General features: G+C 48.6%; 3 protein-coding genes across 16 annotated transcripts; all 3 read right to left on the minus strand.

Annotated features, from left to right (window-relative positions):
• Positions 1-3380: 3380 nt before the first annotated feature.
• Positions 3381-41246, minus strand: UBOX5 (U-box domain containing 5). 3 transcript variants are annotated; one of them, XM_030309955.2, is made up of 5 exons: positions 41153-41246; positions 11669-11763; positions 8822-10022; positions 6549-6710; positions 3381-4151 (listed from the first exon to the last, which is right to left on the minus strand). In XM_030309955.2, the coding sequence occupies exons 2-5, from the start codon at positions 11720-11722 to the stop codon at positions 3943-3945; spliced, it is 1626 nt and encodes a 541-aa protein (XP_030165815.1). In that variant the 5' UTR covers positions 11723-11763; positions 41153-41246; the 3' UTR covers positions 3381-3942. The 3 variants fall into 3 exon arrangements, with proteins under 3 accessions (XP_030165815.1, XP_030165820.1, XP_030165816.1); XM_030309960.1 differs by having other exon boundaries at positions 3381-4146; positions 41153-41231; XM_030309956.1 differs by lacking the exon at positions 41153-41246 and adding an exon at positions 38883-38944.
• FASTKD5 (FAST kinase domains 5) lies at positions 31112-41236 on the minus strand. Of its 4 annotated transcripts, none has more exons than XM_030309938.1 (2): positions 41153-41236; positions 31112-33840 (listed from the first exon to the last, which is right to left on the minus strand). In XM_030309938.1, exon 2 carries the CDS (start codon positions 33798-33800, stop codon positions 31356-31358), a length of 2445 nt encoding a protein of 814 aa, XP_030165798.1. In that variant the 5' UTR covers positions 33801-33840; positions 41153-41236; the 3' UTR covers positions 31112-31355. The 4 variants fall into 4 exon arrangements, with proteins under 4 accessions (XP_030165798.1, XP_030165800.1, XP_030165801.1 ...); XM_030309940.1 differs by lacking the exon at positions 41153-41236 and adding an exon at positions 40298-40376; XM_030309941.1 differs by lacking the exon at positions 41153-41236 and adding an exon at positions 40149-40291.
• Positions 41247-43252: 2006 nt separating the features above from the next.
• Positions 43253-53269, minus strand: LZTS3 (leucine zipper tumor suppressor family member 3). 9 transcript variants are annotated; one of them, XM_030309946.1, is made up of 6 exons: positions 53193-53243; positions 49197-49278; positions 48407-48569; positions 47350-47826; positions 46168-47031; positions 43253-45827 (listed from the first exon to the last, which is right to left on the minus strand). In XM_030309946.1, the coding sequence occupies exons 3-6, from the start codon at positions 48476-48478 to the stop codon at positions 45129-45131; spliced, it is 2112 nt and encodes a 703-aa protein (XP_030165806.1). In that variant the 5' UTR covers positions 48479-48569; positions 49197-49278; positions 53193-53243; the 3' UTR covers positions 43253-45128. The 9 variants fall into 9 exon arrangements, with proteins under 9 accessions (XP_030165806.1, XP_030165805.1, XP_030165808.1 ...); XM_030309945.1 differs by lacking the exon at positions 53193-53243 and adding an exon at positions 52373-53130; XM_030309948.1 differs by lacking the exon at positions 49197-49278 and having other exon boundaries at positions 53193-53269.
• Positions 53270-53520: the final 251 nt, after the last annotated feature.

Here is a 53520-nt window from a genome sequence, read left to right on the forward strand (position 1 = left end):
TCCGAAGCAGGCTCTAGGCTGCAAGCTGTCAGCAGAGAGCCCGACCCGGGGCTCCAACCCACGAACCATGAGACGATGACCTGAGCTGAGGTTGGACGCTTAGCCGACCGAGCCACCCAGGTGCCCCGATCGGGTTTTTATTTTTAGAAACTATATATTAACCATTTGCATAATACAAGTCCCAATATATTTTCCCAGCTTGTAATTTATATTTTTACTTTGCTAGTGGTAGCTTTTCCCCCGATGTACAAGTTTTTTTTTGTTTTTAATTTCAACGTAGTCAAATTTATCACTCTTCTCCCGTGCTGTATCTGGATTTTGAATGAGGAGGGTTTTCCTCATTCCCGGGTTCACAGTAATTCCCTCATTTTCCATTTTCTTCTAGTTCTTGGATGGTTCCTTCTTCCAGGAGCTCCAGCTCCACTTGATGAAGGTCCATTTTTCCCTGTTGGTTGGTGATGCCCCCATTATGGTGCCCCGAGTTTCCACAGGCACTTGGACCTGCTTCTGGATTTTCAGTTCTGTTTCGTTGGTCTATGTATACAAGGGTCAGCTCTCCCCACTCAACCCAAACCATTCTTCATTTTCAGCATTTTCCTGTCCCCCCCCCCCCAACTCTGGCTTGTTTTTCCAAATGATTTTGGTAATAAGAACAGTGTCTAATGACAAAGGCAAATGTCCAGGAAAGAATGTTAAGGGAAACCGCAGTCAACAGAACCACACAGCATATATACATACTTTCTTCCTCTCCTGTAAGATATTGTAAGAGAAAAAAAAAAAAAAACAACCCAAAGTGTTTGTGTGGTCACATGGTGATAACATGCAGCATCGCCTCACTGCCGGCACAAACCTTTGGTGGAGGGAAGGGTGCCTCTTGTCCCTTCTTCCTCACTTCCTCCCGTGCCACTCTGGAGATCTTGTCACCCCTCTGGGCCATGGCACTTCTTTATAAGAGAGGGAGTGCATCACGGCGGGGTGGAGCCTGGGGTATGGCCTCTGCCACCTATGGCTGGACAGAGCATCTTTGGCTGATCCCCAGCCCAGCCAGTCCCTTCCAGCCGAGATCTGGAAGGAAAGACCCTGCCGGAGCAGGCTGCAAAGGGACTTGAGGGGACTGGAAGAGGGCGGAGGGGCCACCTCCGAGGGAGGGGACAGCCCTGAGGCGCCCCGCCCCGCCCACAGCCCTCACAATGGCAGCTGGCCCAGTATTACAAGCCCGCCGGCAGGAGGCTGGCAACGGCCTGGAAGCCGGGCGGGCGGCGGCTTCCTCCAGGGACAGGTCGCTTTGTCTGCAAGACCTACTTACAGCAACCCCCGTGCAGAGGACTGGTTTCCTGGGGGATGGAAAAGCTCCGCGCGGCCGGGCGGTCTCGAGCTGGAGACGCACGGGGAGCAGCAGTGCGGCCGGGGGCTAGGGCAGCCTGCTCCGCCCGGGCGCCCAGGTGCTGCAGGGTCCTGCGGCCAGGCTTCCAGGAGATGGAATACTCTGTGAGCACCGAGCAGCTGCTCCTCTTCTTCCTGGCTATCTGGTTCTTCTACTTCTTCTAAGTGGCCCTCCCTCCCGTTGCCCCTGGGGCTGGCGGGCCACAGCAGGAGCGAGCTGGCCCAGTCCCTGTTCAAGGGCGCAGAGTGGCTAAGGGCTGGGGCCTCAGCCCCACAGGGAGGACAGCCAGGACGCAAGGCCGCACTGCCCCTTGGAGATGAATATTTGGGGCCCAGGGACCCAGGGCTGCGCACCACAAACGGGCTTGGCGTCGAGTAAATGATACAGGAAAGGGGAAGACAGGCACCCCACAGAACCTGCGGTCTGCGAGGGGGCAGCGGGCCTCATCAAGGCTTTGCGGTCCCACATCTACTAGAGTCCGAGTCAACTCCGTGTTTACTGGTTAGCTGCTTTGTGCCTGGCCCCTGGCTCTGCTGAGAAATAAACTGCCCTCTGAGCCTGGTTGGCGGCAGGTGAGATGTTATTCCCGTTTTCTAGGGGCGAGGAACTGCCCAGCTGGCCGTGCCTAGTGCCGTTTCTGGCACGGCTGGTGAAAGACAAATGTGCTTTTGGGGGGCGCTTTAGAATAAGATAAAGGGGCACCTGGCTGGTTCAGCTGATAGAGCATGTGACTCTGGATCGTGGGGTCGTGACTTCAAGCCCCGTGTTGGGTGTAGAGCTTAACAAACAAGTAAGATAAAAATGAATGCATCTCCAAGGATGTGGGTGTGGCTCCACCTGGTCACAGGACAGGAACTGTCCGCCCCAGCAGCTCCCATGGCTGGTTTCCTACCAGAGCCTCCTGGGGCGCAGAAGCTCTTTTCAAATGCAGATCACCAGGCCCCTCCGCTAGAGGGAGAAAACTCTGCCCCCATCTGGATGTGCCTTATGTAGACCCCACCCGGGAAGGGGCTTCCTCTGGCTCCCTGGGGTGGGGCTCACAGGACGCCCCCCAGAGAGAAGGGCTCCTGAGTAGTGAACCTGCTTCAGGTTGGCTGCTCCCCTGAGGCCACCACAGGCTGAGGGCAGCCATCCCCCAACCCCCAGCAGTGCTTTTGCTCTGAATGCTGGGGCTTTTCTTAGAACACAAGCAAGGAGGGTAAGGCCAGGCCATTTGAAGCCAAAGAGCAGCTCAGAGGAAAGGCCAGCAGCGCAGACTCTGAAGTCTCAGGTGAGGCTGTGTCAAGGGAAGGAATTTCCTTTGAGGAGCACAAATACCCCCGGAATCTCTAACCCCACCCCCAGATCTCTAAATTCCCGGGACTCAAGAATCTGAGTTTTTAATCAGCTCCCTCCTTCCCGGGGTCACTCCCTGGGGTCCCCCTGGAGCATGAGCTGCAGGCCTGTGGGAGGGGAGGGGAGCAGGCGGCTGGGATTTCTGGGCAGCTTATGGCCCTGAGGACTCAAGGTGAACTCCCTCCTGACATCCTCCAGGGCACGGGGAACAGCCTGGTGCATTTTCTCACTGCCGTCCTTCCAGGGAGTAGAACCTCTTCCACACAGTAAACAGTTGTAGGAATACATACGTTCCCTCTGGGATGCCACAGAACTGAATTTTGAATGAAAACAACGCAGCCTATAAAGAAGCACTTTTCCCAGAATGGGCCCCGTGCAGAAAAGCTCTGTTCTCAGAGGGCAGTGCACAGGCTCCGCCAAGATGAGGGAAGCGTGTGCCACACCGGCCCAAGGGAGGGTGCCCAACCCACCCTGCGTGCACACCCACGTGCAAACCCTCACACATGCCAAGCATCGAAAACGTGACTTCTCGTCCCTTCAGGCCATTGACCTGAATTGCAGCCAGACGGGGTTGCACTGACTGCTCGAGGCTGCCCTATGATGGTCCCACTTTGTGTGGGTGCCGGTGGGGACAGGAGTATGACGACACTGACAAGCACTCTGTCAGGAGGAAGTCCACAGAGGACAGACGTCAACCATCGCTTTATTAAGGCTCAGAGTCGTCTGCCAGTCGGGGGCTGAGTCACTCACCACAGACTCCAGCCACGGAACACTCTAGGTGACCCCACGGGCGGAGGCTGTCCTTGAGCTCTCAAGCCATGGTCTCTCATGCTCCACTCGGGTCCATCCTGCAGGGCTGGGGTGTGTGTGCAGACAACTCAGGGGGCCCTTGGCAGGGTGGGGCTGGCTCTAACAGGCCCTGGGCTCTGGCAGGGGGGTGGCAGGGAGGCACAGGAGGGCAGGGATACATCCCCTATCCCTCCCAGCCCAAACTATGGCTTTGTTACCCTATTGCCACTTGAGCAGGAGTGGGGCGCCCCTCCCCTGTGCTCTGGCCCGGGTGCTACACTCTGGAAGGAGGCAAAGGGAAAGCCCCTAGGGAGGAAAGGGCCCCTCTGTGCTTGGGATTTGGCCTGACTTCAGGGGATCGTGCCCCCCAACCCCACACACACACTCCCTCAGCTCCTCCCATCGACAGGTCTTCTCAGGTTGGGGCCGGTCACTCAGAAGTGGACACGCAGCACGTCCTGGCTGGCAAATGGCCTCTGGCAGGCTGTGCACGTCATGGGCAGGGAGCGCTGCTTCTCACCCAGGCAGGGCCGGCATAGGAGGTGGCCACAGGGGAGCTGGTACACTGGCTCCTTTTTGAAGTAGGGAGAAAACGCTCTTTTGCAGAAGGCACACTCGGGCCCCGGGATGCTCCCAGGCTGCTCTGGTAAATCAGGGAGGAAAATAGGCCAAGGTGAGGCGAAAGCTGTCCCCTGGTCCAGGCTCCGTCCTGATGGCAGGGCGTGAGCCTGAAGTGGGACAAGAAGCTTCCCCACCCTCCACCCCTTCAGCGGTATGGCTTTATCCCTCCTGGGGCCACTTCTGGCTGCTCTGGGAGGAGAGGGTGTTGGGGAGCCCGGACACCTGGGAGACCTCCCCTCAATCATCAAATCTTGGTGCTCCAGTGAGTGCCCAAGAAAAGCTGGCTTCTGAAGGCAAGCGGACCGCACTGAGCCCTCCCTCCCAGTCTCTGAGCAGGGTTTGCTTCCCCCTGGAACAGGCTGCTACGGTCAGAGTGAGGCACAAGCTCATCCTGATAACATAAACTACAAGAAAGGCAAGACGACTCAAGAAAGGAGACAGCAGACAGTGAGCAGGTGTAGCAGGGCTGGGCAGGTCCAAGGAGGAGGGAGGGCACCACGTGGGCAGGCCTGAGGTCTGAGTTACCCACTGAGCCTGGCACCTGCTTCTTCTCTTCAGCCTGGCAGCCCCTCCTGACCTGTCAATCCCCTTCCTGTGCTGCAGGCTCCCTCTTTCCCTGCTTCCCGCAGGGCCTCCCTGAATGAGGGCCGCAGTGGCCACGTCCTGCCACTGCCTCCCCAAGATGCACCTGCTGCGCTTCCTTCTCTTGTGGCCCTGGCCTAAGGAGGCTGCTTTGTCCCCACTCCACACCCCTCTGGAGAGGGCAAGGGTGGTCTCTTAGGGGAAAAAAAGAGGCCGGCCATGCAGAAAGAGAGGGACAGCAAGTACAAAGAATGGTTGGTCCAAAACCAAACCAAAGCAAAAAAAAAAAAAAAGAAAAGGAATGGCTGGTCCATTAAAGAAAGACAGGACACAGAGCTGTGATGGCGGAGACTGGCTTCAGGTGAGGCTACAAAGGGGGCAGGCTGGGGTGCGCAGGACTTCACCAGCGGCAGGGGCTTAGACTGTTCCAGGATCAGTGGGATGCCCTGGGAGGAGTCTAAGAAGTGAAGTGCCATGCGCTGGTGGACATTACAGGTGAGAGTGGCTGTGCGGGAGCAGCAGGGCTGCTGAAAGAGACAGGGAGGGGCTGGGGAGGGGACGGCACAGGGGACAGGGTGGCAGCAGAGTGCTCGGAGATCCACTTTGGAAGAGTACGTACAGGACTTGAGGATGAATGGATGTCAGGAAGGCTGAAGGACACCAAGGACAATCTCCACGTCACAGGCCTGACCCAAGAGAAGATGCTGCTCTTTACTAGCAATGGGGTGATGGGGCGTGTCTGCAGTTCTGAGTTAGAACTTCACTCAACATCTATCCAGGGGTTTCCCACATGGAGGTGCCAGGCAGCTGTCAGGGAGGCCAGGGTCTGAGTTCCAAGGAGAGGAAGGAGCCACAGAAGGGAGCATGGGCAGTCACTGGCCAGTGGGTTCTCTCTGGGATGGCAGGGCAGAGAAGAGTTTGCAGGACCAGAGTCTGGAAGAGGAGTCAGAAGTGGAAATTGCAAAGGGACAGTGAAAAGAGGGAGAAAAAGAGCGCAGGATCTGAAAGGCCAAGAGAGAAGGGGTTTCAGGAAGGAGGGGCTGGCAAGCCTCATCAGACACTGCTGGGAGGGGAAGGGAGAGCAACCACTGCGTCTGGAGCCGTGGAAACCACCGGTCACCTGGACGAGAAGGTTCTTGGCGATGGTCAGGATGGAAACAAGAGAGACAGGGAGGTGTGGATGAGAAGAAGAAGAGGTAAGAATGGCCTGGCTCTGGATGGGCAACAAGAATTGAGCATACACCTTATCACGGGCTCCTTCAGGCTTCATCTTGTAAAAATTGCCTAGCATTCCGGCATGTTCTCTCACCTTGTATCCTAACTGATTCTATCATCTAATGTGGTCCCAGGTTCACTGTGGGCAAAAACTGCCTCAGTCAAAAGCTGCTACAGCTCTATTCTAAACACGAGTGAAACTGTTAACAGGAAGGGACGAAGGAGACAACCCCCAAGCTTCTCTCCACACTTCCTTAAAATAAACTGCCCAGCTGTCAGATGGGAGACAGAATGGATCTGAAAACTAACCAAAGGAGGGGAAACAAAAGTCCTCAGGACAGAACAATTAATATTAGATCTTACCAAAAACACTGCAGAGTTGCCAAGCCCTAAGTCCACAGAATTACCAAGAGTTAACTAGAGAAAGCTCTCCTTGTGAAGAGTTAAACTTCACAGGAGCCCCTCAGCTCCCCCTGGAAAAGGAAAGAGACAGAGTTCTCCCTGAGGCCCGGGTGCTGGCTGCTGGTGCTAAGGAGGCTGGGCATGGCGGTCCCAGGAGCCCCAGAGGCAGGCCCAGGCTTCTGCTCCCGGGCTCTGGAGAGACAGATGGGGCCCCAGTTACCCGAGGCGGTGCCTGGCCTCCAGGAGGCGCTGCTCTCTCTTGTGCCGAGCTGTTGGAGCTGTCCCCGGGTCAGCCGAGCCGTGAAGGAGGGCATGGAGCCAAGAGTCGATGTCAAGGCAACTTCCAAGCTCTGTGACAGCTTCTGCTCGTGGGACACGGGACCTGACAAGAGATGCACAGACCACGATATCCAGAGAGAGGTTCAGCAAAAAAGACCAAGCCATAAGTCCTTGGAGGACCACAAGAACGGTACTTCTAACTTCAAATGGACGCAGATGTAAAGAAACTCCTCCCTGACGTCTGCTAGTGGATTGTGATGATGGAGTACCAGCAGTCAAAGCCTTGGGGACGTTCCTACCCATCCCACACCACTTTCAGGGTTTCTGGGCCAGCTCTAGCTTTCCTCCTCCTGGAAAGATTTCTGGGCAGGCCTGGGCCACCTTGTGGCTCATTTGCAGAACTGCACCCTACTTTCAGAAGGTCTCCTTGCAGGCCAAGGAGGTGCCCACCATTGTGCCCCTGATCCCTGTCCATTCCCTCGCCAGCAGCTTTTCCTCATCTCCTCCCTTCTGGGGCCTCCACCCTCCCCGCTCTGCGGGTTTGCTGGCCTGCACTCTCTGGGCATTTGCGTCCTCTCTCTCCTGCTGAGTAAAGCAAAGTGGTCATTACCAAGTAGAATGACAAAGACCTCACTCTGCCCACTCCACTATCTAAGGGACCTTCTCTGTGTGGTTCACAGAAAGCCAAGCAGTAGGCTGAGGGGGAAGGCAATGGGAGAGTGAGACAGTTGTCCACGAAAGAACCCAGAGACCTGCCTGGTATCAGGGTTCACAAAACTGCCCCAAAGTAGGGAGTAGAACATTTTGTCTACAGTGTGCAGGACTTGCTTGGGGCCTTGAAGCACAGGTCAGCATGGTCCTATATCACCAACAAACCTGACCTTACAGACATCAGGGTCTAAGGACCTTTCTTTGTCTCTCACCCCACTGCACCTCAGATGCTTCCAGGAGTTTCCAGGGGTCATGTTGACTAAAATCTATACTCAAAACCAGAGAAGACACAGATGTAACCTTTAAGTGCACTATTTGCATAGGGCTTTTACAGTAAGAGAGGATATTACAAGAATGATAAAATCTAAACAGATTTATTTTCATAAGGAAAAAGAAAGTGTCAAAGAGTTATCTCCAAAAGCACCAGGCACTAACAATCACAGGCAAATTCTACCAAATATGGAAAGAGGAAATTATTCTAATACTCTTACATTGTTCTAAAGTTGAGTACAGGAAAATGTCTTGATTCTTCTTATGGAGCACACAAATCTTTGGTAACAAAACATGACCAGAGATGGTATGTGTACATGACAGTTCAAATTATTTATCCAAAATAAAACGCTAGCAAACAGAACCAAGCAGAACATTAAAAGAAGCATGACCAAATGAAGTTTATTCCAGGAATGTAATAACGGTTGAATATTAAGAAGCCTATTAATGTATTTTTTCACACTAAAAGATCTAAGGATGAAAAATCATAGTACCATCTCCGCTGATATTGAAAAGACATTAGACAAAATTCAACCACCAATCTTAGATAAAAACACTGAATTAAAAACATTTACAAACATGACTGAATAAAATAGGAATCAAAGGTGTGGGAGAGTGTCTGAAATGGCTCCCAATGAGACCCACCTCCAGAGACTCATGCCCTAGGGTACCCCCTTCCCCTTGAGTGTGGGCCAGACTTAGTGACTTGCTTCTAACAGAATAAAGCAAAAATGAAGGGATGCCACTTCCACAATTAGGTAATATAAGACTATGACTTCCATCTTGTGCTTACACAGCTACCGTGTTATGTGCTGCCCTTGAGAGGCCCATGTGGCAAGGAACTGAGGACAGACTGAGTCTGCTGGCCACCAGCCAAGACCAGCCAACAGGGAAGAGAGGCCCTCGGAACAATAGTTCAACCAGGAACCAAATCCTGTTACAATCACAGGAATGAGCTTACAAGTGAATCCTTCCCCAGTCAAGCCATGAAGCGGCTGCAGCCCCAGCCAACACTTTGACAGCAGCTGGAGAAGACCCCGCAGCAGGTGACCCAGCTGAACTATCCTGGCTTCCTGACCAGAGAAGCTATGAGATAATGAATGTGTGGTGCTTTAAGCCAGTAAGTTTTGGGGTAACTTAAGACGGCAAAACATAAAGCACAGGGCAATAGTGCCACGTGTCACCTGGGAAGCACAGGGAGGGCAGCGGACATGGAAGCAGGGTGTGGATTACCTGTTGAGCAGTCCATATGTGTCAGCCCAAGTTCACTGGCAGCTTTCATTTTCTTAGCGGTGTGCTCTGAGGTAGTGGGTGAGACCAGAAGGCTTGTGGTAGAAAAACAGGAAGCGTTTACCCCAAGGCTACTGTCCGGGGCATGTTCAGTCTGCTCCATCTTCCTTTTCCGAGAGGGCAGAGCAATGGAAGAAGGTGTCACTGCCAATGCAGTCTGTGCTCTCCCAAGCAGATGGCAGCCCGGAATGGAGTGCTGGAGCAGGAAATGGTCGATCCGGGCCTTCAGGGAGGGGTGAGGCAGGGGCTGGGAGTGTGGAGTAAAGGCTACCCCCGTGAAAGGGTCACTGGGCACTCGGCCCCAGGCGGCTTCGCTGCGGTTACACTTTTCCAGCGTGCTCTGGTCGATGACCTTGCCTGAAGGCAGCAGCATGGGGCAAGGCATGATCTCCAGGGTGATGGGATCCAGGAACTCCTCAGGCACATCCTGAATCACCTCGGCTAGCTCCTGCAGGCTGGAGGGGGCCTGCTGGCCCTCAGACAGGCTTCCGGGATCACAGTCACTCTCCATGGGCAAGGCTGGGGCCTGCAGAGTCAAGTCCTGAGGGAGGCTCTCTGAGGCAACCAGCAGGACACTGTCTATCACCTCCTGAGAGCAGGTTTTAGCTGGCTGACCCCACACTTCCAATCGTTTGATGCAAGGGATACCGCTGCCTGTCACGTGGGTGATACAGATCTTGAGATGGACCACGTGGCTAAGGGAAAGAGCCCCTTTATTCCAGAGCTCCTGTGCCACAACAGCAGGAGAGGGGAGTGTGGCGTCCATTGGGCCAAAAGGTGGCCTGGCCTTGAAGCCCCTGTGACTAAACACCACTTGGCTCTGGTTTTTCAATAAGACTTTGCCTACTAAGGTGAACGCCTCCTTGTCTGGGATGGACGGCTCGGCGGGGCCCGGGGTCCGACACTCGGGGGCATTCCAAGATGCTCTGCTGGATAAGGCAGATGTGTACATTTCCAGGCCGGTGACATTCTGGCCTCCCCCAGCTGTGAGGTCTATGTTAATCCTACAGATTTCCACACTGAAGGGAAAGGAAACTATCACGTAGACTGGTGGCTTAATGAAATACTCTGTCCTAAAACCATGACTTCTCTTTGTCAGGTCTTCAGAGATGAGATTTTCTACTTCATAACCATCAGCTGATATCTAGAGTTAATGACAAATAAGACACGCATTCACTTGATGAGATCCAAATGAAGACAACTACATTTCAAGAATTTGCTACTTTTTAGACAATTATTTAAAGAAAGTCTTATGTTCCTCATTTAAACTTTCCTCTATTATACTGAATTCACCAGGGTTTTTTTGCGGGGAGGCACTCAAGGTTATCAGGTCAAGGGTTGAGGGCAACCGTGTCCCCAAGTACTGCCCATCCTTGAAAAATACAAGCAACAAAAGTCTGCTGAATGCAAACAAAAATCCCTTCAAAATAATGTCTGTGAGAAAAAAGGACAGCTATACTAGTGTTTTTTTATTGTAGAGGATGAACCCACAGAGATTTAGGGGAAAACAAAGATGTTCATTACAGTTCTTAATTTTGTATTTGGACTCTATCAATTATTAAATTTCCATAGCAACCTTCTTGTGGACAATCTTCTTGTGAATCTATGACTGAGGGGACTTGGTCAAAAACAAAAGTGTGGGGGCACCTGGGTGGTTCAGTCAGTTAAGCATCTGACTCTTGATATCAGTTTAAGTCATGATCTCATTGTCATGAGATCGAGCCCCACATCAGGCTCTGCACCGAGCATGGAGCCTGCTTGGGATTCTCTCTCTTCTCTCTCTGCCCGTCCCATGCTCATGCTTTCTCTCTTTCTCAAAATAAATACACATTAAAAAAAAAAAAAAAGCGTGTTCACCAACAAGGACCACAAAAGACTATACGAAATGTAGAGCAGTGAATATGCTAGGGGGTGGGATTGTGAGTAACTTCTCCCCCTCTTAATATTTCTAATATTTGTTATAACCAGTGGAAATTTTAAGATACAGGTATGCCTCCCTCTTTCTGAAAGTTCCTATCACACCACTTTGCTTTTACATAAGACCTATATTAGTACCTGTATTTGCTAACCAAAAGAAATCCAAAGAGAATTTTTACTTTTACGAAAAAAAGTTTTGGTATCACACTAATGTAGATCTCTTGTAAATGAACTTCCGGAAGGCAGTGATATTCATTTTACACCATTTCAGCCTGCGAAAGGTTTCGTAAGAATGTTCTTTTCAGATGGCGGAGGAAGCCTGTGTCTCTGTTCAAAGACATCAGGCTAGCAATCTGGGAACCTGAAACAGCATGCTGTGTGCAGAAGCTCAAAATTAAAGGACGGCTCAATTCTCTTTTTGCAGTTTCCTTACTCCTTGCTCCGGGCTGTGGAAAGATAACCTCCTTTGCACAAAAGGCAAAGCAACTTAGTTCAAATAAAGAAGAAGGAATCCAAATAACAAATACAAGTCATTATTTCTAGCATGAGAAGTAAGTGAGAGGAATACTGGGGGAGACAGTATTTCTACCTTCGCTGTGACTTTGAGTAGAATTAAATTTTATCATCAGAGGGAGGAGCACAATGAACACGACCCTCCAGAAAATGAGCCACAGCTCCCCTTGTAACAGTGCTGCATGATTCTAGGGGTACATCCTGGCCAATGCTTACCTAAATATCACCTGGTGGGATTTAAAACAGTGAAGGTGAAAGCACATTACACCTAAATTAAGTCCACATACACAAGGCAAGACATGGGGAAAAGCGTGAAAAATAGCCATTGCATATTTATGTGCATATACTTGTTTTGTTTACCTTGTTGCAGTAAATTCTTGGTCTGAACTGTGGGAGGCAAAGATTTATGACCATCTTTGTGGCTGAAAGGGTAGCTTCCAAGCATCAGAAATAGCCTTGAATAAAAAATAAAGCTTGATATTAGACATGTCAAAGTTCAATTCTAAACTTTTAGGAGTTGATTCCTACGGGAAGAGAATCAAACAGGGTAACAAAGACTCTCACGTACACGGCCATGGTCTATATAGTCTCACTGTATCGTACCTGTGATGCCGGGGAAAAGGAGTCACCAAAAAATTGCACAGGAGCTTCTTTTTTTTTTCTTTATGTATTTAAGTAATCTGTACACCCACCGTGGGGCTCAAATTCACCACCCCGAGATCAACAGATGCACACTCTTCCAACTGACACGGCCAGGTGCCCCCACAGAGGAGCCTTCTCCTGCAGCCTGAGCAGGTTGGCCAAGACTGCGGGTCCTTTGGCTGACAGCTGGACCCAGTGGAGGCAACAGCTCTGCAAGGCGCTCCCCACAGGAAAAGGAGGGTCAGAAGTGGCAGAGCTCAGAGAAAGAACAGAACTACTCAGCCAGAGGGTTTAGAACGGAAAAGGTTGCCGAAATCATAGTAGTAGTAGGCATCTTTGTCATTTAACACCTGTCAATTTTTTTCTTTTAAAGTTTATTTATTTATTTATTTATTTATGAGAGAGAGAGAGAGAGAGAGAGACAGAGAGAGACAGAGAGAGAGTGAGCATGAGCACACATGTGAGCAGGGGAGGGGCAGGGAGAGGTAGAGAGAACCCCAAGCAGGCTCCGCACTGTTAGTGCAGACCCTGACACGGGGCTCAAACCCACAAACCATGAGATCATGACCTGAGCTGAAACCGAGAGTTGGACGCTTAACTGACTGAGCCACCCAGGCGCCCTGTGATTGCATTTTCTTATTAACATGAAAACAACTGGAAGAGTCCAAAATATCATCAATGAGAAACAGAAATCCCAGACTTGGAAAGCATCTTAAAAGGACATCTAATCCAAACAAATTTTAACGACCAATGTCCAGGCTGGGGGAAATGGGTGAAGGTGGCCAAAACGTACCAACATGTAGTTACAGAAGTTCTTTAAAAAAAATTTTTTTTAGGGGTGCCTGGGTGGCTCAGTCAGTTAAGCGTCCGACTTTGTCTGGTCATGACCTCATAGTCTGTGAGTTCGAGCCCCGCGTCAGGCTCTGTGCTGACAGCCTGGAGTCTGGGGCCTGCTTCGGATTCTGTGTCTCCCTCTCTCTGACCCTCCCCCATTCATGCTCTGTTTCTCTCTGTCTCAAAAAATAAATAAACATTAAAAAAAAAACTTATAAGCAAATTTTTTTAATGTTTATTTTTAAGAGAGACAGAGAGCGTGAGCGTGAGCGTGAGAGGGGCAGAGAGAGAGGGAGACACAGAATCCAAAGGAGGCCCCAGGCTCCGAGCTGTCAGAGCCCGACGCGGGGTTTGAACCGAGAAACCGTGATATCATGACCCGAGCCGAAGTCGGACGCTTAACCAACTGAGCCACCCAAGTGCCCCTGTAGTTGTAAGTTCTGAGGAGGTGATGTACAGCATGGTGACTACAGTTAACAATACTGCGGTGTATATTTGAGAGCTGCTGAGAGTAGACCTTAAAAGTTCTCATCACAAGAAAATAAGCTGTAACTACGTGAGGTGATAGATATTAACTTACTACAGTAAGCATTATGTAATATATACAAATACTGAATCATTATGTGGTACATCTTAAACTTATTCAATGTGATATGTCAATTAATAGCTCAATAAAACTGGAAGAAAAGCAAAGATCAATGTCCAAGAGCCTTTGGTAGTCTTTGTAGAGAAGTAGGGGAAGCCACCAGAAATATCTCTCCTGCCAGCAGGCCTTGCCAATGGCTCTGAACCTCTTGGGTGAGGCCAGCCAGCCAGTCTATGCTTTTCCATCTGGCAGAGAAGGCCATGAAAAACTCTTTTGTTAGCCCAACAGGGAAAGGGTCACCCTCTGGGGTCTGTGTTATCATGATTAATAGGTGCCACATGGAGGCCAGGCACATTTGGCATTGTGCAACATTTTAGCAGGCTGTTTCTGCACAGTAAAGGTCTGCCATGGGACCTTTATTTTTATTTTTATTTTTTTTTAAATTTTTTTTTCAATGTTTATTTATTTTTGGGACAGAGAGAGACAGAGCATGAACGGGGGAGGGGCAGAGAGAGAGGGAGACACAGAATCGGAAACAGGCTCCAGGCTCCGAGCCATCAGCCCAGAGCCTGACGCGGGGCTCGAACTCCCGGACCGCGAGATCGTGACCTGGCTGAAGTCGGACGCTTAACCGACTGCGCCACCCAGGCGCCCCAGCCATGGGACCTTTAAATGTTTATTACGTCAGCCTCGCCCCAACTCAGAGTTTTACATATAGACACAAAATATTTTTTTAACATGGTTTTAATACATGCTAATTTCCTAAAAAGGGAACTTCTATGCAGATCACAGGAAGACTATACTTTGTTTTGTTCAGATCAGATTTTTACAAAGAGATATTGACCATTTCTGACAACCGCATCACCAAGAGTGATGCTAATACATCTGACAGTCTACACTTGTAGCAGTCCGCATTCTAGGTGATTCTACATATTAGTAATAGCTTCTAATAACTTCATTATGCCTTCCAATATGGTCATAACCAAATATTTACACATGAGAACAAATTTTATTATCACACTTAAAAACCTCCTTTATATTACAGTTATAGCATTTGTATGTATATGAATGTGTACATACCTGTACACACATACCTGCACACACACATGTTGTTTTTTAAAAAGTAATGCATATGTTTATATTATTTTTTTTAACTTTTTTTTAATGTTTATTTTGAGAGAGAGACAGACAGACAGACAACAAGCGGGGAGAGACAGAGAGAGAGGGAGACACAGAATCTGAAGCTGAGTGGTCAGCACAGAGCCTGATGCAGGGCTCGAACTCAAGAGCTGCGAGATCATGACCTGAGCTGAAGTCGGATGCTTAACCGAGGGAGCCATCCAGACGCCCCTGTATTATTTTTGACTGTAAGTTCAGGACAACAGAAAGAACATTACAAGATAATTATAAAACTGGAAGAAAAACAAAGATCAATGAACCTGATGAGATGAGATGAACCTGATGGAGTGGAGACCCTTGGCCTAAAGTCTCCTGTTCTTTGTGAATCTGTGTTGAAATTCTTAGTACTTCTCACTGTTTGAGGTATATATGCCACCCCTCTGTCAGAATATTCTAGAATCTGGTCTGGAATCAACATGGACTAGTTTACAGAACTCTCTTTTTTTCCCCCAGGGAAAATGTCTCCAGCTTCTGATATTTTTCTTGTTCTCCACAATAACTCAAAAATGAATGTATGAGGAATTGCATCTGCAAATATTCTCAGGGCCCTTGTATGTACCTCTTCTTGGCCAGGAAACCAGAGCACATTCAGAGAAGCAATGCCCTCAATTCTCCTGTCCAACTAGGGAAGTGGCTTCTTATTAAGTTTTTGTTTTGTTTTAAATGCACAATGAAGCCATTAACTGAATATGGAAGTAGTAACATGAATATAAAGCTCATACCTAGGAAACAAAATATTTCTCCTGGAAAAGCAAGCCTATGATGCCAAAGGAAAACAGAGGATAGTGACACAGATGGTGACACAAAAGAGGTGTGCAAGTGCAGAACTGGGCTGGCCCTGAGCAAAGGGCGAGCTCAGCCACTCGGGTCCGGGTTCGAGAAGCTTTGCTTGCACTGCTGCAGGCAGCCCTCTCCTCCCAACTTTGTCCTGATGGGTCAGACAGGGCTTTGGTAAGAACAAGCAAAGAGGGGCGCCTGGGTGGCTCAGTCGGTTGGGTGTCCGACTTTGGCTCGGGTCATGATTTCATGGTTCATGGATTCATGCCTCACGTCAGGCTCTGCGCTGACAGCTCAGAGCCTGCAGCCTGCTTCGGATTCTGTCTTCGGCTCTCTCTGCCCCTCCCCTGCTTGTGCCCTGTCTCTAAAATAAATAAATATTTAAAAAATTAAAAAAAAAAAGCAAAGAGACAGAAATTGTGTTATACTGTGTTATAACATGAGCATACTGACAGGTGGTTGACAGTGAGATAAAGGGCCCCTAGAGTGCCATCACCTCCACTCCACTGTCCACTCCTTAGGCCTTTTCTCCCTCCAACTTTCAGGGACAAAAACAAACTGGCAGAGTAATAATGTCAGCTCCTGGAAGTGTTGATTTCCCAGTGGGAGGCACTGATTTCACTAACATTTACCTTCCTATTTCCTTGTTATCTTCTTGGACATTTCACACTGCAGTCTTCTAACTTTGATTTATTCTACATATCATGAAATTAATCTGAGAACTTAAATGCTGGAACCAGAACAAGTTGGGTAGGGGTCCTCCTCAAACCATGATGAAGGGCTCACCTGTGAGTATGAAGCCAAATAGTAAAGTTTTCAAAATTATCTGAGGACCCAACTCAATTGTAAATGGCAGTGTGAAATGAAATTGACCAGAAGTGACTACCCTCAGGACCAGCCTGCACTTTGCCTTTAACCCCGGCTCAGCTCTCACCAGATGCCTGCTCCTGTGGAGGGACTGGAGATGAGAGGACGAGTCCAGGATGAGAGGATCTCATCTCTCCAGGATGAGAGGATGAGTCCAAGGGCTTTCAAACTCCAGTCATCTCGTAAGTTTAAAAATCCCACCTCTGACCCCTGAAAGGGGAAGAACTGGACTGTCCCTCCAATCAATATGATAATTTACAAGGTTTTATCTGCACTCTCAGCCAACACAAATGATTCCCAGTGAGTTAAGACACAAGGACCCTCTAGCAGCAAAACAACTCCAGCTAGAAAGGCACATACATAAAATGGCTTAGAGGAGGCCACCAGAAATTTCATTCCATTTTAACCTTACCCACTGGTTAGCCCTAAAGTGGTTACTAATATCTTTCTTTTGCAGATGAAGAAACTGTGGCTTAAAGAGAGGTTAAGCTGGGACTGAGATTCCAAACCTTCCAAACAAACTCTGGTTACTATCTATTTGGACACCATTTACCTTGAAGGACTTGCCAGGAACTTACATGGACACCTTACAACTTTTTTTCCCCCTCTTACTTAGGTTAGGCTTTGGTATCATTCATTTTTTTTTTTTTTTAATTAATTCTCCCAAACTTAACGTGGCTATGCTCTAAATGTAGAAATTTGGAAACCTTGACTGTCCCTTCCAACATGTATTGGATCAAGCCTCAAATTGTTTTGTGAGGAAAATCTAGATAAGCTAGCCCTCTATTCGAGCATATTACCTCATGAGGCTTTTCAACCTTTCTAAGAGGTTGTTAATTCCATTAGCCAACCATTAAAGCATCTGACCAGACACAGCCTGTTTGTTCGACGCAGCACTTACCAGAATCTAATCTGAGAGAATATTTATGGAGACTGTTCAGTCCATCCACATTAAATTCCTTGTCATGCCAGCTTAAGTGGCACCTCTTGCTTCCTGCCTGGCACCCCTGGTGGCTGCTGCATTCATGTCCCACATCACCATCTGACAGACTGCTTAGGAGTGTGGACCCTCAGCCGTAGCAAAGATAAATGTAACACACTGATGAAAATGTAGTGGCCTATCTGTCAAAATTCACAGAATACCAGGGTGGCAATGACACATCAGCGGGGAACCATGATTTACTGTCTATACTGTACTTCCCCACTGAGCTGCTCTTCAGGGCAATGTACTGGATCATCCTCATGTTCAAATCCCAGACACAACCTTCACCACACTCCTCACCCCACCACAAAGAGCTTTACCAACTACTTCCATGTGGCCCATCAGCAGGGAAGGGAACACCTCTAGGGGCACCTGGGAGGCTCTGTCATCGGTTAAACCTCGGACTTCGGCTCAGGTCATGATCTCACAGTTTGTGAGTTCAAACCCCACACTGGGCTCTCTGCTGTCAGTGTGGAGCCTGCTTGGGATCCTTGTCTCCTTCTCTCTGCTCCTACCCCACCCCCAAAATAAACAAACATTAATAATTTTTAAAAATGAAATACCTCTATGGCTGCCGTTTTATTAGGTTGTTAAGATGATCACTCTTTACTCTGCATAGTAACCTCTCTTTAAGACCCATGAGAAAATTCTCTTTTTGGTTTCAGTACTAGGAACAGTTTTTGTTTGTTTTTTTTTTTCAACTCAATATTATATGGTGTGAATATGAATCATATAATTGATTATGATGTTTCCTTTATTTTGGCCAATAGAAAGCTCGGAATAAACCTGTGGCCCATCCCTCCAGATTTCTCTTTGCCTGAATTCTTCACTTATTTTTATGTCATAGTGTAAATATATTGTGAAAGCTACCTTAAAATCATTATGGAACAAGAGAGAGTAAAATTACCAACAAACCATTCTCCTTTTGGTGGACATTTAGGTTGCTGGCAAGTTTTTACTATTAGAATATTAAGATAAAAATCTTAAGTCGATTTTTTGTCTTAGCACAATTTTGACTTTTTTTTTTCTATGTTTCTTTTTGAGAGAGAAAGGGAGACACAGAATCTGAAGGAGGCTCCAGGCTCTGAGCCATCAGCACAGAGCCCAACGTGGGGCTCGAACCCATGAACAGTGAGATCAGACCTGAGTCAAAGTCAGATACTCAACCAACTGAGCCACAAGGCACCCCTGACTTTTCTCTTAAGAGGTCGTGCATGTTTCTTGTGAAGGTGGCTATTTATTAACAGGATCCTTTTATCCCATAAGTTTTCATAACCAGTTTTGCTATATATAGGAAACTTTTTCATTTGGGTATCCATTATGTGTTCAGTTGGCTTATTAAACCAATTGATTTTAACAGATTTTCAGTCGGGGTTTTTTGCGGGGAGGGTCTACAGTCTCAATAATGAGAGCCTCCTTCTCAAAATGGTAACTCTTACTTGTCTCTCATCTTACGACATTAGCTAGAACTTCCAGAATTATATGAAATAATACGAGTTGCCATGCTTGTTTTTGTTCCCATTAGAAAATGCTTCCAGTGTATCATCTTTGAAATAATGCTGATTGAAATATTCTTTTTATGCTAATAAAGCATGCTAATTTTCAGAGTTTTTTGAAAATCAGGGATAGGCTTTGAATTCTGAATTTCTCTATATATTGAGTTTTATTATTTTTCTTATCTGACAGACTAATGAGAGATGGCACATTTTTCTAATTTTAAACCATCTTTTTATTCCTAGGATAGGCTCTATGTGGTTGTGGCAGATTGTTCTTTAAATGTTTTTCAAATTCTACTGAATTTGACTGCTCATATTTAATTTTAGACAAGATATTACTGCCCATTCATATACACTTATAAGCCCGGTACTAGGCACTGGAGTATGAGATAACAATTAAATGGTCGGGGGATGCGTGGGTGGCTCAGCCGGTTAAGTGTCTGGGCTCAGGGCATGATCCCACAGTTCGTAAGATGAAGCCTGAGTCAAGCTCTGCGCTGGCAGCACGGAGCCTGCTTGGGATTCTCTCTCTCCCTCTCTTTCTGCCCCCTCCCCTGCTCCCGAGCATGCTCGCGCTCTCTCTCTCTCTGAACATTTAAAGAAAAACTTAGACAATGAAATGGTCAAGTGGGGAAACTATTCTGTATGATATCGTAATGGTAGATATGTGACATTACACATCTGTCAAAATCCACAGAACCATACAACTGAATGATCCTTAATGTAAATTATGAACTTCAGTTAATAATAATGTATCAATATAGGCTCACCAATTGTAACAAAAGTGCCATGCTAATGCAAGATGTTACTAACAGTAGAAACTGGGTGCAAGGTAGAGGAAATATATGAGAACTCTCTGTATTATATGCTTGATTTTTCTGTACACCTAAAACCACTCTAAAAAAATAAAGCCTATTAATAAGAAGAATGGGGGGAAATGTGACTGAAACAAATGAAGAATGGAGATCAAATTGAAACAAGGTACTGTGCCATGTAAGAAGAGTGGCAGACCCTTTTTAAAACATCTTACAAATGATAGTATGTTTCTTTGGGAAATAGTGATGTCCAAATACTGTAGGATTCTATAGGGCTCTGGCTTCCATAAAGGTCTTGTGTGATCTTAGCACCTCTCTGGTTCCCACACTCCTGATCTTTTAAGGTCAAGTGCCTCCAGCCTTAATGCTTAATCTGGAAAAAAAGAATGGCTCAACATACTGAAAATGCAGACAGCCTCACCCAGGAAGGCTCTCCACAGCCCTGCCTGGGAAATGACAGGTTACATGATGAACTCTCACAAATACTTATTTACTTATAAATTTACTCCAGTAAATACTTAAAAATGAGAGCCTCCTTTTCCAAATTTGGCATCTCAGTACAAGAGAGACTGAGTCTGAGTATAACCTAGGGGCCATGCATTATGGCTAAACTGCCCTGCTGTTCAGAGAAGTAGCCTGGAGCCAGACAACAGAGATATTTATAAGACAGCAAGATAATACAGGTTTATTTTTTTTTTATTTATTTTTTTTTTTAAATTTTTTTTTTTCAACGTTTATTTATTTTTGGGACAGAGAGAGACAGAGCATGAACGGGGGAGGGGCAGAGAGAGAGGGAGACACAGAATCGGAAGCAGGCTCCAGGCTCTGAGCCATCAGCCCAGAGCCCGACGCGGGGCTCGAACCCACGGACCGCGAGATCGTGACCTGGCTGAAGTCGGACGCTTAACCGACTGCGCCACCCAGGCGCCCCGATAATACAGGTTTATAAGCAGATAATATACATGTAAATTCTACGGCTGGCTCAGTCAGTAGAGCATGTGATTCCTAACCTCAGGATCGTGAGTTCGAGCCCCATGTTGGGTGTAGAGCTCACATACATACATACACACATACATACATACATCTATCTATCTTTTAAAATGGGATGCCTGGCTGGCTTAGTCAATAAAGAATGTGACCCTTGATCTTGGGGTTGAGTTTGAGCCCCATGTTGGGTATAAATATCACTTAAAAATAAAATCTTATGGGGTGCCTGGGTGGCTCAGTTGGTTAAGCATCCGACCTTTGATTTCAGCTCAGGTCATGATCTGGTGGCTCATGGGTTCAAGACCCACATGGGGCTGTGTGCATTGACAGTGCGGAGCTGGCTTGGGATTTTCTCTCCTCTCCTCTCTCTGCCCCTACCCTGTTTGTGCTCTCTCAAAATAAATAAATAAACTTTAAAAATTAAAAAATAAAATGTGTAAAAAAAAAAAAAGCATACAAGTCAATTTTCATTACAGTGATTTTTTTTCTTTTTTTAAACAAAATATTTCAGATTAAAAAGGTAAAGAATATAGTAAACACTCTTATACCCACCACCTAGATTTAGTAAATGTAAACATTTTGCCACATTTGCTTCTCATTTCAGTGTTAAGAACAAACTTGGAAAGATACAGAGGTGCCTGGGTGGCTCAGTTGGTTGAGCGTCCAACTCTTTTTTTTTTAAATTGTTTAAAATGTTTGTTTATTTTTGAGAGAGAGAGAGACAGAGTGCAAGCTGGGGAGGGGCAGAGAGAGGGAGACACAGAATCCGAAGCAGGCTCCAGGCTCTGAGCTGTCAGCACAGAGCCCAACGTGGGGCTCAAACCCACAAACTGTGAGATCATGACCTGAGCTGAAGTTGGACGCTCAACCGACTGAGCCACCCAGACACCCCTATTGAGCATCCAACTCTTGATTTAGTATCAGGTCATGGTCTCATGGCCAAGTCTGCATCAGGCTCTGCACTGATCATGGAACCTGCTTAAAGATTCTTTCTCTCCCTCTGCCCCTACCCCACTGGAGCTTGCACTTACCACAGCTCTCTCTTAAAAAAAAAAAAAAAAAGATACAAACAAAAGCCACCACTAATCCTATTTCCTCTCCTTTTTTTTACCAAGAGATAAGCTCTATCTGAAGTTCGGTGTCTCTCATTCAAATCAGCATTGGTATGCAGTAGTCTTGTATATTTTTACCGTACCTTAAGGGTATTATAACAGGCACACCATGTCACGACTGGCTTTCCATTCAGCATGATTCATCCAAGGTTTTCCATGCTCAAATGTGGATTTCTAGTTTACTCACAGCATTCAACTGCACGACTAAAACAGCTTGCTTCTCCATTGCTCTATTACCTATGTTGTTTGTAATTTTTCACTATGAAAAAATACTGCAATAACTATTCTCTACAAGTCTTGTGAAAGGAAATGAAAGAAGAGAAGGAAAATAAAAAATAAACGAAATGGTCCTGTCCTCAAGTCTTGAGGCACGATGAACCTCCTTCCAACAGTGATTGTGGAATGTAAGAGTCTATAACAGAGCTCTCTGCAAATGACATTCAGAGTAGGAAGGATGGTCTAAGTGAATGTTTTTCAGTTTGTGGTTTTGAAATCAAGTTACGGGTTGAAGGAAAGAAATATTAACTGGAAGAGAATATAAGATATCAAAGTGCACATAATATGGAAATTATTTCATGAAACTTTTTTTTAAATGTTTATTTCTGAGAGAGAGAGAGAGGTAGCAGCAGAGGGGGAAGAAGGGGAGACAGAGACAGAGAATGAGAGAGAGAGAGAGAGAGAGAGAGAGAGAGAGAGAGAGAAAATGAATCCCAAGCAGAGCAGATCCCAACTCAGGGCTCAAACCCACAAACCACAGGATCATGACCTAAGCCACCCAGGTGCCCCTCATGAAACTTTAAGATTTTTAACTAATCTCTATACCCAAAGTAGGGCTTGAACTCACAACCCCAAGATCAAGAGTTGCACGCTCCACCAACTGGGCCAGCCTGGCACCCCTACCTTCGTGAAACTTCGCTTCAGTTTTATACAAATACATATAACAAATTATATACTAGATCCAATATAAAATTTCTTATTGTGGCTTTTGATGAAAAAAAAAGTAAGAATACTGGCCAAAAGTATACCCAGAATTCAGGGAAGAATTCACAGAAGTAATGTCTGAATTGGAGACAGCTAAGACACATGCCTGACCTCATGACAACTCTGAGATGGGACAGATGCTACATACTAATCGTACATTGGACAACATGTGCTGGACTATGGGAGCCAGGAGGTAAGAACTGGAACAACAGGGGAAGGACACTAGGGAGAGGGACCTGTAGCAGCAAAGGCATAGAGATGGGACTGTGAGACTGGTTTAGAAAATGTGGAATATGCCGCTCAGCTAGAAGGGGAAGAGGAGGCAGGGCTGGAGAGGCAGGTGCACTGAGATGGGCAGGGCTTTGAATGTGACGCTAACGGGCTTTAGACTACTTTACTTGGTGGTCTGAGGCAGTGTTTTTTCCCCCAAATTGCAGATGAAGAATCAAGAACTCACATTACTGAGACACAGCCAGAATTTTAAAAAATTCAGTAGAATAGAGTCAGAGTGTATCATACATGAAGGCGGGCAGTGTTTTATGAAACTTGTTTCAGATATATAATTGAAACTGTATTTCTATCAATCTGGGTTTCTTCCTTAAGTAATCTCTATACACCACGCGGAGCCTGAGCTCACGACCCCAAAATCAAGAGTCACATGCTCTACTGACTGAGCCAGCCAGTCACCCCTATTAGTCTGGGTTTTGATATAAAAGACATTTCTTACTAAGTTCTGCAGTAAAAAAAAGTTTGAAAGCTACCGGCCAGAGGGAAGTCACAGAAGGCTTACAACCTGGGAAAGAACTGACACTAATGAAAAGCCTGCCATTAACCTCCTAGATGACAAAGCAATTCCGAAGCACTTAGAGGCAATTCACCCTTCAAGGGGTTCCATCTCCCTCTGTGTACTACCTCAGGGGCTATCTTTGCAAATGGCTTCCTGAAGGCATCAAAGATGAGTATCAAAGTACAAACTACTTAGAAATAAACTAGGAATCTTAGTTTCTCCCTCCCTGGGCATTTTCTTCCTTTATTGTTACCATTTTTTTTTTTTTTTTGAGGGAGGGGTATTCTTAAAGAGGAGGAAGGAGTACACTGAACTACGTATAACATATTACAATCTTACAAGGATTTCAAAGCTACCCTCCAAAGAAGTCTTTTTTTTTTCTTTAAGTAAACTACTCCCAAACATGGGGCTCAAACTCATGACCCTGAGATTAAGAGTTGCATTCTCCACCCACTGAGCCAGTCAGGCACCCCAAAGAAATCTTTTCTTTTCAGAGATTTTAATTAAACTTTTTATTTTAAGATCATTGCAGATTCAAGTGCAGCTGTAAGAAACAATACGGAGATTCCATGTACCCTTTAACCAGTTTTCCCTAATGGTAACATCTTGCATAGCTACAGCACAGCATCCCAACCAGGAAGCTGGCAATGACACAATCTGTGATCTTATTCAATTTCCCCAGTTTACATGCACTCATGCATTTTGCCTGTGTATTCAGTTCTATGCAATATTATCGCATGTATGGATTTGTGTAATCACCACCACAGTCAAGACAAAGGTTCCATCACAAGAATCCCTGGTACACTCCTCTAAGAAGCCTTTTATCTTACAGATTTTATTTTCTTCTTATTATTATTTTAGAGAGAACACAAGCTGGGGAGAGGGAGAGAGGAGGAAAGAGAGAGAATCTTACGCAGGCTCCACACTCAGAGCAGAATCCGACGCAGGGCTCGATCCCACAACCCGAGCTGAAATCAAAGTCAGGCTTGCAACCGACTGAGCCACCCAGGCGCCCCTGAAAATTTTACTTTCAAGTAATCTCTACACCCAATGTGGGGCTCGAATTTACAATCCCAAGATCAAGAGTTGCATGCTCTCCCTACTGAGCGAGCCAGGATTTAGGTGCCCCTAAATCCAAATCTCTATTACCATGGAAGTCTTAAAATTCTTTACCCAGATCTAAGACCAAAAATGGGTTTCTAGGGTCAAGTGAAAAGTCCAGTGAATCCCACTACCCACACCGTAAGACATATTTGAGTGACACGTTTATTCTTGGTGTACCTGCCACTAAAATGATAAATACTGACTATGAAGAAAAATTACAAAACTATATATAAAATTTTAGAGACACAAAACAGAAGTATTATGATCACACATTTGTTAAAAATCTGTATTTAGGAATATGTACACACGAATAATTTGGGAGGTAATGGTGGCCATGCAGAAATTTAAAATATGCAACAGATTAGAGTGGTGGGCTACTCTATTTTCCCTTTTGTGTGTTTAAAGTACATGTAAGTAGTTAAACAATTGCACTGGGTTCCTGGGGTACAGGAAGATATCCGAGAGGACCGAGGCTCTAGATGCAATGTTCAGGGTATTTCTTGCAGCTTAGAGTCCCTATAGAACTGGATGACCAGGTGGAGACAGACCTTTCTCCTCTGCTGCCCAGGATGCAGGCTGAATAAGAGAAAGGGAAAGGGAAGGGCTGGGAAGGGATCCAAAGGTAGGGTGATCAACCATGCAGTCTATCTTGGACTAAGGGCTTTTCCAATGCAGAACTTTCTGTGCTAGCACCAGAAAAGTCCCAGGTCCCAAAGTGGAACCAGTTGGTCATCCTATCTGGAAGGTTTCAATCTGTGCTTCCTTGGAGCTTGAAGCAGCTAAGTAAACCTTTTTGTGGTTGAGGACTCAGAACAGGGGGGTAGGCAAGTGTGGAGGCATGATTCAGAAGAGAATAAGGTGACCATGACACTTTCTGAACACCTTAGCATCCATCTTCCTTTGGCCTAAAAAGTGCCATAGCTGAGTTATACAACCGGATTTTTGAGTCTCACAAAAACGTAATGGAAAGTAATTCTGGCAGATAGACATATTTTAAAGACTAGGCTCAAACAGGTTACAGAGGGAAAAAAAAGAAGAAAAGATTACCTGTCAAATAAGAGAAAAGCATTTAACCTCATAGAGTGGGTGGAATACCAATGCACTGAGCAATTTTACAAATTGGGCACTTCAGCTTTTACAGAAGTACAATACTTCTTATAATTTCTAAATTGAGTTACTTGTCCATCCATGAAAAAAAATGTGACTTGTGTGCATTTTTCTTAGAGCTGGTTATAATGAAAGACAGCTGTCCCCGCACATCCCACACAGTCATCCACCAATGAGAGGTGCACAGAAGACCAACCAGAACACAGGTGTGCACCCAGAAGTTTGCAGCTTGCAATCTTAGGTGCTTGGAGCCCATTCGCCCTTCAAGGGCTTAATATGTGCAAGGCATACTGCTAGGCACAGGTAGATACAACTTTTACTCTTAAGAAACGCATAGGCTCAAAACAAGGCACAGATGGGTCTCTTAAGAGACCCACAGTCTCAAAACAAGGACATGAACCAAAGATTCTTATACCACGTACTCATCACCTTAATAGCAGTGAATAGCGTAGAATTCCAAAATTCTATGGAAACCCAGCTGAAGCAGCTATGCTCTTCATTTACAAACCTCACCCTTGAACCTTATTCCATCTGTTCTTGCCTCTCTCCTGAATCCTCAGCTTGTCTCTGACTACTGGACCTTTCCTCAACAGGTAAGCAACATTCAAGTTTCTTCTGCCCTCAACAGTCCCCTCAAAAAACCTTGCTGAGGCTCAGCAGGTTGAGCGTTCAACTTCAGCTCAAGTCATGATCTCATGTTTGGTGAGTTCGAGTCCCACATTGGGCTCACTGCTCTCAGTGCAAAGCCCACTTTGGATCTTCTGCCCCTCCTTGGCTCACACTCTCTCAAAAATAAATAAACATTAAAACAAAACAAAACTTGCCTTGGTGCTGTATTTTTCTCAGTGTTGCAATTTAGCAAATAAAAAGTATCCACTTAAATCTGAAAACAGATAAACAATGGATTATTTTCTTTTAGTATAAGAATGTCCTATGTATTATTGTGACCTACGCTAAAAAATTCTTTATTGCACATTCAGCAAACTCAGAAAGGAACTTCCTTAACATAATAAAGGGCATTCATGAAAAACTCACAGCTGATATACTCCACGGTGAAAGACTTAAAGAATTCCCCATAAGCTCAGAAACAATTCTATTCAATTTCATACAAGAAGCTCTCACTAGTAGGCAAGAAAAATAAAAAGGTGGAAAGTAGAAAGAAAAAAGCAAAACTTTCTCTATCCAAAGATTATATGATCCTGTACGTAGAAAATCCTAAAGAATCAACACACAGACAAAAACTCTTATAGCTAATAAAATAATTAGGCAAAAATGCAGGATAATCATCCATATTTCTAAACACTAGCAATGAGTAATTCATAAAGATATACAGACAAAAATTCCATTTACAATAGCACTAAAAAGAATAAAATGCTTAGGAATAAATGTAACTAAGGAGGTACAAGACTTCTACACTGAAAACTGTAAAATGTTACTGAAAGAAATTAAAGAAGACCTAAATAAATAGAAAGCCATCTCTGTTCATGGACTAGAGACTCGGTATTGGTAAGATTGAAAGATGCTAGGGGCACCTGGCTGGCTCAGACAGTAGAGTGTGTGACTCCTGACCACAAGGTCGTGAATTCAAGCCCCACACTGGGCATGGAGAAAGACAGGAAGGAAGGAAGGAAGGGAGGGAGGGAGGGAGGGAGGGAGGGAGGGAGGGAGGGAGGGAAAGATGATAAGCACCATTAGTCACTAGGGAAATACAAATCAAAGCCACAATGACATACCACTCCACACTCACTAGAATGGCTATTAAAAAATAAAACACATGCGTGCATGGATAGCTCAGTCGGTTGGGCCTCTGATTTCAGCTCAGGTGGGTTTGCAGCTCGTGGGTTTGAGCCCGCGTCGGGCTCTGTGCTGACAGCTCAGAGCCTAGAGCCTGCTTCTGATTGTGTCTCCCTTTCTCTCTGCCCCTCCCCACTCATACTGGGTCTCTCAAAAATAAAAGAAAAAAGAAAAAAAAAAAGAAAACACAGAAAATAACAAGTGTTAGCAAAGATGTGGAGAAAGTGGAACCCTAATACCTTGCTGCTAAAAATGTAAAATGGTATAGCCACTGTGGAAAAGTCTGGTAGTTCCTCAATAAGTTAAATATAGAACTAACATATAACTCAGCAATTTCACTCCTAGGTATATACCCAAAGTACTGAAAACAGGTATTCAAGTAAAACATGCACATAAATGTTTACAGCGGCACTATTCACAATAGCCAAAAAGTAGAAAAACCCAGTGTCAATCAACTGATAAATGGATAAGACAGGGTATGCCCACACAACGCAGTTATTCAGCTGTAAGTAATGAAGTACTGGTACATACCATAACATGGATAAATCTTGGTAATATTACACTAAGTAAAGGAAGTCACACACAAGAGGTTACATATTATATAATTCCACTTTTTGGAAATATCCAAAATAGGCATATCCACAGAGACAGAAAGCAGACTAGTAATTGACAGGGTCTGGGGTGGGGGCTGGGGTGCGGTGGGTGTGGGGGGGGGCGTATGTGGAATCACTGCTTAATGGGTATGGAGTTTTCTTTTGGGGTGCAAAAATGTTCTTGAACTAGACAGTGGTGATTGGTTGCACAACACCATCAATGCACTGTCACTGAATGACGCACTTTTCTACAAAATGGCCAATTTTATCTGTATTTTACCACAAAACATTATCCGTTACTTATCTGAAATTCAAACTTAACTAGGCATTCTGTGTTTCATCTGGCGATCCTAGTCTCACTCTGCATCCTGCTCAAGGTTCCCCTTCTCTTCAAAAGTTCTCAAGGAATTGTGTCAGCATTTGCAACCCATTCCTTAACTCACATTATTCAACAGGAGTGTCTGGCTTTTGCCCTAACAATCCAACTCAAACTGCTATTGTTAATGCCATCAGTGATGTCCAAGTTGCCAAATTTACTGGAGATTTCTGGTTCTTGCCTTAACTGCTCTCTCCCCAGCAACTGACATGGTGCAAATCGTCTCCTTTTTGCAATATTCTCCTTTCCCATTAGCTTCTGTGCAGCAAAAGTTTAACTCAGCAGGTTTGGTCTGTTCAAATCCTGCACATTCCAAAAAAACTGGCCCTTCACCAGCTCCTTAGGGACAATCTCTAAACTCTTTGAACATCCTTCATGTTAAGACTGTCTGCATACACCTGAGACCTTGGGCCACACCAGACAGTTTATACCAATAGTGGGGGCCTTGGGCCATGCTTTATCCGTTGGCCCTCTGAGAGGGATGGGGACCAAATGAGGTCAGCCACGTGGGTACCCAGTGCAATTGTTTAACTACTTACATGTACTTTAACTTGCAGCAGACCCCCCTCAATAAAAACCCTGTGCAGGCTCAGGTGAGCTTCCCTGGTCGGCAGTATTGGTAAATATTGGCATCATTGCTGGGATGAAATTAAGAGCTGTCCACATGACTCCACCGGAAGTGGACAACCAGAAGCTTGTGCCTGGTCTCTCCCAGACTCCATACTATGTGCCTTTTTCCTTTGCTGATTTCAATCTGTAGCCTTTCATTGTAATTAAACTGTAACTGTAAATGTAACAGCTTTCCTGAGTTCCGTGAATCCTTCTAGTGAGGGTGGTTTGGGGACCCTTGACAAACTTCTATGCTACCATTTTCCCTGAAGTCTAATTATATCTTCTTTTGTTGTCTTTACCACTGGGTCCCCTTTACTTGGCCCTCCCTACCAGAATACCAGAATGCTGGTATTCTATTCTTGGTTATCTTCTCTCCCCTGCTCCCCAACCCACAATAACCTCCCTCCCGCCTGTCCCAGGCAACTTCACTCACTTGTGGTTCTGACAGCCACCTGTCCTCATCCCCATTTGAGACCCCAGCCTGGAGATTTCTGCCTGGAGGCTCATCTTAGCATGACCAGCACAGATTAACCCTCTAACCAAACACCTTTCCTGCTTTGGTTCCAATTTTAGTTGAGGACTCCGTATCAATGTAGGCACCAAAATCATCATCCCCTAATCCACCCAATTAGCAAGTCTTGCCTTTTTCCCCTTCCAAACATCTCTGAAACTCAGACTTGCCATTCCATAGTTCTGGCCCTCATTATCTCTCACCTGAGCTGTTGCACACATTTGTGAAATATTCTGATGTATCTCATGCACCCCCACCCTCAATCTAGTTCTATTATTTTAACCTAACCGTTCTACAACATGAATCTGCCCAATTATGCTGACTTAAAACTCCTTTAAAAAAAAAATCCAGTCCCTACAGACTTAGGCTTTTTAGTAATGCCGTTAGTTGTGACCCAGATCTGCTCTACCTCTCTAGCCTCACCCTCTGCCTTCTTTCCACCCCAACTCTCCAGCAAAGCCCAGCCACTCTAAATTCCCACACCATACTCACTAAACATTATCATCTCTGTGCCAGGACCCATTCATGGCACCGGAGACAAATTAACTAGTTAACTAGACAAAGTTAACTCAAAGGGCCACCTTCCAACAGGGAAAGTAATAAGTAAACAGATAAAAGAATAGTTTCTGATGCTGAGTGCGGTGAGGAAAATGAAACTGAAGATGACAGAGCACAAACACAAGCCACTGGGAGTACTGTTTTAGCACAGGCAGGGAAGCGGGCTTTGAGAGGAGGCCTAAATAATGGGGGCAGGGATCCTTTTTAAAATTCTCACAGATCCCAAATGTTTACAAAGGTTACTTGTATTAAGTTGCATACAAATATATAGAGTCTATGTATACAATCTCTTTATGCTTGCAACTCTAATGCAACCAAACCTGAAGCCCACCTCATGGGAGGCAATGCATTTCCTTCTTGTCTGAGTTACTTGTCATGAACACGTTCTACCCGGTCATCAGATTTGGGAATCAATGGCCCAACAGGCAGTCATTTAATTCTACTCTTCTAAGTCCAATTTTAGAGAGACAATATCCCAGAGGAAGGGTGGGGAGAGGGAGAACTTATTCAAGAGAAGTAGAAATGCAGAAGAAGGGGGGCTAAGAGAATGACATTAATTAAGCTAAGATAATGACATTAATCCTTGCTGTTTAAAACAGGAAGAACCAGCAACTAAGGACAACCAACCAAATCTAAAGGAGAATGAGACTTTAATTTTAAAGGGTGTGAAGAGAACATGGCTGGTTGGGGGGGGGGGTGGATCTTGAAATGTAAATTAAGCTGTAAAAGATCCTTTATTTTTTTAAATGTTTATTTATTTACTTTTTACTTTTGAGAGAGAACACAAGCAGGGGAGGGGCAGAGAGAGGAGACACAGAATCTGAAACAGGCTCCAGGCTCTGAGCTGTCAGCGCAGAGCCCGACATGGAGCTTTAAACTCACGAACTGTGAGATCATGACCTGAGTCGAAGTCGAATGCTTAACCGACTGAGCTACCCAGGCACCCCAAAAGATTCTTATTTTAAAATAAAGTATATGAAAACCATTTTTTAAAAATTAGCTTTGACAATGTCTGACTACCCTTTTATCTTACAAATTCAAAATAATCATGAGATAAGGCCAGTAAACAGAGGAAGAAAAATAAGACAGGACTTACTCGAAAATAGGGAATTCACGATGTTTATTAGTTACCTGCACAAATTAGCAACAACTTGTACAATGGGGCCAGGTTACAATTAATTCATGTAACACACAAACTTCACTCTGCCATTGACAAGAGCACAACTAAGTCTCTTCAACAGATGATTTTATTACCAAACCTACATGCTGGCTTTTGTAACTGTTTCCCAACACCTTGCATAGTACACCTCGATAGCCTTTATGAGTAACAATGTCCCTGAAAGCCCTTCAGAGAGCAGAGGTGAACACTTTCTCATGGAGGAACATCAGCTTTTCTAAGCGAGTTCGTTTCAATAGTGGGAGCCATTCCCAGTGGGATACCTCTACTACACGGTACCCAAGCCGATTCAGCTGCCGCCTCTTCATATTGTGCAGTCCGAGCAGATCCCTGGAACCATAGCAGTATTGGTTTTTATTTGTCAACTGAATAGCCAGCTTCACTTGTGGGGCCTGCGTGCAAGCTGGGGGACAAGGGCCAGCCATCTCCATAGCCCCCAATCTGTCTGCCACATTGCAAAGGGAGGTCCCCAAAGGTATAGGTGCGTTCTCTAATTCCCTTTCCCGCTGTTCAGTCTCTGATGCAATCTCTCCCTGGAAACATTCTCTTGATTTCCCTTTTAGTAGCTGATTCATCAAATCATCTGTAATGCTGACTCCCACATGCTTAAGCCTTAATTTGGCTTCATCCTTAATTGGTATGGCTTCTTTGTTAAAGGGTAATGGCTTCATGTTAACATCAAGCTGGACCTCTAAGTCAGAAGATCGGGTATGAGGCAAAATCATATGGTGTTTGATGTACTGGGGCCCACCCAACATGTTCTCTAGTAAAAAGAGAGCTTCCAGGAATTCAGGCTTTGAGCACATATCCTTCCTTGCTAAATTCCACAGCATTTCCGACCCCTCTTGCTGAAGGTGAGCACTAAGACGATTGCCTCTGTAATCTAGACACTCGATGCCAACGGTACCATCAAGAGTATATAGCTCCTTAGTGAGTTCAAACTTACTTCTCTCCTGAGCTAACTTGACGAACCCTGGACTCAAAGCAAAATTGATGAGCTCTAATGGAAAGTACTCAGAGAATGCCAGGCCCAGCAGGCAGGTGAGCAGGTGTTCTGGATATCGACTGAACTCAGGCATCTTTCTGTGAATCTCATTTATCAGGCTAGAATAAAACTCTTCTGTATTGGGTGGCTTATAATTCAGAGTTCCAAATGACCACAGAATCTTGGCAACATCTTTACTTCGGCAATATGCCACCCTTGGAGGCAAAGAAGCAGCCACAGCATTCATTATCCCTTCATCCAGGATGCGTAAGGCTGAGCAAGCAAGAGTCAGGTGCATGACACCCTGAACTCCTAGAAAAGGAATTCGCTGAGGAGCAATCTGGCCAAATTGCTTCATGAAATTTCCGTGATCCACGTGAGTGAAACGGAACATCTTAAGAATATTCACTAAGGCATAACTGCTCAGATGCTGCATGTCAGCACAAGCCAAGTCTCCAATTCTCCGCATGACGTATTCAGAGAGATTACTACTTGATTTAAAGAACCCCAAACAGATTGTACCAACCTCCTCTAAGTTGATCAAATCTATGTACTTGAGAATCAATGATTCCAGTTTTTGCATTAGGTCTTGGGGTGCCTGACGACTTTCACCTATAATATAAATTAAGTGAATCAGCTGGGACAAGGATAGGTCTTTCCAGTGCAGATTAAGATAACTAAAAAAGATTTTTAAAAACCGAGGTACTCTGCGACCCAAGTTTCGCCAGAGATCAGCCACCAAGAGAAGTTGATCCAGACTCATCTCCCACACCTTACTGCAAAATCTGATTTCATACACACCTAGCACTGAATGGGAGTGAGGGATTCCCAAACTGACAAAGGCCTTCAAAATACTGATCAACTCCGGGACATCAAAGAACTGTATGTTTTTCACACTCAGCTGGCAGAGCAAAGCAAAGCTGGTGCTGGACAGCAAAACAGGATGCTGCTCTGCAGGCAAAGAGCTCAGCTTACAGAAATAATCAGCAATGACTTGAGGCTGGAGATTATCTTGATGAACTGTGACTTTGTGCAAAATTAATTCACCTTCCGAAACAGACAGGGGCTGGCAAGTCTCAGATCTGTTATAGCTGTGAAGCTGGTACTCTGGTCTTAGCTGTAGGAAACCTCGGGGGTCTTCAAAGGAATCAAAAATTTCTATATCCTCTTCAACTCCCGCAGCCCTGTGTGAGCCTGGCTTCAACGTGCTGGCCTTAGAGGCAGAAGTCCTGCTGAATTCCAAACCTGGGAAGGCACTGCTGGTTGTCAGGATCCTCTGAGAGGAGGAAATGCTATGAATGTTCTCAACTTTTTTGGCAGGATGGCAGAAGCCGCTGTGTTCTGGAGGCTCCTGTCCCCTCGGCTGTGTGTAGCTTCCCACATTCCAATATGTCACACTTCGGGCTGTGCTGTAGGCAAAAGGACTGCAAAACGCTCGATATCCTAAAGGTTTTAACAACTTGAGAGTGGCTGTTGTTCTGGTGTCAGTACTGATCGTTTTGGCAGTCAGAACACAGTCCTTACAGGTTTGTCCAGGCAATTTCTTGTTTACATGGTGCTTGATTAGAGCTGGACAGGGAGGCGTTCCACAGAAACTACCTGGAAATCTTCGGCATATCGCAAGAGCCATGGGTCACAAATGACTGGGCCAGAATTGGTGGTGCCAGATACTGAAAAAAGGGTAGATGAAGAATAAGTGGCTTCCACCTATCACAATACCAAAATTTACACATTATAAGAAATGGATTAAACTACATTGCTGTCCACTCAAGTAAGTTCAATGCTAGTGAATGCCCAAATGACAAGACAGCATACATCAAGGCTACAAACTGCTTCTCCTTGATATCAATGCATAAAGGGCCCACTTGGGAGAATAAGAAAGTTGGTTAAAGCTGTTGCGCTAACACCAAAAGTAAAAAGCGGGACCTGATGTAAAGTTTAATTCATTATACCCACAATAACCCTCCTTGTTCCTAAGCATGAAACTTTTGACTACAGAATTGTTTTCTAATGCTCATTTCCCACACCTTACTCAACTGTTTTCTAATGCTGCTCCTGCACCTGCCAGAAGATGCCTATTCTCCTGTCCAGGCGACTTATCACAGACTTTGAACCACTATCGCAGAGAGGCACGCATTTAGGACATATACTCAAAAACTCATTTTGGTGGCAGAAGGCAGCAGCCTGAAGCTCTGCTGTCAATTCATGGGTGGGAAGCAAAAAGCATCTCAAAGCTGGGCTCATGGTTCAGGAAACACCAACTCACACGCCTGCCCCGCTGACGTGCAAGGGAAGCAGCACAGCTTTCCTCTGGAGGCAGCTGATTAGCAATGCTGCCAGGGAGTCAGGTGCTGAAATCTTGCCTCTAGCAGTGCAGGTCCCACTTTCCCCCATGTAGAAACCAGGAGAGCCTATGAAACAGACTCTGCTATACTCTTGCTTTCTCTAAAGGCTTTTAGCTTTCCTCCCACTTGATAAATGCCAACGCCTGACAAGCAAAACCCAGTGAGCCCTGAGCTGCCAAGATGTGGACTTGACAGGGTTGTTGCTGCACAGAATCCCCTGCGGGTTCTAAGGGCGCAAGGGTGACTTTCTGAAATACCTGCCCAATTCCCCTGTCAACCTCTTCTTCCTTCCAGAGCCCATAGCATGAGAACCAGGTGACCACAGGGCAGGCCAGTGGCTTTGTGAGCTACACAGGCTTCTGTGGATGGTAGGAATGTATGCTTTACTTTCTTTGTGAACCAGAGGAGAATTCTTTTACATGAAATCTTTATACGTTTACATCTTTACTATGACCTTGTGGACCATTCCGTCTACCAAGTTTCAATCTATGGGTCCAGGTGTTACAGACCAGGTGTCAGCAAACTATGGTCCAGGAACCCAAATCTACCCCTCTGTTTTTTGTTTTTTTAAGAGAGGGAGAGGGGGAGATGGAGAGAGAGAGAGAGAGAGAGAGAGACAGAGAATCTCAAGGAGATGCTATGCTCCGAGCAGAGCCTGATACAGGGCTCAATCCCACAACCCTGGGATCATGACCTGAGCCAAAATCAAGAGTCAGATGCTCAACCAACTGTTCAAATCTGTAGACCTTCATCACCTTGGGAACTAGTTCAGAAGAAATAACTGGGCGGGGGGGGGGGGGATGGAACAAAACTTTTTTTTTTTTTTTTTAACAAAATATCTGTGCTACTCTAAAGCAAAAAATCGGGGTGCCTGGCTGGCTGAGTCGGCAGAGTGTGCAATTTGAATCTTGGGGTTGTAAGTTCAAGCCCCACATTACGTGTAGATTACTTAAAAATAAAATGTTTAAGAAAAAAAAAGCAAAAAACTGAAAACAATATAAGTGTCCATCCAGAAGGAGGGGGCTGGCTTACAGGATAAGTGTGTGGCAAGCATCAACACGAGAAAATGCACATACAAATACTCATTGGAACAAACAACGCAAATGAGTGCCATCACCTAAAATACACTTATATGAAAGGAAAGGAACTATATAACTTCTTTGTGGGGAGACTTTCCATTATATCTTTGATAAATTAACTTTTCCTTCTTTATTGGCATTGAAACTGTTAATACAGAAGAGTATATGAATTTAACAAATACCTTTATAAATAATTTTTTTTATTTCATTTTTATTTGAGAGAGTGAGTGCGCACACGCCCTAGAAGGGGGAGAGGGGGGAGGTGCAGAGGGAGAGAGAATTCCAAGCAGAATTCCAAATTCAGCACAGAGCCTGTTACGGGGCTCCATCCCACAATGGATCATGGGATCATGACCTGAGCTGAAATCAAGAGTCAACCGACTGAGCCTCCCAGGCATCCCGATAAATAATATAATATTATTTTTTATTAAAAAAAAGTTTTTTTAAAGTTTATTTTTGAGAGAGAGAGAGAGAGAGAGAGAGAGACAGACAGACAGGGAGACAGAGCATGAGCAGGGGAGGGACAGACAGAGGGGGAGACACAGAATCCAAAGCAGGCTCTAGGCTTCGAGCTGTCAGCACAGAGCCCGATATGGGGTTTGAACCCACAAACTGTGAGATCATGACCTGAGCTGAAGTCGGATGCTTCCCCGACTGAGTGACCCAGGCATCCCAAACAATATAATTTTAAAACACATTAGCGACACCTTGGTAGTTCAGTAGGGTAAGCATCTGACTCTCGATTTTGTTTGTTTGTTTTTAATTTTTTTTTTTTGTTTATTCTTGAGACAGAGTGAACAGGGGAGGAGCAGAGAGAGAGGGACACACAGAATCTGAAACAGACTCCAGGCTCTGAGCTGTCAGCACAGAGCCCGACGCGGGGCTCAAACCCACGAACTGTGAGATCATGACCTAAGCCGAAGTCGGACGCTTAACCGACTGAGCCACCCAGGCGCCCCTTAACTCTCAATTTTGGCTCAGGTCATGATGTCACGGTTCATGAGTTCAAGCCCCACATGTGGCTCTGCACTGACAGCATGGAGCCTGCTTGGGATTCTCTGTCTCCCTGTCTCTCTGCCTCCCCCTGCAAACACGCACTCTCTCTCAAAAATAAATAAATGTTTTTTTTTATTTTTTTTTTTTACATTTATTTATTTTTGAAAAACAGAGTGAGACAAAGCGTGAGTGGGGGAGGGGCAGAGAAAGAAGGAGACACAGAATCCGAAGCAGTCCAGGCTATCAGCACAGAGCCTGATGCGGGGCTCAAACCCACAAACTGTGAGATCAGCACCTGAGCCGAAGTCGGACGCCCAACCGACTGAGCCACCCAGGCGCCCCTAAATAAACTTTTAAAAATAAATAAATAAATAAAAGTACATTAAATAATTTAAATTACTTCAATTAATACTACCTAAGCGTATTTAATGAATAAAATTACTGTGCATGCTCCTCAAATGAAAAAAGAACCATTTCCTTGAACATTAATATTTCTGTTTCGGTGATAGAGAGTCTGCATTTTGAATTAATGTGGTTCTTTTTGAAATGCTAAAATACAGGTTAAGTCCCAAGATGGAAAAAACAACAGCCACAATTATCTTAGGGCCTCCTCTGTGCCGAGCCTACTATGAGGTTTTTTACCTGCATATAGTTCCAATCCTTACAACCTCTCTGTAACGTAGGTTTTATGGTCTCCATGTTGTAGATGAGGAAAAGGAGACTTCACAAGGTTAAGGAACCTGCTGACGGTTACACAGCTAAGGGATGGAGTGGGGTTTGACATCAAAGATCGTCTGATTCCAAACCCACATTGCTGGTGTACTCTAGCCAAGAAGAGTCAAATTCCAGACAAAGAAGTGGGGAGGACCCTGACCAATCTACAGGGTTTCCAGATGCCAGGGAGCTGGTGGGTTTGAACTGGGTGAACTCAAAAGCCCCTCTCATCTCTAATACAGGCGTTACCTTGAGATAGTGCTATTCAGTTCCAGACTACTGAAATAAAGCGAGTGTCACAATAAAGTGAGTCAAAGGAATTTTCTGGTTTTCCAGTGCACAGAAAAGTTATGTTTACACCATACTGCAGTCTGTCAAGTGTGCAATAGCATTATATCTAAAAAACACACCTATCTTAATTATAAAATACTTTATTGCTAAAAATTGCTAAGCATCATCTGAGCTTTCAGCAAGACATAATCACTGATCACAGATCACCATAAAAAAAAAAAGGAGAAAGGGAATATTTAGTGTTATAAGTCCATCAAACTATGTGACTGTGTAAATCATGTACAACTTTGACAAAAATTAAATCCGCAAAATGCATGTACTAACAGGAAATTAAGGTATTCTTCAAGACAATCAGTATTCAAAGAAAGTAACGTTAAGTTTCAAGGAAAACGTTGAAAAGTTTTTCTAGCCCAAGTAATTCCTACTGTCTATAGAACTACTGTTTTCTTTTTAAGCGTTTGTTTATTTTTGAGAGAGAGCAAGCGAGCGGGGAGGGTCAGAAAGAGAGGAAAAAAAAAAAAAGAGACAAAAAAAAAAAAAAGAAAGAGAGAATTCCAAGTAGGCTCCATACGGTCAGCGCACAACCTGATGCAGGGCTCGAACCCACGAACCGTGAGATCATGACCTGAGCTGAAATCAAGAGTCCGAAGCTTAACTGACTGAGCCACCCAGGCGCCCCTCGAATTTCTTTCTGAATGCCCAGTAACAGAAATGATGACAAAATAAAGGATCATAGAGGCATGAAGAGCCAACTGCAAATGGCAAACAGTAGCTACTTACTTTTTCACCTTGCAAGTTTTAGTGTAACTGTATAGGCACCATATCTACAAATATATGCCTGAAATATAATCACTTTGGAAGTCTGGTCTTGAGTGCTGTGGGAAAGAAAGGGAAAGAAACACACGGAAGATACAGAACCAATAAAGCAAAACAGTGAGGAGAAAAGGCACTGCAAAGGAGAGGCTGTCTGGATGTGTTGCCTACATAGAGAAAGCACAGCTGAGAGAGTTAGCTCCTCCTTACTTAAGGACTCCCAGAGAATCCCGAAAAAAGCTGGAAAGGGAATGGTATGAGACAGATGCCCAATCAATAATGCCTGACACGTTCTCTAGAGGTTCAAAGACATGTGACATCAGCACAAAGCTCCTTTCCTAGTTTAAGTGCCACATGTACATCCTCTTCCCCCTCTCTTTAGGGGTCCTAATAAACCAGAAAGGAGCCTCAGAGACCCCTGGCACTGTCCAACCACCCTAAATGATGTAATTTCACAGGAGTGAGGAATCTTACCTTTCCACCTTCCAGGTACAAGTCTGAGCAAGGCCGAATAGCTTCATTTTAAACTACAGTCCAGAAGTTAGAGGAAGGGAGCCAGACGGTGGAAGACAGCCATGCTAACTGTAGATTAAGTATATAACACTCTCAGCATATTTAATTCACCAGTTACTAGATCTCCTCTCTTAATTCTGATTTCCATCCTTTTGCTAGAAAGGTATAACCCTCCTATGTCCTGGTAAAACTGCCACAAATAAATGAATACTTCAAACTCTAATCTTGTCTTAGCAAATAATTTGTTGAGCAACCCTGAGAATTAAAAAAAACAGAAAACTAACTTCCTCTAGGTGTTAAGAGTCTACCAAGTTTAATGCTTCTGGTGAGGGCTTAGTGACTGACCTAAGGATCCTTAGCTGTTAATGCAAATGCTAACTGGGCTAGACTCTTCTGTGCTTCAGTTTCCACACTGGAGCAGAGCCTACAAGACAGGGATCTATTACTACTGCCACGTCAAAGGTCAAACACCAGTGCTAAGGTGTTTAGGTCAATGTAAGTATCACCCAGAGTTAAGCCAAACCAAAATCAATTCTAACAGCCCAACCCCTTCACTTCATTCTAGTTTCCACTCTCACCAGAGAAAACAGCACACCACAATTATCTGTGAAACTTTTTTTTTTTAGTTTATATAGCCATTCCTCCCCTTCTAAGACTCTGCTATTCCTCTAACAGAATGGCAAGAAGGGCCTGAGTAGATACAGTCTGACAAGGCCCCACAGATGACTGTTAGAGCCACTGCTCTTAAAGGATTCCACACACTCTGTCTTTAGAAAATCTCTGGGTATGTGGGGCACCTGGGTGGTGGTTCAGTTGGTAAAATGTTTGACTCCTGGTGTCAGCTCAGGTCATGATCTCACAGTGGTGAGATCGAGCCCCATGTGTTGGACTCTGCATTGGGCATGGAGCCTGCTTGAGATTCTCTCTCTCTCCCTCAGCTAAAAAGAAAGAGAGAGAGAGAGAGAGAAAGAAAGGAAGGAAGGGAGGGAGGGAGGAAGGGAGGGAGGGAGGGAGGGAGGGAGGGAGGGAGGAAGGAAGGAAGGAAGGAAGGAAGGAAGGAAGAAAGAAAAAAGAAAAGAAAATCTCTGGGTATAGCAACAGAGAGCAGACACTCAGGTCCTCTCAGCCCATGTGAATGGAACGGCTAAAGGATTGCTAAAGCAATAGATGGGGAAGAAAACCATACTGTCAAATAAACTAGACCTGCACAACTCCCAAAGGCCTCACCTTCTCTGCTGCATTATGCAACACTGAGTCTCCATATTTCATTTTGATCTCCCAGGCAGTAGTGAAATCAAGCCAGAGCTTGCCTGAGGCCATTCAGAGCAGTGAGTTGTACAATCTAGTTCTGGAAAAGCGGCTTTCTTACTACTCACCAAGTGTGAGCCAAGGGCGGAAAATAGGAATTCACATTCCAGCTGCAACAAATGACTAGAGCACAGAACACCAGACACGTTGGTGCTAAAGCACTTGGCTGCCAGCTCCATAGGAAGAAGCACTCACTGTCCAAGGGTTTACAGTGAGTAGGCAATGAAGCATGACCTGAGGAAGTGGAAGAGTTTAACTGGTTTAAAGAGGGCCCAAAGCTCCCTGAGTCAGGACAGAAGAGCTGTGTCATGATTTGTACGGAAAGAGAAAGGGCAATTATTTTTCTTACCTCTGGAGAGAAAAGGGAGGAAGACATCAATAACGACCTTAGGTATGTGCAACTAGAAACCGTCTGTTACAAACGGGGACAGGATATACACTGTATTGATATTTACTGAAGGCTCAAGTTGACCCGGGTACTAAGCAAAATACCGTAGGGGCCTGCGGACCAGCGGCATCAGCCTCACCTGGAAGCTGGTCAGGAATGCGTCATCTCGAACCTTACCCCAGACCTACAGACCCCATCTCCAGATCCCTGAGTGGGTCGCGTGCACGTGTTAAGTGTGGTAACGAAGTGCCGCAAAACACCTCACTGGATTCCCACAACAGCCCTGTGAGGCAGGCAGTGATCATCTCCGTCTCACAGAGGAAAAGTCAAGATTCAGACGAACCGATTGCCCAAGGTCACAGAACTCCGGGGTGGCGGGGTCGCCGATATTCTGCCTAAACGGGCCTGCGAGAGGAGTCCGCAGCCCGGGCCCGGAAGCGCCCGGCCCTGCGCCGCCCAGGACGGGAGAGGCGGCCAAGGCCCAGGTGGACAGTGAGCGGCCGCCGAGTCCTCATCCGCGGCCGCCGCCACTCACCTGAGCCTGGTGAACACGGGCGCCGCAACACCAGACCCTGGATCCCGCGAGCTTCCGCGCCACCACCACTCCACCAGCAACACCCGGACCTCACAGCTCCACTTCCGGCCAACTGCCCGCTACTTCCGCCTGCTGCGCCGGTGACGGGTGCGGCCGAGGCTCAAAAGGCTCTGTCAGCGTTTTCCAAGGACGTTTTCCATTGTAGGACGTTGCCGAGAGGCCGGGGGAGTCTAGGACCCGCGGAGGCGAAACAGCGCCGTGGATGGACCTCTCTGGAAGTCGCTAAATAGCGTAGATACAGGTTCGAATCCCAGACCGCCACTCAGGGTTAAAAAAAAAAAAAATTTTTTTTTAACATTTATTTATTATTGAGAGACAGAGAGAGACAGAGCATGAGCAGGGGAGGGGCCGAGAGACGGGGAGACACAGAATCCGAAGCAGGCTCCAGGCTCTGAGCTGTCAGCACAGAGCACAAATCGAGAGGTCATGACCTGAGCCGAAGTGGGATGCTTAACTATCGGAGCTACCCGGGCGCCCCGCCACCCAGGGTTTTATAGCCTTAGAGAAATCACATTAACTCACTAAGCCTAGTTTCTCATCTGTATGGTGAGGGTAATCATCAATAATAGAGGCATCTGTGAAGTGCTCTCAGGAGAAGAGTTAGTGATGAAGAGCCGAGCCTGTTAGGAGAAATGGATATGAGGAGCCAGAGCTGGAGGAGGCCAGTGCTATATAGTAGATGAAGCCAGGGTCATCCTTCACCTCCCTAAGTAGAGGGGTTCACACCTGAGCTGCTATCAGCACCTAAGCAAGGAAGAGACCCTCCAAGAGGGCCTGACCCAACACTGCCGTTCTGGGGAAAACTTGAGCACTGCTGGTTGGGTTTGTCATACCTTGTCAGTGCCCTGGTTGCTGGTCCACCTATCCTAAGTGCTGTGAAGGAGACTTGAGAACTGACTTTCCCTCCAAGGTACCATCTTGTCCGGGAGACAAAAACCAATGCAGCGAGGACACTTCACTGCAAGGAGGGGCAAGCCTGGCAGCCCAACTCTGGAGCTCTGCGGAGGGCACTGTTTGCCTGGTTTTCTCACTAGGGCCAGACCAGAGCAAATATTCCTTCTTGCTGATTAGGACTCTCTTTGCCAGAAGAACCCAGAGAGAGCAGAGGGCCCATCCCCAGGGGATGAACCAGATTGCTCCAATGCAGCCATGACGGTCCTGTTCTTCTTTGCCAAATACTCAGTTTCCCAGCCTCCCTTGAAGTGAGAAGAGGATGCCGCTCAGTTCTGCCCATCAACATGTAAAGGGAAATTTACCGGCAGGATTCTGGAAAACTTTTATCTTCATGATAAAGTAGTACTGCCTCAATCCCTTCGTGGAGCTGTGGCAGCCACTTTGTGGCATGGAGAGAACTACATACTATGGATGGGAGAGTAGGAACATTAAGTCTTATGTCCTTGAAACAATACTTATGACAGGATGCTTGTGACCAGAATTGTCAGGTAAGGAAAAATAAACCAGCCTTTAAATTCTTGTAAATCAAGTTGTTACTTGCAGCAGGATGCATTCTTGACAGGGGGGGGGGGGGCTCCGTAAAGATGACAGAAGCAATTATAAAGGACAGCACTTACCCGCAAAGGACAGCTCCATGCTCGCAGCACTCTTGGGTCCATTCTGTCTTTGGGGCCTCACCACTGATTACAAGTCTGTTCTCAGCCTTCGTGTTTTTGTATTCTGCCCTCAAACTTTGGCCAGTCGCTGTAACATGGCTCAGGATACTACATCTAGCTGTCCTGCATCACCTACCTTCCAAGCAGCAGCCTCGTGTCCAGATGCTGAGTTGGACCCACCTAGAAACCCTTCAGGGTGACAATCCTAGCCGAAGAGAAAGCCACGGGCAGAAACTTGGAACCACGACTCCTCCTGGACAACATGGAGGAGCTTGGGCTTTGGGCCAACCTTCTGGCATGGCCCAGTGAGCACCTCCGGACTTATGCCTCCTCTGGGAAATCCGTTTACTCCAGCTTTGCCCTCCACACCCCCCTAACCCAGCTTCACCTCCCAAACCTGCAAAGACACAAGCAGGCCAAAGAATGCCACTCAAGAGGCTTTCTCCATTTTATTTCTTTGGGAAAAGAAAACGAAGTCTTTCCATCACATATGGTAGAGATATATATTTATATATATTTATATATAATTTCTTTTGTGGTTGGAAGTCCCAAAGCTGAGTCTGTTCATTTTTTTTTTTTTTCTATTTTTTTTTTTTCCTACTAATGCCTTCTCTTCCCCCTGCCCCTCTGGCCTAGGCCCAGGTTCTGGGGCAGGTGCAGTGAGGGGTGAGTGGAATGGGCAGTGATTACCAGGATGGCTCCCCCAACCAGTTCAGAGATCTGGTGAGGGTCACCGGGAAGGGGCTGTGCAGAGGGACAGAGGCCACACAGAGGGGCACTCTTGTTTTTGTGGGGGACGCACAGCTCATTAAACAGTCACCAGTCATGGGAGGAGGCTGGTCAGGGGTTGGGGAACTTGCTCACAGTAGTTGCCAGCTCTCTCCACCCTGCCCTCCAAACCCAGTCTTGGGGGTGGGAGGAAGAGAGTGAAAAGAGAGAAATACAAGGGTTGAGGGCCAAGCCTCCTCTAATTTTTATTGCTGGTGAATTAGAAATTTGCCTTTCCCTTCCTGTCTTACGGAGATAGACTCTGAGAGGATACCGAGAGGGAAGTGACATTGCTGTCCCAGCCCCCACTGATGGCCATGCAGGCCTACCCTGGGCAAACCCAGGGTCCTGGGAACTCAGGGGTCAGTATTCCTCTCAGGTCAGCTTTGTCCTTCAAAGGCAATCACAACCATCCCCCTCGCCCCCCAAAACAAAGGCCTCTGGCTCAGGCTTGGGCCCATTGGAGCTTGGAAGTGGGCAGTGCACCAAAGATCAAGCAGAATTTTCTACTGGAAGAAAAGGTGAGGTTTGGGGGGAAGAGGCGGCCTAGGACAATGATGTTCTGAGCGTGAAAGCAGAGGGAGGCTGGGGGAATCGAGTGGGAGAAGACACAGGAAGACATCACAGACACTCATATGACCTCAGAAACTGGGTGAGGGGAGTGCCTGAGAGGCAGGTAGCACTTACTAGCTGTAGTTAGAGCCGGACAGTGGCCCTGGGTGTGGGGTGAGCCAAGCAGATGGGGCTATCACCCTGTGGGATCCTGGCCGGAAGGGTGGGGTAGAGCTAAAAAGCCTCCAGGTGAACCTTCCCAAGTACAGGAGGGCAGATCTTCCCCGGGCACTGAACCTCCACCCCAGCCTCCCCTCCGGCCTGATACGCACATACGGACATACACTCAGGACCAGGCCAGGCTCTGAGGCCTAAGCCCAAGAGACCTTGGCGGGGGAGGGGCTGGGCAAGTAGCCCTCTCAACCACAGACAGGCCATCTGCTCCCACTTGTCCTGCCAATCTGCCCAGGGAGGGGTAATAGAGCAGGAAGGAGAGAGGCCAGGAGCCCAAGGTCTGTCAGCTTCAGCAGATCCCATGCAGGCCCTCTCAGACTACATGGCCTAGGAGGTGACAACAGAGAGCATCACTGGACACCGGGGTGGCCAACAGTAGGAGCCCAGACCTACCAAGGGGCTGGGGCACCTCATGGCACTTCAGGCCTGCTATCTCCATCTCTAACAAAGCAGCACTAATAAGGGGAGCATGGGCTCCCCTGCTGCCTGGGCCCCTCAACCCCCACTCATTCTGCCTCCCTCTATCCCCTCCTTGGGAGGAGGGTCCGAGTGGGTTGCCTAGCCATAGGGCCTGGAGGGCCCCCAGTGGGGGGAGGGGAGGGGTCTGGTCACAGCTGCTTTGAGAACCTCTTTGGTCTGGGGACATGGGGGACATGGGGAAGAGAGAAGGTGGGGAGGAGACACTGTGGACTCTGGCCTTTGACAGGGCATTTGTCAAAAGGCCACATGCCCATGTTGGGGGGGGGGGGGGGTCAGATTTCTGTGGACTCAATGCGCTCGAGGCGGGAGGGCGTCCAGGCTTTCTTCTCCTCGCCGTGTTGCGGGGTGGGTGTGCTGGCGCCCCCCGCAGCCCCGCGCTCCCGCAGCCGCCGCTCCAGCTGCTGGTTGCGCTGGTACATCTCCACGTAACTCAGCTGCAGCTGCTTCTGGTACTCGATGACCTTCTCCTTCTCCTCCAGCCACACGCGGCGCTCCTCCGCGAAGCTGGCTCCCTGGCGCTCCCGGGCTCGCCGCTCGGCCGCCAGCTCGGCCTGCAGCCTCCCCACCTCCCGCCGCAGGGCCCGCGTCCCGCTCTCCCCGCCAGCATCCGCCTCCCCGTCCAAGGAAACCAACGAGGCGGCGGCGGCCACCCCGGCCTGCCGGCGCATCTTGGCCTCGTCGCTCTCGCACGTGGCCAGGGCATCCTGGGGCTCCGCCGGGTCCACGGGGGTCAGCGCAGGTTTGAGGCAGGCCGCGGGCAGCTCGGCCTCACCCAGCTCCAGGCTGGCCTGTTTGCTGCCGAAGGAGTCCCTCAGGCTGAGCAGCTGCTCCTCCTTCTCCCGCAGCGAGGCCCGGCCCTCCCGCAGCTGCGAGCGCAGCCCCACGATCTCGCTCAGCTTCTGGGACACGTCGGCCTGCGAGTCCTTCAGCTGCTGCTTCAGGAGGGAGATCTCCCCTGCCTTCTGGCACACCTGCACAGGGGCAGAGGCGAGGAGGGCCAGGGTCAAGGCAGAGCCCTGTTGGCTGGCACCACAGCCACCACATCCAGCCCCAGAGGCACACAGCATGCCCAGACACAGCGTCAGCTCATGGGACATTCAGGAAGGACACACCGGGCCCTCCTCGGACTCAGGACACACCTGGCTCAGCTCACACAGCCCTGGGCCCGCTCTGGTGCCCACAGACATTCCTAATCGTTTTTGTCTCCCTCCCCTTCACTCCCCTGTGACAGTGGGCCACAGCTCTGGGTTTCTCTGGAGGGACAGAAGGAAGGAGACTCAGAGGGGGAAAGCCCAAGCCCCCTGCCCGCACCTCCCACTTAGTTTCCTCCATCCGGGGCAGGAAGTCAGCCTGCTCCTTCTGGCAGGCGGCCACCTTGTCCTCAAGCTCTTCCCGCTGCCGCATCAGCCGGGCTGCCTCCTCCTGCAGCTGCTTCTTGTCCTGCTGCAGTCGCAGCACCTGCAGCTGTAGGCCCTGCTGGGCGCGCTGGGCGCGGCGGGCCACCTGCTGCAGCTTCCCACTGCAGCCCTGCCGCAGCTCAGCCAGCTCGCGCTCCCACGCCTTCTGCCGCTCCTCCAGCACCTGGGCCACCGCGGCCTCGCTCTGTTCCAGGCTCCGCCGCAGGGCTGCCACCTCCTGCTCCTTCTCCCACAGCCGCTCCTCTAGCTCCTGGATCAGAGCACTGGGCGAGGGTGGTGAGCAGGCCGCGAAGGGCAGGCCTCCACCTCCGCCCTCCCCAGACCCCAGGTGGCCTGGCCGACCCATGGAGGACGACGACCCACTCTTGCTGGAGGCCCGCCCACTGTCGGAGGTTCCCAGGTCCTGGTAGCCCGAGCCACCACCGCTGCTGCCGCCGCTGCCACCACCATAGCTGGCAGTGCCGATGCGGTTGATGTGGCTGGTGGAGGCACTGAGGGGCGCCAGGTGCTGGCTATAGCTGGAGCTGTAGGTGGGCAGGCTTGTGAGTGAGTTCCGGCCGGAGTCTGAGAGGCCGCCCCCACCCCCGCCCGCTGGGGTCATGGTCCGAGACTTGTCTAGTCCGCCCTTGAGACCACCAGGACCCTGTCGCCCCTCAGGAGTACCATTGGTTTGCGGGGGGCACAAGTTCTGCATGGAGTGGAAGTTCTTGGGTACAACGGGCTTGAAGGCTGAAGGCCGAACTAGCGGCTCTGAGCACTGAGTAAAAGCAAGCAAGGGGGAGTGGGCATCAGAATGGGGCCTTAGCCCTGGCTCCAGCCTCTTCCCTCTGAGACACGTTCAGCTCCGCCCCCAATTAATCTCCATCCTCAGGGTCCCTTGAAGCTGGGTCTCCACCTCACGCTACCTGAAAACCAAGTCTCTGCCCTGGGACCACCAGCTAGACTTGGCCCTCAAGACCCCTCCCCATGGCTTCTTAGCCCAACCTCTGGCCCCCACAACCCCACCTCCAGGGCCCACTTGATCCTCCTCTCTGGACGGCCTCCCATCTCCCAGAAAAGGGCCCTGGGGACTGACCTGGTCTAGCTTGCCAGAGGTGGCCAGGAGCTTGGGCGGATGGCTGGGCTCACGATACTGTGGTGGGGCCTTGTCACTGCCACCGCTGCTGCTACTGCCACCACTGCTGCCCACCACATTGCCGCAGACATCAGTGTGGTCACTGCCCCGCAGCTCGCCGTTGAGGTAGAGGGAGTTGGCGAGAGCCTTGTCTTCTGAGGGGTAGCGGCCTGGCCTCTCCCTGCTCGCCCCACCACCACTGCTGCGGGGGCCGGGGAAACTGCCCTGGCTGCCCCCACCCCCTGTGCGGGTGCCCACACTCTTCATGGCGAACTCCTGGGCATGGGCCACCCCACTGCCCACACTGCCCATGGCCAGGCGAGGGTCTGGGGGTCCGAGCTCAGAGGGCCGAGGGGCAAAGGCCAGGAGAGGATCCCGCCCTGGGTCAGCACGCACAGGCAGTGTCTCCAGCTTCGCCATGACTAAGCCAAGGGGGCACTGTGGGCACAGGTGGGAAGGCAAAGATAGGTCAGTCCCACCCCCACTCCCACCACCCCAGCCAAGTCAGCCCCAGCACCACCTGCGCCCCACCCTCTGGTGTCCCCTTCCCTCTAATGGGCACAAGGGTTCCCAGACACCCAGGGTGAAGGAGTGGGGCCAGGGTAAGAGGACAGCTTGGTAACGAGGTGCCTGTTGCCCACCTGATGAAGCCCAGGCCCCAGGGCACCATGCACATCCCCCCCCCCAGCTTTGCATTCCTCTCCTCAGCTCCTGCCTCAACCCCACCTCCTCCATGAGCCCTAGTTCTTCACTGCAGCCCTCAGAATTTAGGTGTTCTTGACCTTGGGTCTGGGCACTTACGACCCAACCGCATGGGCTGGGGATAGGAGGCTGGAAGGGGACAATAATACCCGAATTCAACAGGGACCCTCAGAAAGTAAGAGAGGGAGAGAACCCACCCCTACCCAAATATTGTGTGTGTGGGTGGGGGGGAGGTCCTTCCCCGGCCCCTAACCTAGGGTGTTGCAGTCAAGGGAAGAAGTGGAGGCTCACTACCAGCGCAGGCTCCTCTCCTTGCCTTTCCAAGGGGGTGGGGGGCCGACGGGTCCTCAAGCCTGGGACCCTCCGAGGCCCGGTCTGCAGGGGCCATGTGCCTCACTCTCGCAGTCGGGGCTCGGCCCGAACCAGCTGTGCGACTTTGGACGGGCCGACTGAGCCATCCCGGACTGCAGTTTTCTCCTCTGCGAAATGGGAGGAACGAAGGACCTACCTCGTGGAGCTGCCGCGTGTCAGGCGCCCCGAGGCGGCGGGCGCTGGAGAGGACCGAGGTCTCGGTGCGGGAAGGCGGGAGCTGCAGCTGCCGCGCGCCCGTGGGTCGCCTGTGGGCGCCACCTCAGGCAAGCCCCACCCCCCGCAGACGGCCGGGGACCGCGGCAGTCGCGCCTGGCGAGGGGATCTTCCCGAGGTCTCCCCAACTCGGCCGCACGAGGGGCCCCTTTGCCAAGGTCAGTACCCCTGCAGAAGCCCGGGCGCTGGCTGAGGCCGGGGCAGAGGACGAGGTGCAGCCAGCTGCGGGCGCGGGCCTTGCCTCCCTCCCGGCCAGCGTTTCCCACAGGTGGGCGGGGCGAGGGGCGGGGCTTCTGCACCCAGCTGCGCCCGCAGGGGATTCCGCGCGGCCGATCCCCCACTAAGAATTCACTGCCACCGGGAAGACTTCCTGGATTACTGCCTCCCCCCGTTCTCTATGGACCCTGAACCGCGAAGTTCTCTGAGCCCTTCCGTGAGCGTGCGCCCCCCCTCCCTCCCCTAAGGCCAGCCCACAAGAGCAGGGGGAGCAGCGCAAGCAGGGCGACAGGGCCTCGGGTTACCTGTGCTCTGGGAGGCCCCGCTTCCTGGTTCTTTTGTCTCAAATCCACACCTGGAAACACCTGCCCCAGAGATCCGCATAATCTAGCGAGGCAAAGGCACCAGGCAGTGCCAGCCGTGGATGTAGACCCTCAAATACGTTTGTCAGAGGTGGCAGGGGCACCCTTCAGGCTTTTACCCTCTACTCCCATGAGAAACCAGGCAAGGAGCCCTCCTTCTCTACGAAGATGAAGGGGTCCAGGTGGCACCTCAGTGCCCCTCAGACTGTCTTCTACCCAGATGCCTATTCTCATGCCGTGGCCTTGCTATTAGGCCCCAGACCAGGGGATCCTGACAAAAATCTTGCCCTTCAGGAGTCTTTTGGCTACCACACCTGGAATTACAGCTTTAAGTGGTTGGGAAGTTCACTTCCAAGCCAGTCCCCACTGCCTTTGTAAAATTCCATTCTCTCAGCATCTGCCCCCCAGGGGTGGAGAAGAGTACTGTACCACCTCCCTCCCTAGAGCCAGTCTGTCCCCACATGCAGGGCTGAGACTAGGGTGAGGCCAGGGATGCACCTAGTAATTTAAGTGCAGTATCAGTAAATGCAGGACCCTGAGAGTGAGTGCCTTCTTACCTCTCATGTCTGACCCTAGTTCCTGCACTGCCCCCACTCCCCACATACTCCAGCCCAGCTACCCTTCAACTCAAAAAGACCCCTCCCACCCTAAGCATGACCCCCTTCTCAGCATCCTTGAGTCCAGTGTAGGGAGCAGCTGGGGACTAGAAGGATGAAGGCTGAGTAGCCTGAAGCCTGAAACCAGTGGGAAGACCTGGGCAGGGTTGGGAGGAAAAAAGGCAAAACTTCATGGAGATGGGGTTCAATGGTGGGGGCAAGGGAGGAATCTCAGCTGGGGCATCAGGGTGGATGTGACACCCTTAACAAAACAGAGGGAGACTGTTTGGGGAAACAGGTACTTTGGGAAGGACCAGAGAAAGATCTTTCTCACCTACTGGATGGAAGGAGAGACTGGGGTGGTCAGCATTCAAGGGTGGTGTGGGTGGAGCCCAGCATCGAACTAGGGGGGTCAGAGCCCCGGAAGTCTGGGAGGCAGTGTGGACTCAAGACGGAGGCCAGAAGAAGGCAGGCCCTGCAAACCAAGCTGGGGGGCTTCGAGAATGTGGGAGCAGCTCCCAGTAGTAAAAAGAGGCCAGGTAAAATTGGGATTGGGAGGTGTATCTTGGATTTGGCAGGTGGAAACCTCACTGGTGTCTATGAGAGAATGGCTTCAGAAAAGTGGTGAATAGCAAAGCCAGACTAGAGGAGTAGACGGATCTGGAGGGAAAGACGGGAGAGTTCTCTGCTAAAAGACAAGGTCAGAGAAGACAGTAGTTTAAGGTGGTTTGGGATCCAAAGGCTCTTTTCTAATTAAAAAAAAATTTTTTTTCAACGGTTTTTATTTATTTTTTTGGGACAGAGAGAGACAGAGCATGAACGGGGGAGGGGCAGAGAGAGAGGGAGACACAGAATCGGAAACAGGCTCCAGGCTCCGAGCCATCAGCCCAGAGCCCGACGCGGGGCTCGAACTCACGGACCGCGAGATCGTGACCTGGCTGAAGTCGGACGCTTAACCGACTGCGCCACCCAGGCGCCCCTAATTTTAAATTAAGCATGGTAGAAACCTGAGTATGTTGATATGGTGAAGGAAGGTGCCAATAGCGAGATTAGAGATCTAGGCAAGGGGGCTACACCAGATGCCTGGATGTGGGCAGGCGCAAACTTCAGAAGTGATCACATTGATCATGACAGTGACAGAGGATAATGTTTGCGAAGGTGCTTTATGAGCTGTACGGTGCATTACAAACATGCAGTACTACCTTCTCTGAGATTCAGGGAAGAAGAACCTGCCATAGGTTGGGGCTGATTGTATGCCACTCTGCCCCACTATTTCCCTGGAATGTGTGTGGTCTCCAGACAAGCTCAATGCCCAGAGACCTAGTTGGAAATGAGGTGTTCCCAGGACTGTCTCCCGGGACCATCTCCTGCTCTACCTGGGGAATCTTTGATTGTCAACTCACAGCAGCTCTCCCTGGGGCCTCGTTCCCCAAAGAGGGAATTGCCATTTCTAACCTGTCATGATCAACCTCATGCAAATGTTCCCTGCCCCTTGCCTCTCCCAAGTTTGGGCTGCTGCAGCTTCTTTTCTCAAAACCCCAGCAGGGAGCTGGCAGGACAAAGAGGGGCATATGTTTCCCTGACAGGCAGAAACTGAGCCCAGAGGAAGGGTTTGAGCTTCGTGTATGGGTCCGGGTCCTGAACTGGCCCAGGTAGCTGAGTGTGGTCTGCATAGGCAGCCTCATGGCATCAGCTCGAGCACCTGAGATGACAGGTTGCCCAATTCTACCTCTCTGTACCATCAACCTTCAGTGCCTGGGGCATTATGCACAGTATTGATGGTCGCAAAGGGGCCAAATGAACTATATCTGGGGTTTGCATGGGCAGGTCCCTCCAACCCCATGACCACTCAACCCCTCCCTACCTATGTCCTTCCTAAAGCTAAGAACACTCCACCCTTCTCTTGTGGTCTCAGAGGCTCCTATACCAACCCATTTACCCCCTAAAGCTTTCAGTAGCCCCTCTTGCCAGCACCCTTGCTGGGGGCTCCTCACTGGCCTTTTCCCCCTGCACTCCCTCCTACACACAGCTGCCAGAGGACTCTTTCTAAAGGGCAAAACTGATCTTGTCTCCGCTCTGCCTAAATTCTTCCAAGAGCAGCACCAAGAACAGTCGAAGGAGTTCTGGAGGCATCAGCTCAAGTGTAAATCCCAGCTGAACTGATTAGGGATGAACGCATGCAGGTTATTTCACCTCGGGTTTTCACACCTACCTTACAGGAATCTTAAGAAGTAAATGTATTATGGGTAAAAGGCCTGGCATTTCTCTCAGTCCCCAGAACCAGAGCAGAGCTTGCGGCAGGGCCTCCAAGGCATCTCCTACTGCCCATCCTACTCCCCCTAACCTGAGCCCCTCTCCACTCCACACAAAATCTCTTCCCAGATCTCTATGCCCACCCTGCATCCTTCAAGGACCAATCCAAATGCTGCCTCCCAGGACAGCATCCCTGATCATCCCAGGGGAGCAGGGGCCTTGGGGCACTTGGCTCAGGCTACTCCAGGGAGATTTCACTCTGAGGCTTACCCCCGGGACTGGCCTGTGGGTGCCCTGGGGCACAGATGGCAGAGTCTTGGGGGTCTCCGGGCCCTGACCCTGAGGAGATGCAGAGAGAGTGCATGTTGGAATGCATGTTATGAGCAATGCAGAGAGGCAATGAATCCGAACAGAAAAATCAGGAAGGGCTTCCGGGAAGAAGGACTGAGGGAGAAAGGGGATTAGGGGCACTGTAAGGGTTTTGGGGTGCAGAGGTCTTCAGAACTTCTTTGGGATGTGTGAGGAGAGACCCACCTTCCCTTGGCACAAACGGGGGAAGGGAACCATCTCCTAGATCCTGGCTCTGGTGAAGCTGGTGTTTAAGGACTGAGGGGGCTGACAGCGCCCCCCCACCACCCCAGCACACACACGCGCGCACACACGAGCTTCCGCGCAGGGAAGTGGGGGTGTTCGCCATTCACCAGCAGACCACGGCCCGCAGCGCCAGCTCGGAGACCCCGGCCACAGGCTGTCCCGAAGAGGTGCCTTAGGGTCTCTGTGGTGCAGGAAATCCCTCTCGCACCTCCCCTTGCTCCCTACCAGCGCGTGTGGCCCCGGGGGGCGGGGCGCAGAGGGAAGAGGTGACATAATCCGGGCCGCACCCCCTCCGGCCGCCACCTCCCCCCAGGCCTGGTGAAGCATCCATGACATCATCGGCCTTATCTCCACTCCCCTCCCCCGCCCTGGGACCCCAGCAGCGGGACGCGCCCCCTCCCCAGCTCCGGGTCCGGCCGGACGAGCATCTAGGTGCAGCGGGCACGGCGATAGGTCGGAGCCGGGAGGGGTGCCGGGGTGGGCTGGCCTCACTTACTCGCTGCCTCGGGGTCCAGCGCGGGGTCCTCGGCGCGGGCGCCACCGGCCCGGCTCGCTGGCGCAGCCCGAAGCCCGCCCGGCGGGGCGCGCGGCGCGGGCCCGGCTCCGCTCCGCGCCCCTCCCGCTCCCCGCCCGGGCCCCGCCCACCCGCGGCTGCGGCAAACGCGGGCCCGCCCTCCGGCCACGCCCCCCGGGGCCGCCAATCCCCAGGCTGGGGCGGGGCGCAATGCCTTAACCCCTTTGTAGCTGCGTCCAGGTTCGCGCTTGGGACCCCTCTATCTCGCCTTCTCCAAGGCTGCGTAAGTCGGTCCCGAGCCCCTCTGCTC

Source organism: Lynx canadensis, chromosome A3 (genome assembly GCF_007474595.2).
Source record: "Lynx canadensis isolate LIC74 chromosome A3, mLynCan4.pri.v2, whole genome shotgun sequence".
In the NCBI taxonomy this organism is placed as follows: Eukaryota; Metazoa; Chordata; class Mammalia; order Carnivora; family Felidae; genus Lynx; species Lynx canadensis.

Bases quoted from the DNA above. Each gene is read 5' to 3' on its own strand.
- LZTS3 (XM_030309948.1), bottom strand. From the start codon at position 48,478: ATGGCCCCTGCAGACCGGGCCTCGGAGGGTCCCAGGCTTGAGGACCCG. The intron at 47,827-48,406 runs GCAAGGAGAGGA...CTGTGCCCACAG, and splicing joins CCCCCCACCCCCTTGGAAAG to TGCCCCCTTGGCTTAGTCAT. The intron at 47,032-47,349 runs GTCAGTCCCCAG...GCTTTTACTCAG, and splicing joins CCTCTGGCAAGCTAGACCAG to TGCTCAGAGCCGCTAGTTCG.
- FASTKD5 (XM_030309938.1), bottom strand. From the start codon at position 33,800: ATGGCTCTTGCGATATGCCGAAGATTTCCAGGTAGTTTCTGTGGAACG.
- UBOX5 (XM_030309955.2), bottom strand. From the start codon at position 11,722: ATGGTCATAAATCTTTGCCTCCCACAGTTCAGACCAAGAATTTACTGC. The intron at 6,711-8,821 runs GTAATCCACACC...ATCTCTTGTCAG, and splicing joins ACATATGGACTGCTCAACAG to GTCCCGTGTCCCACGAGCAG. The intron at 4,152-6,548 runs GTAACTGGGGCC...CTGATTTACCAG, and splicing joins GAGGCCAGGCACCGCCTCGG to AGCAGCCTGGGAGCATCCCG.